Below are 72,089 nucleotides of genomic sequence, written 5' to 3'. Positions count from 1 at the left end.
CTCCCTTGTCACATACTCTATCCAGCACCCACATGATTACCCTCAAGACTTTATCTCCCCCACCCAGAAGATTCTTGAGTAGAGGGTGGATCCTGATGCTCACCTTTGAAAGAGCCCTTTGCAGCACGTGTAGATCTCGTAGCTGCTATTGGTGAAAGTTGTGTTTAGGAGGGTGAGACAATCAGCTCCCCTGGGGACAAAGAGGATTCCTGGATAAAGGAAAGAGAGATACTAAGGGCAAGATTTTACAAACATTCCATAAGACTCTTTAGTCTTTCTCTGGGTGTGGACTGAGAAGACTAGATGAGGTGTCTTTTCTATGCACCTGTTTGCTGTGTGGCTAAATCAATGTTCTGGTAGAGATCCTGGCATGATCTAGGTAAGTGATTCCTGCCAAGAGACCAAGCTGAGCCTCCTACCTGCCATGCAGGCACTGATAAAGGACACGCAGGCCCCTGTGAAGAGGGCTCTGACCACAATCTTGGACAATTCACTCTTCCGGTGGGGTACCATTGATGCTGCAGACAACAGAACAAAATAACTTGATCTCTTGCCCACCAGGCAATCAGGTTTATATCGCGAGCCGCCCTTTAGAAGAATGCAGAGGAACAAAACACAGCAGATGAACAGCATCTTTACCACCCCCTCTCAGAGGCTGGCCAGTGTTACCCTAAAAAGCATGTATATACATTAGTCCCAAGAGATCATTAACTCAAGACATTCTGCAGGCCAAGGATCGTGTGTCTGACCCTATGCAGATCTGGCAACTTTAGGGCTTCCGCAACCATTCCCAGGTTGAACAAAGCTCTGGTTGTTCCATATAGATGTAAGTGCCTGGGGGTTTGGCAGTTGACATCTGTACTCTGAAGTCTGGGCTAAAGTTACTTTGAGGCAGAGGGATAAGGGGGGCAACTTTCACTTCCACCTTGAAAACACAATGCCTATCCCATGACTAGGTGACAATCTCATAATTAGAATCACCACAATACAGACAAGTTTATAGCAGAAGGGAAAATGATAAACTGAAAGGAAATGATCTCACCTTTAAATTGTTCCATCAGCTACCAAACAAATGAATTTAATGATTCTATCCAGTGATATAATTGCCGTTAAAAAAATGGACACACTGAGCCATATTTCTTCTTATACTCCATTTCTTCCAAGATCCATTTCTAATTTGGATCTCCTAATTCTTGGAATCTGCTAGTCATTTCCCCCTGCCTCTGCCCTCAAGGACAAATTCACCTTCCCCATATTATTTCCTCCATCTATGACCTACATTCAGCAACATCTCCTGCAGCCTAAATATATCTATGTCTGCTTCAAATAGTCACCCTTCTCACACATAGTTACTTGCAGCTTTTAACCCAATACTTTACACCACTTGCTCTTCCTATCTATCTGCCTTATGCATCTGCTGCTTTTATTTGTCTTTTAGGTCCATGTGCAGCCCCAACTAGTGCGCAGTCTAATTTCAAAAAGTACCTTCACTACTGGCTAAAAAGAAAAAATTTTTACTTAAATATCCACCATACTCATTTAGTGGGCAAAAGAGAAATAATATCATGGTAACACTTTTTTTTCCCAAAATAGAAGTAACATCATTATAATACTTTCTCCCATGTAGGAAAAATAAAATCAGAATTGGGGGAGCAGATGTGGTTCAAGTGGTTGAGCACCTGCCTCCCACACGGGAGGTCCACAGGGTTTGGTTCCTGGTGCCTCCCAAAAAATAAAATAAAATAAAAATAAAACAACAAGCAAAAAAATGATAAACCCAGCTCAGGGAAGCCAATGTGGCTTAGTGGTTGAGCACCAGCTTCCCACATACAAGCTCCCGAGTTCAATCCCAGACCCCTGGTATCTCAAATAAATAAATAAATAAATAAATTTGTTGTGTGTCCAATTATCAGGTGCTTTCCCTGCCAAGCGGAGCATGGGGGAGGGAATGCTGCTGGCTTCACAGCTTGGCACAGGTTCCATGCAACCCAGGAACCCCAGCTAAGGGAGGGGACTTGCTCAGGTTCTGGGGGAAGGGAAGTACCAGGAAACAACACCAGCCTTTTGGAAGGGCTAGAGGAGCAAAGGAACTGAAGTTGAACTGAGTATGGGCTCCATGCATAGCAAGATAACGTGATTGCCTTAGCTCCTAATTAACTGTGAGAACTAGCCTAATCAACTGAGAGGGCCTGTTGCACATCAATTTCTCTATCTGGTCTCAACCTGTACTAAAGCACCAGGACTGTCCACCGCAGAAGTTAGATTCTGGCCAGCTTAATGCGGAGTTGGGAAAATGAATTAACTCACTCAAGCCTCCCAGGGTGATTCCTATGGAACTAAGATTGGCAAATCCACAGAGTGAAAATGTTGCAATGATTTCAGCTCTCTCCTAGGGGGAAAAACACAAATACATAAGCCCGCTTTCACATGTGCGGTATTTGAATGGCGATAGACATTCAGAGTTCTTAGAACGCCCAATCTTTTCCACATGACCCTCATGACTGTGGAAGGGATGCCCAGAAAATAGCTGTTCCCTGAGTTATTAAAGGGATAATGATATGGCAACCACCAGGGGGTGTCTTTTCCCAAGGCTGTTCTTGTTGGAGTCTAAGAATAAGAAGGCCTAGGAATAAGGATGACTGAGAGGGAAGGGCTAGGGAGACAGAGGAAGAGAGAAAGATTGTCAGAGGAATTTAAACTTAGAAATGATTATCTCAGACCATCAAAAAATACTGCCCGCCCTGGACTGCCCCAACTGCAAAGACCCAACAATTGCATCATAGAGAGGATCTGGTTAGAGGGTGGGAGAGAAATAACACACAGACCTGAGGGTAGCTCAGGTGCTGGAGACAGAGGGTGCTAAGCATACTATTAGGCTTACTTTGTGGTTCAGCCTAGGGCACTGGAAAGGGATGTGTGGGTCTGCAACAAACTTTACTAATGCTTTCCATCTGCCCACTGATAGCTGTGGGCCACTTACAGAAATCCACTGTTTCTTGCCCCCGAGCCACTCTTCCGCTCCAGAGAGACGACTCTGCTTGTAGACAGACAGTTGCTGATAGGCCACAAACTCATTTATGAAGAACTTGACCCCCACAATTTCAGCCACTATTGGACAGTCTGCCCATTCCACACCCATCATGAAGACCATGGGCCTTAGTATATAGGAGCAGATGACCTGAAGGAAAGAGAGACCCCAGGAAAAGGACGAACAAAGGGCAAAGGTCAGGAACTGGGCACCCTCTCTGGAGCCTTGGCTCAGCCTCCTCCACCCTTCTCTTCTTCATTCTCTCTGACTGTGGGTGAGAACTGACCCAGCTCAAGGATTATTAACCACATCACAGAGGGACAGCCCAACAAATGTGAGACGTTACCTGGAAACTGAGCCCTTGTACGTCCACTAGGTCCCCTAGCCAGGAGAGGGTAGCATTAATGAAGGCCAGCACAGCTAAAAAGGCAATCAGGTTGGCAGCTACATTCGTCGCAAGACCTATGGCATCTGTGGCCCCATTGCTGGCGGCTTCCAGGATGTTCTTCTCCTTCCTGTGGTTATCGGGCACGAGGGAAGGAAGATGGTGTCTATAATAGTCTCAAGCTCTCAGAGTGGAGAAAGTCCACTGATTCCAAAAGTAGGAGGAGGGTGCGTGGATATTTTGAGAGATGACCAGAGTTTCTTAGTATCTCTAATAGAGGAAATGACTCTGAAGCGGTATCAGATATCATCACTATGAAATGGCATGGAGGCTAAGGACAAAGGGCATGGCATACAGAAGCTAGCGGTGGATGGGAGGTTTAAACTAAAGAAGAAAACCAACGGGTCCTCTAGAGATAGAGTTAGGCAAGAGGGGATATGGAATCATATTACGCCCCCTTGGGGGAGACTTGAAGCCTCTGCCACCACAGCACCACTCTTGCCTCTGCAGCTGGCTTCACTTACCAAATTATATATCTCTTTTGACTCACCCACGGGGCAGTTGCACTCCCTTCTTACTCTTGAACTTGGACTCTTCCACTTCTGGATATGTCAGCTTTGACAAGGCAAGAGAACAAGGGGCAGCCATCACCGAGGCAGAAATCAAGGCTGCTGGGTCAATCTGTAAGGCCAGATTTGGGGATCAGTCCCTCAGCCGAAGCTGGATCTCAGCTCACCCAGGAGTGATCAGTCTATGCCTACCCCAAAGGATATGAAGGCTCCCAACACAGTACCCGAAATGGTAGCAAACCCTCCAGTCATGACTGTGTGCAATTCAGAGAGCGTCATGTCTGCAAGGTATGGACGGATGAGCAGAGGTGCCTCTGTCTGAAAATAAGGAGAAGCCAGTCAGATTCCAAGTGGATGTGCCTCTCCATCCTGGGCTGGGCCCATTAGACATACAGCTCTCCTGTGTGAGCATTGTTCCAGAGAGACACCGCCCACTTGGTCAGCACCAATCTTTGTCCTCAGGCCCTCCCAGCATCTGCCTCCTTCCCTCTGACACCTAATCTATCCTGGTTGGCATTGTTCTCACCTGTTTTCATACGTGTGTCTTACCCATTTAAGTTTTTAAATGTTATATGAGAGAAATGGTATTTTTCTTTTGTATGCTCTCAATGTCCAAAATACCTTACTGAATGAACTTAGGGAGTGCAGTGCACTTACTGAGTCCTTATTAGACACTTAAAAAGTACTCACTGAATGAATTTTGCAAATAGATGATCTAACCCCACTGCTGATGAAAGATTCACAAGAAATGCTTGTGAAAATGCTATGAGACTGTGCAGGCCCAACCATAATGCTGTTTAGCATTTGAATGCCAGCTATGTGCCAATTGCTGTAGTAGATGTGAGGAATATTAATATAAATACACAAAATTCCTACTCTTCGGCACTTACAGTCTAATAGTAGAAACTAAGCTGATTATAGATAATTCCAACAAAATATGATCAGTTCTCTGGTAGAGGTATCCACAAGTACTTAGAGAACATTTCGGAAGCAGGTAATCAGCCCAGGGCCTAGGAAGAGAAAGACCTCAATACTAAATCCTTGTCCATTTGACAGCCATAGTTCCTAATATTGAGCAGATGTATCAATAGCATATATTGAGCACCAACTCCATACAAACAAATGTACTTAGCAAGTATTATGGGCAAGAGCCTTGGTGCTAGCCCTGAATGAGGCAAACTATTGCCTCCTTAGAGGTCCTGGAAAACAACAGTTACAGGGAGTCACAGGAAGAAACCAGAATATAGATCAACCACCCTTCCTAGTCTTTGAAGAGGAATAAGATATGGACCAGGACATTCCCCTAAAATCCTATGCAAGAAATTGGATCAGCTACTAAGGATGTCCAGATTAAGTATGCCCAGATAAATATTACCAGGCATGAAGGGTGAAAGTGAAGAACTCTGTCTCCTTCGAGCTTCTGAGTTTTCTTTCATCAGCCATTGGCTGCCCATACAGTCTTCAGTTATTTGATTTTTCAGAAGGAAAGCATACTTTTCTTGATATGTTTTCTGCCAAACTCTCATTTCCCCAGAGGAAAAAAAGACCACAAGGCCTCTGGGTACTTACCATACCCACAAAGATGTTCCCTGCTACAGACAGGGTCTCTGTGGCAGTGGTGCCCATGGTGACTTGCAAAAACCAGGCGATCTAAAGGAATACAGTCATAAATCACTAACATTAGCAGGAATCTTGGAGACTGTCCAGCAAAACTTCTCCTTCTCTGTTTTACTGATAAGGAGACTGAGGCTAGAGAAGTAGAGTTACAAACACAGCCTAGACAAGAACTCAGAATTCTTTGGCTTTGACGACAAGTGAATTAAAACCCAATATGAGAGGATAGTTTGGACTGTTTTTTTCTTCCTGCTGTGTACCTCAGCCTGTCTAGACCACTTGACATCAAGCATGCGTGGAAGAGTTTGCCTTTTCATGTCGGTTCTTATACCCACTCTCTCGATCCTTTATATGCACATTTTCCCAAAATAAGTATCTTCATACCTCTTGACAGATCACAGGATGAAGGCCCATCTTTTGACTTGTGTAGTAGAATGACTCACCTTCTGTACTACCCACTGTACAAGGCCCAGGTAGTAGAGAATGGACATTGTGCATCCAAAGAAAATGATGATTGGCAAGGCCTAGGAAAATGATGAGGCAGCTGGTGAGACATTACATTGTATGTGCTCATGTATACCATAAGTGGACTCTGTGTCAGGCTTCTGAATTAGCATTCCAAGAGCATCTGATACAGTGTGGGTGCTCAATGACTATTTGGGTGCTCAGTGGATATTTAAACACAAACTTGTTTAGGAATAAATTTAAAATGTATTGAATATCTTTATCCCATCAGTACTAAGTCAAAGAAATGTTATCTAAGCCTTCCTCCCTATTCCCATTTCTTTGATTTCAGGATGGTAACAATCAAAGGGCACGAGATTGATGCTGTTTCCCCTGCTGATAGGACTAAATCCTCTCCTTTTGGTCAAACTGGTACACAGCCTGGCTGATCTCTTGAATACCCCCTCAATTGACTCTCATCCCTCCCATAAAATAAATATGACCTGGAAAGCAAAGGCAGTCTTGACTAGAGTATCCCCAAAGACAAAACTGGAGCCAGCCACAGTGTAGTCCAAGAAAATCTGAAGGAAAAAAAGAGAAACAACAGTGAAGCCAGAAAAGACATAGGGGAAGATGGGATCAGTTTCACCCATGATTAGTCCCTACTGCTGTTACTGAGGTTGGTCTCCCAGGAGAGGACTATGTAGCCATGAGCTGCTCATTGAGCAACAGAAGGACTTAATAGCTCAGTTCTCTTTTCTTTATTCCTATTCTTAGTTGTACCCCAGTATACCCTCTCCTTTCAAAAATTTTTTTTTCTTTCTCTCCCCTTCCCTCCCCCCCGCCCCACTCCAGTTGTCTGTTCTCTGTGTCCATTTGCTGCGTGTTCTTCTTTTTGTCCGCTTCTGTTGTTGTCAGCGGCACAGGAATCTGTGTTTCTTTTTGTTGTTGTTGTTTCATCATCTTGCTGTGTCAGCTCTTCGTGTGTGCGGTGCCATTCCTGGGCAGGCTGAACTTTCTTTCGCGCTGGGAGGCTCTCCTTATGGGATGCACTCCTTGTGCGTGGGGCTCCCCTGCGCGGCGGACACCCCTGTGTGGCAGGGCACTCCTTGCGCGCATCAGCACTGCGCATGGGCCAGCTGCACACGGGTCAAGGAGGCCCAGGGTTTGAACCGCGGACCTCGCATGTGGTAAGCAGACGCCCTATCCACTGGGCCAAGTCTGCTTCCCATATCCTCTCCTTTCACACCACTATCATTAACAAGACCCAGCCTGATCTCCTTTCCTTAGGGTTCTAAAACAACTGAGTCCTCACATGCAGTTTCTCATACCTGAACCTGGTTTCCCAGCCACTGAAATGCAGTCAGTCCAGGTTTGGTTCTGATGACCACGATCCCAAAGACAAACTGAAGAGCGAGGCCCCAAAACATTGCCCTCCAGGACACCTGGGATCAATAAGAAAAGTATTCCAATATAAGTTCTAAACATGGATACTTCATCATCTATTCACATATTTTTTGGCTGGAACCAACTTAGGATGTTAACAGTAAATCTGGGGTAAGTTGGAGTAGGGAGCGAGGGGTGTGGTAGAGGGAAACAGGGCAGCAATATATAACAGGCTGTTGACATTATTAGGTGCAATGCAAGCTGATATACTCTATTGTACTTTATTTTCTTCTTTTCATATTTCTTCTTTCATTCTTTAACACTGGCCTAGATCCATAAAATTGCTATCAAGATTCACTAATGAATCTAAATCTGCAGTTTGAAAATAATCAGTCTAGGGCTTCTGAGGTCTTTTTAATCTTTCTTAGGGGCAAAAATTGTTACCGAGGAAAATTCCAGAGGTTGTGAAGAACTTAGGTCTATGCCTTTGCAATGAGTACTTGACACTTATATTTGGAATCAGTACTTGACCCTTGGCTGTTTGTCACTGCACCCAACCTACATAACCCAAACTCACTGCACGGTGGTGTTTGGAGCAGGCAAAAAGGATGATGAGAAACATGCAGATTCCTGAGAAGGAGATCAGCTGCTCTGGCCTTTGGGCTGTGTCTAGAATCAGCCACAGGATAAGGCCAATCACGGCAGCAACTCTGAGCACCCTGAAGAAGAAATACCAGAGACCATATGTCATTGAATCAGTGAATGAAAAACAAGTAATTTACTTTACCTGTAAAAATGGAAGTTCACCCCAAAGATAACTGAAATAACCTAATAGGTCGAAACTCTCAATTGCTTAGGTTGAAAGCATAGTCATGGAAACAGCACGTCTCTCCTTGCGAGACCACTATGCCTTAGTTTCCAACACTAATAGTATACTGTACATTAGACATATAGACATACCTTGAGAATTGTTCATCTAGTAGCTCCCTGCCTAGCACCTCTCTCCCTCCAACTCTTTTACTCACAGAACAAAGTTGAAAGATTCCAATCTGAGGACATAAATCACATAATTTGCTTTTTCCCGAGTTTCCACATCAGTAGCATGTGATCGAAAGACCCAGTCTTCAAGATTGTTTCAATGAATAACCAAAATATTAACAACAGAAGGAAGAAACGTCAGCAATGTTCCTCCATGAGTCTCCCATCCAATTAAATTTCCAACCACATCCCCAAGGGCAAGAATAAAGGCAAAGCCAGACAACCATCCCTTACCATACCAAGCCCATTTGATCAATATAGGAACTAGTTTCCTCATGTCTGACTGTTAGAGTCCTTTTAGTCCAAGGGAAAAGAGTTAGAAGAGAGAGCGCATATGAAAACAAAACAGAAAGGGTGTTATCCATTGAGATGCCTCAGGGGCAACAACAACAAAAGGCATTACAGGTCAGTGTTGAATTTCGAATCTGTTCTCACTGTAATCCCATCTCACTTCAAGTGAAGAAAAACCAGCTTCCAAGGTCCACCTAGCTAATGAAGAATAAAGTCCTTTTATCTCCATCACCACCAGTATCAAATACACCAATAATCCAAAATTAGGTAGCATTTGGTATGGTTTCTCCAAACCCAGATGCTGCTGTGGCATTCATCCTTAACACTTATTTTCTGTGCATCCATTGGAGGATGGGCAGGAAAGAGGGACTTTATAGAGAGTTTAAAAGTTATTCTCTCACTCCTTGCCTGTGATCAAAGGACATGTGCATTCCATAGTTAGATGAGCTGTGGCTGCTGTAGAACCCAGTTCAATATACACTGAATAGTGAGTTTTCTCCTTAAATTGTAAAATACACCCTTGGGTGCAGGAAGTCTGGAGGCCAAGGAAGAAAGAGCATAATTGGATCAGGGATTTAAGGGAGACACATAGGGCCACCAAATCAATTTGACAGCTTAATCCACTTGCAAGCCTCTTTGTTCTGATTACTTATGATTTTTTCTCATTTCTGACATAGCCCTTGCAATAAACAGACTGAACCTCTTCTCTGAAACTTCATCCCTCCTGAGCAGTTGAGACATAAAGCTATGAGAAGCTGCAGTGAAGCCCAGAACTCAGAGGCCCATTGATATTTGTTCTCTGTGCCTTGGTTCTGAAAATGTGGGCAATGGCTCGAGAAACAGTTCAGGAACTGCTGAGAGAGAAAAAAGGAAAAGTATAGGGTTTGGGACAAGTTGTGGGGCCAGGAATATTGAGATTCTTATCTTACCATTTCATCCAAAGCTTTAGGGAGGAATTTTCAAAGGGCTTCAGACATCTTGTTAATTTTTCACCAAATAATCTTTTTAGTAAACGAAGAGCCAGGACAAAGAGCACCAAACAGGTAAGGACAAACAAGGCCAATGCCCTCTGGAAATCCAAAAAGCAAGCTACCAGGAAGTAAGCAGCATATGCTAAAAAAAAAAAGAGAATGTAGAGAATAAGAATCAGCATGGCAGAACTTCCAAGGGTCATGAACATCTGGGACTTAAAGCCAGAAGGACCCTCCAGAGACTTTGCCACTTAGCCTTCATTGTCAGACTGCACTGCAGGTCCTAAAGCCAGGATAGAGTCTGTTTTCTTCCTGAGAATTCCAAAGAGAGTCCCTTTTACTTTGGTGATGGCATGTTTTCACTTGTCCCTGATGAAACTTGACTCCCTTCTATTTTATCTGATATCTTCTTGCTGTCCCTTGGAGTAGTTTTAATCAGCATCCACGATTAAACTATTCCAAGGCCAGTCATCTTTTTTCCAAACTTTCTAATTCCAGTCATTTTAACCTTTCCTCTTGAGATTGTGTCAAAAATGTGGTAAACACTGTGGCTACCAAGGAAGCAGGCCATATGGTTCTCACCCTATCACAGCTCACCCCCAAATATAATTTTTGTTCCTATCGTCCCAGCTGACTCTAATATTGTCTTTAAGGTCCCATAATCACTAACAGTATATTTTAAGCAGAGGCTTGCTATCTTTTAAAAAATATTTTATATCGTTGATCTTACTAGGAAGCGAGCAAAAAAGTAATTTGTAACACAAACTTCTCTTTTAACAAGAACCATGGCCTACAGCAAATCAAGACACTAGTAAAAGGAAGAGAATGTGGCTCAAGGAGGGAGGGGACGGGGAGGAAAAAACACACTAATAAAGAGAGAGGCCTGTATTCTCTCAAAGTCTATCACATAGTACAGTTTTGAAAGCATGTTTATTCTCAGATTTTACTTACTCCTGAAAGTGCAGTTCAATAAAGTATGTATTCCCTTCAAGTAATTAAGATCCATATAGCAAATAGCTTTGTGGGTCAGTTTGTGAAGAAAATTTCTTTCCACCAGGTAATCATCTCAACAAAAAGCAATACTTCAAAAATGACTGTTTCTCACTTCCTTACATTCTTAATATCTCACCGGTACACAACAGGCCCAATAGGATCCACTTGAACAAGACAGCATGTGTTTTGCAGAAATTTGTCTTGAAGAGACGCTGTAGGTTCCTCCTGATGAAAACCCAAAAGTTAAGATACAGAAATTATTCCCTCCAATCCATATTAATTCCCAGAACTTAGACCATCTGGCCCAAGTGGAATTTGCTCTTAGTCACCACAGAAAATTATTCAGCCAGGGGGAAATTTCCTGCTGATCTGGCTCTGCCAAAAGGCCAGACCACGTCAATGGGCAGTAGGTCAGAGTGATCCCACCCAGCCTGGACTGGAAATGTTCTTGGTAATCTCCTCAGAAGCAGTAAGAGATGCCTGGGAACTACTCCTTGCTCAGTTCCCAAGGACAAGGGGTCACTCAAATTCTATATTCAGAAAGGAGTCAGGCAGCTTTCAGCATTCTTCCCTAAAACCTACATGAGCCCACAACCCTAAAACACCACCAACCCCAGGAATCGCTTGGTAGACAGAGCTTAGAGAAGGTGCCTAACAGGTAGGGCTATCAAGTTAGGTTTAGCAAACATTTCTATCAGTCTTTCTGTGTGCTGAACTCTTTCTAAGAACTTTGTAGATATTAACTCATTGACTCCTCCAAAGAATCCCTGAGGCATTTACTATTATCATTCCCATTTCACAGATATGGAAACTGAGGAACAGAGAATTTAAGTAACTCGGAGACTGTAAGGAGCAGAGCCAGGAGGTATATTCAGGGGTCTGGCTCTTGAATCTGAGCTCTTAACCACTCTCCTATGCTGCATCTCACCTAGACCCCAGGCTCACCTAGCTCTGCCACTCTTAAATATCCCCGACACACTGTAGCCACAAGAGCAAAAATCTCTAATTTCCAAATTCTTGGAAGCTCCAAAGTAGGTAAGCCCTGCACAAGGCTGTTAGTCTGACCATCATGCTGAGGCAAGACAGCTTAAACGGGACAGCTAGGAAAGCCTTTAACGGCCAATGCCCTGGGGTCTGGGCCCACAGAGTTCCACGGCTCCTTCTCCATTGCTGCCTCTCCCATCTAGCATGCTTCCTATTCCTCAAACACGGCCTTCCTTTACCCCTGCCTCCTCCCCCTCATCTCCCCTTTCTGCAGGGGGCCAATAGTTCCCCGTGTTAACTGAGGAGAAGGTGTTTTATTTCTTATTGGTCATCTCAGAAATGAGAAAATCTTTACTGCCATTGACCAAGACTGTCTTGACTTCCTTTTAGTCTGACTAAACTTTAGGCAGACTCTGATGCTAGGTCCCTGAACTCCCTCTCATCGGGCCTTTCTGCTATCCAGGCACCTGAGAGGCTCCCAAAGAGGTAGTTCCTTATCTCCCTCTTCCTGCCTCTCAGCCCTTACAGACTCCAGGTAGCCTAATTACTGCAAAGGAAAACATTTTGAACCAAGCAGTCCTAATTGCAACCTGAGTAAATCACTGTGGTCCTGGTGATCAAATCCCCTATCAGGCAGGGAGAGGGAAAAACAGGGGCATTTTGGGGACTTGGGAATTGTCCTGAATGACATTGCAATGACAGATACAGGCCATTATACATCTTGCCATAACCTACAAAATTGTGCAGAAGGGAGTGTAAACTACAATGTAAACTATAATCCATGCTTAGTGGCAATGCTCCAAAATGTGCTCATCAATTGTAATGAATGTACTACACTAATGAAGGATGTTGTTCATGTGGGAAAGTGTGGGACGTGTAGGGAGTGGGGCATATGGGAATCCCCTATATTTTTTATGTAATCTAAGTATCTTCTTTAAAATTTTGAAAAAATATATTTAAAAACAAACAAACAAAATCCCCTATCATCCTCAAGAGCGTTTAACCAGCCCACTCCAGACCTTTAAGAAGTTTACACCCTCAAGGATGGCTATTATTAAGGACAAACAAACAGAAAAAGTGTTAATGAGGATGTGGAGAAATTGGAACCCTCATGCATTGTTGATGGTAATGTAAAATGTGCAGCCACCATGGAAAAGTTAGGTAGCTCCTCATAAGGTTAAACATAGAATCACTGAGTGACCTGGCAATTCTACTCATGAATATATATATATATATATATATATATATATATATATATATATACACACAAAGGACATGAACACAGGGACTCAAATAGATACTTGCACGTGAGTGTTCATAGCAGGGTCATTCACGATAACCAAAAGGTGAAAACAACCTAAGTATCCATCAATGGATGAATGGATAAACAAAATGTGGTGTATCTAATAAAATGGAATATTACTTAGTAGTAAAAAGGAATGAAGTGGGGAGCGGATGTGGCTCAAGCAATTGGGCACCCATCTCGCCCATGGGAGGTCTCAGGTTCTGTTCCTGGTGCCTCCTGAGGAAGATGAACAGACAGACGAGGGAGACATCTGGGGGGCGAGGGAGCAGGAGCAGGAATAAAAAGTAAAAAAAAAAAAAAAAAGGAATGAAGTTCTAATACATCAATGCATATTGAAGACATTATGTTGAGTGACATAAGCTAGACATTAAAGGGACAGATATTGTATGATTCCACAGTATGAAATAATTAGGATATATAAAATTCACAGGGACAGAGGAATGGGAGTTAATATAAAATGGGTATGGTGTTTCTGTTTGGGATGATGGAAAGGTTTTGGTAATAATGGTGGTGATGGTAGCATATTCTGTATGTGATGAATGCCACTGAGTTGTATTGTTGGGAGTGGTTGAGATGGGATATTTTATGTTGTATATATGTTATTAATTAAAAGAGAGACTAAAGAAACATGATAATCATAAGCAATACATGATCCTGGACTGGATCTAATAATGGAGGAGAAAATGTCCAAAAAAAACATCACTGGGACAATTGTAAAAAAATTGGACTATGGACTGTAAGCTTTATATCAATGTTAAATTTCTTGAACTTGATATCGATAGTTAACGGGGTTTCTTAAGTGAATACCCTTGTCCTTAGAGTCCTGATTCATGCTAAAACTTTGATGCACCTTGAAAACATTATTCTGAGTGAAATAAGCCAGACACAAAAGGACAAGTGTTGTATAAGTCCATTTATATGAAATATCTAGAATAAGCAAACTCACAAAAACAGTGAGTAGATTATATTAATAAGTCACCAGGTGTCACAGGGAGTGGGGAATGAGGAATATAGCTTTTTGTTTTGGTTTTTAAAAGAGATTTATTTGATTTCTATCCCTGCCCCTTCACAGATTTGAGTTTGCTGTCTGCTCTCTGTATCCATTTGTCATATGCTCTCTGTGTCTGCCCATCTTCTCTTTAGGAGGCAGTGGGAACCAAACTTGGTACTTCCCATGTGGAAGAGAGGTACTCAATCACTTGAGCCACCTCAGCTTCCTAGTTTGTTATGTCTCTATCTTTTCTCTTTGTGTCTCTCTGTTGCATCATCTTGTTGCATCAACCTGCTGTGCCTGTCCTTTGCACCAGCTTGCTGTTTTGCTTGTCTTCTCCAGGAGGCACCGGGAGCCGAACCTGGGGCCTCCCATGTGGTAGGCTGGAGCTCAATCACTTGAGCCACATCTGCTTCTCAGGAATATAGCTTAATGGGTTCAGAGTTTCTGTTTAGAGTGATGACAAAAAAATTTTGGTAATGGATGGTGGTGATAATAGCACAGCAAGGTAAATGTAATTAACATCACTGAACTGGACTTGTACAATTAAAAATGCTGAAAACAGTAAATTTATGTTATACATTGATATGTAAGCACAAAAAAAATAAAAAATAAATAATAATGTACTACAATATATCCCAAACATAATATTGAGTAAAAGAAGCCAAACACAAGAGAGTGCACATGATTTATTTCCATTTATATAAAGTTCAAAAACAAGTAAAATTAATCTATGATGCTAAAAGTCAGGATGGTGCTTACCCGTAGGGAGGCTGTGACTGCAAGGGGACATGACACGCTTCTCTGACACTGGGAATGTTCTGGTTCTTGCTCTGGGTGAGGAAATGGGTGTATCCACTTGGTGAAACTCACTGAGGGGCACACTTAGGATACGCTTATTTTCCTGTATGTATGCTGTTTCATTTTAAAAGTGCATTAAAAGGCAAAAACTGGTGCCAATTAAAATATGATAAACTATCAATTATAAGACATCCCAATTTCACCAATAAAAATGTGAAAGATGATATCTTAGAACCAATGAAATATGGTTTGTTAAGACAAAGAAATTATTTTATAAAATTGTGTAACTCTAATGGCAGATATAGAGAAGACATGAATAAACAGAAAATTACACCATTCTCCTGATTGGGAAAGACAAAAAAGATTAAAGATGACAATATCTGCATTTTACTGCATACTGTCACTGAGAGAACAATTTAAGACCCCACAGGGGAAATGGAGGTGGCTCAGCTGATAGAGCATCCACCTACCATATAGGAGGTCTAGGGTTTGAACCCAGGGCCTCCTGGCCCATGTGGTGAGCTGGCCCATGCATAGTGCCATGCCACGCAGGGGTGTCCCCCGCGTAGGGGTGCCCCATGCGCAAGGAAGTATGCCCCACAAGGGAAGCCACCCTGTGCAATAAGTTCAGCCCACCCAGAAGTAGCTCCACACACACGGAGTTGATGTAGCAAGATGACGCAACGAAAAGAGACACAGATTCCCAGTGCCACCAACAAGAATACAAGAGGACACAGAAGAACACACAGTGAATGGACATAGAGAGCAGACAACTGGTGGTGGGGGGAGAGAAATAAATAAAAATAAATCTTTAAGGAAAAAAAAAAGGACCCCACAGGAAAATTTTTAGGATTTAGTAATCTGATAAGACAAATTATTTGAAGAAACCAACAAGAATGCCAAACAATATTTTTTAAAGAAAACACTTTAGCAAATACTCAGCCCACCAAATTTTAAAATACTTTATAAACAATTACAACATTATGTTAAATACATAGAATTGGGTCAGTGAAATAAAAGATTCGGAAATAGATTCAAACTATAACATCAACTTAATGAATGCTAAATGAAGCAATATCATAGTGGAAAAGGACTCACAATTTATTGTTGGGAATTTAGATGTGAGTATGGCAAAGCCTCAGCATGGAGCCACACTTAATACTGCATCTTAAAAAGAATTCCAGATAATCAGTTAATAAAGTAAAAGAACAAGAAGAAAAGGAAAGAGCATATTTAAAAATCAATAAAGAAACAAACAGAACTAAAAAACGTAATGTGAAAAAATAAATGATAAAATCTCTTGTCTCAATTACGTAACTGTTTATTTACTTAAAATGTATTTGTTGAATTTTAATATTACGGAAATTTGGGGTACCTACTATAGATAAAGAATAAAGCATTGTACCTGTTGGTATAGAGGATAAAAGGATGAATTAGACATGAATCCTGTCCTCAATGTACTTTGAGTCCAGTATAAAGGATATGATGCATATAAAAATGTATAACCCAATGTCAAAAGTTGTACTATAGAAGATCAAATAAAATTTTATGGAAGTTGGAAGGGAAAGAGACCTCTTTGGAGCCAGGGAGGTTGGGGAAGAAGGAACATGAGCGATGGTACCATGGACAAGATTACTCTTGAGGTGGTTCTTAAAAGGTATGATGGATTTGGGTGGAAAAACATGAAATGAAAAGACATTTCACTGAGAAGTAGTGTAAACCATGACCTGGGGGCAGGAAGTTCAGGGTTAACCATAAGGCAGTATTTTTAGTTGACTCTAACTAGAGCATAGGGTGTCTTTAGAAAGGGAATTATGAGCTGATGTTGGAAAGTCAAGTTGAGTATAAATCATGGTGGGAATGGGGAAGCCTGAACGTCAGGCCATGGGGTTGGGTTTTGTTCAGGAACAAGTGGGGAGTCATAGAGGTTTTTGAACAAGGGAGCTCAGAGTCTTGCTTGAGACTGTGTTGGTAGAAGATATAGGATAGGGTGGCAGGGGGTTGGGAGCCGTGGAAACAAGAAATCTATGGGTGCTATTTCAGTAATTCAGGAGAAAGGAAATAAGGTTCCAAATCCAGATTCTAATGTAGTTGACAAAGAGGAAAAGCTAATCACAGACAGATAGGAAGTAAACCAAATGGGGAAAGAATGTGTAGCTTCACTAGAACTTAAAGAAAGGCAAGTTATAACTTTAAAGTGTGACTTTATATCTGTATAACCCCTAAACTTTTTCATATGAGAAAATATAAAGTTGACAAGATTTGGGCAGGGAAAAACAGGACGTAATTATCTGTCAGAGTAGTAAAAGAAACTAATCTGGCAAAATACACTAATATCCTCTCAGGTAAGTACTAATATTACCCGTTTTACTGGGCAAAAACTGAGGCCTGGAGAGGATAAATATTTGTGCAATATCTGGCAAGTGATAGTCATTCAGCAGTGCTTACAACCAGCTTGTACTGCCTTGTGACAGCTGCCATTTATTTAATTACATTAAAAACAAGGGTAATATTAAAACTCCCATCACATCCTAATCATTTCCCTATTATTAGGCTCTTAAATAAGGTTATTTTCATCTTTTGTGTATACACATGGTGGGAATCTTATATAATGGTGTGCTATTGTGCATCTCTTCCCAGCTCTTCCTTCAATGGTATCTCATTGGTAACTTGAAAGCAGCCACACTGGGAGCATTTACACTCCAGGCAACGGCTGCACATCAGGGCTTGGTTCATTTTTTTACTAGACCAAGGATCAGCAAGCTATGGTTCAAGAACCAGGTCCAACCCAACCTCTGTTTTTAAAACAGTCTTATCAGGACTGTTGGAGAAAATACTGCGCTTACTGGGACACAGAGACTTATTGACTACAGACAAAGAAAGATTTATTGAGAGGCTATCCCAACGGAGGGGGTCTGAAGAACAGACTTCAGCCCCCTCATCAGCATGGTGGGGTCTGAAGAGAGACTTCAGCCCCTCCTGGAAGGGGGTGATTTGAATTTATACAGAACTTTCCTAGGTGGGGAAATGATAGTTGGTGGGAGGGGGTTGAGGGTCCGAGTGAGGTGCAGGGACCAATAGGAAGCCCTAGAGGTGAAAACTTTCCCTGACAGTGACTAGAAGATAGTGGGTTAGGGAGTTATGGTTTCTTGGAATGCTGCAGGAGCAGATGTTTCTTTGTTCTGTAAGAATTTTATCTCCCTCTGATATGTAGGTAGGGAAGGTTTCCATTTCCCTTTACTCCCGTCTCTATGTGGTTTCTTTATTTAACCTGTGGGGAAGTGCTGTGCCCTTGGACGTGTAGGCTTATGGGGGATGGGATTAGCCTTTTCCCAATGCATATCAGGGGAAACTGAGCTACAGCTTGTTAATTATTGCAAACCTCTAACAAAGACACAGCCATGTCCATTGGTTTCCTATCCTCTGGGCTGCCTTCCCTCTAAAATGGCAGAGTTGAATAGCTGTCACAGAGCCTGCATGGCTCTGTAAGTAAAATACTTACTATCCGGTTGTTAATAGAAAGAGTTGGCCAACTCCGGGTCTTATTCATTAAGGTAAGCAAATATATTAACCAACATTCATGACCAAACTACACTGAGAAAACCAAATCTAAAACTTTTTTTTAGGAGGTACCAGAAATTGAACCCAGGACCTTGTACATGGGAAGAAGACACTCACTTACTGAGCTACATCTGCTATATCAGCTCCTCCAATCTTAAACATTTAATTTTTTATTTTTTTTATTTTGAGGAACTGGGAGCCAGGGATTGAATCCAGAACCTCATATGTGAGAAGCTGACGCTCAACCACTGGGCCACATAGGCTCCCCTGATTTGGTTTCCTCATTTGTTTTACTAGCTGCTTGTTGTTGTTTTTTGGTAAAGATTTATTTTGTTTATTTAGTTAACCCCACATTTTCATTGTTTGTACTTGCTGTGTGCTGTCTTTAAGAGGCGCCGGGAACTGAACCTGGTATGGGAGGGAGGTGCCTCATCACTTGAGCCACCTCCATTCCCTGCTTTGTTGTGTCTCTCATTATTTTTCCTTGTGTCTCTTGTTTTTTCATCTTGTTGTGGCAGCTTGCAATGCCTACCCATCGCATCAGCTCACTGTCTTGCTCATTTTCTTTAGGAGGCCCCAGGAACCTCTGCTCCCTGCTTTGCTGTGTCTCTCATGTTTTTCTTCTTCTGTCTCTTGTTGAGTCATCTTGTGTCAGCTTGCTGCACCTGCCCATCATGCCAGCTTGCTGTCTTCTTTAGGAGGCACTGGGAATTGAACCATGGACCTCCCATGTGGTAGGCAGGAGCTCAGTTGCCTGAGCCATGTCTGCTTCCCTTTATATATATATATAATGTTTAATTTTTTAATTTTTTAATTTTTAATTTTTAATTTTTTTGAAGTAGTAGTGCTGGATATTGAAACCAGGACTGTGTATGTGGGAAGCCAGTGCTGAACCACTGAACCACATTGGCTTCCCTTGTTTTTTTTTTTTTCAGGAGGCACCGATAACAGAACCAAGGACATCCCATGTGGAAGGCGGGCACTCAATGGCTTAAGCCACATCCACTTTCAACATTTAAATCTTAAATACAGCACTGGATGGAATTCAAATACAGACCCAAGCAATTTTATTCTAGAATTCACATTATTAACCACTACACTGCTAAGCAAAGAATGAAATATATGTAAGCATGAAAAAAGTTACTGTCAATTCATAGAAATGTGATATACAAAATAAATGGAAAGGCAAAAATACAAAATAATGTACTTAATTGCCCATAATTGTATTATATACATATAGAAGTTTGTATATGGAATTGAATCCATAGAGAAGAAAATAGAATTTTAGGCTCATTCTATGAAGTCACTGAAATAATTCTTAAAAGTAAAGAGAAGAAAACAAACTAAAAAATGTTCTTTTCTTTAAGAGCTGCTCTGGATCAGATCCACATACCTCCTCTTTTCTTTGTTTTTTTCTTTATTTATTTTTTAATATTACATTAAAAAAAATGAAGTCCCCATATACCCCCCACCCCCCTCACCCCACTCCTCCCCCATAACAACAACCTCCTCCATCATCATGAGACATTCATTGCATTTGGTGAATACATCTCTGAGCACCGCTGCACCTCATGGTCAATGGTCCACACCATAGCCCACACTCTACCACGTTCCATCCAGTGGGCCATGGGAAGACATCATGTCTGGTAACTGTCCTTGCAGCACCACCCAGGACAACTCCAAGTCCCGAAAACACCCCCACATCTCATCTCTTCCTCATTCCCTAGCCCCCACATACCTCCTTTTTTTTTTTTTAAAGAGTTATTTACTTTATTTCTCTCCCTTTTCCCCTACGCACCCCCCCCCCCCCCCCCGTTGTCTCTGAGTGTTTTTTGTCCAATTCTGTTGTTGTCAGTGGCATGGAATCTGTGTTTCTTTCTGCTGCGTCATGTTGTTGTGTCCGCTCTCCGTGTGTGCGGCGCCATTCTTAGGCAGGCTGAACTTTCTTTCGCACTGGGCGGCTCTCCTTACAGGGCGCACTCGTTGTGCATGGGGCTCCCCTACGCGGGGGACACCCCTGCGTGGCAGGGCACTCCTTGCACACATCAGCACTGCACGTGGGCCAGCTCCACGAGGGTCAAGGACGCCCGGGGTTTGAACCGCGGACCTCCCATGTGGTAGATGGACGCCCTAACCACTGGGCCAAGTCCGCTTCCCCACATACCTCCTTTTGAGAGCAGAACCAATATCCTCTTCTAAGTTTCTCAGGGTATGACTTGTGCATTCTTTTATAAACGTCCAGATCCTCTTCCACATCATAGAAAAAGCCTTCCATCTGAACTATTTTACCCAAATGACCTTCTCAGACGTTACTTCTGGGACCATATTCATGATCAAATTCAAAGATGGTTCTCCCCCTTCTTCCTTTCACTGCTGTTACACCTAACAGTGGGGCCTATACCTGCGTTCTTGAGACTTTCTTCTCTTTGACTTCCAAGACACTAGACGTTTTTACTTTCCCTATTATCTCTAATAGTGTGTCCTCTGTCTTTGTTTCCCCGATTTCCCTCTTTTCTCACCCCCAAATATAAGTATTCAGGAAGAGCCTCCTGAGCTTCTTTTTTTTTTTTTTAACTATAGGGGTAAATTCATTTCTAAACCTCAATTTTCTAATCTGAATAGATTGTGAAAATTAAATAAATTAATTCCATAAAGCACTCTGCACAAAACTGCTCAATAAATGTTAGCTATTGTTATTGTTACTATTGTTAATCTTGTCAGTCCAGCCAACACTGGTGTCTCCTCCCTCTGAACCCCCATTTTTTATGTCACAGCTTTATGGAAAAAATGCCAATAAATACTGGCGTAATGTGAAGGGACTTTGAGGTAACTGTGAGTTTTATCTCCTTAATGACACCACAGGTCTGACCTCTGTTTAGTCCCCAGCCAGACACTTACAACCCCGCTAGGTTCTCAGGGGCTAACCCAACTAGATCGCAGAACAGTGGTACCTCTTGCGAGTGGGAGAACCCAGCTCAGCCTCTAGACTGTGTTCTTGCTGCTCAGTCCTCTTGGTTGCCTCTAGGTTCAGCCCTTCATCCTGTAAAAAGAGAGAGTCGGGGTCAGTCCAGAGCCCTGTCAGAGACGATGGGGATTGACAGCAGCAGAGACCCTGCCTGAGCTGCGTGGCAACCGACATGGCTGTGCAGAAACAAAGCTGGCCAGTTACCGTGAGCTCCAGCCCCAGGTTCTCGATGCCGGGCTCCACGGTGGACAGAGCCACCGACCCTCCTCCTGTTGTTGTATCCATCTCCAGGATTTTTCAACTGAAAAAAACAAACGTATCCAGGGTCAAAGGCTGCAAGCGGGGTCAGTCTGTAATGTGGGGCTGGGGAGAATTTTTAGGGCCAGTATTCCACAGTAACTATGAAGCTGAAAGTCTTTGGGGAGTGGTTCTGTTGATTTCTATAAAATCAATAATAAAATAGTGAAATATTGATTTCTATCTCCTGTTGGGAATAGCTAAGAAGGGGACAATAAGATAAGAAAAGAGAAAAGGAGAGCAGGGTTTTGTTTTGTTTTGTTTTTAACAAGTAGTCCACCCAGGGCTCAAGACGTGGGCTGAAAAGAACGTGGTACAGCCCTGCAAAGGAAGGGCCAGAGCTACGTCTTCCTTTCAGCCTGAAGGAGTGGAAGGAGGCCCCCCTTGGCCGGCCTGAGTGAGAAAGAAACAGAAAGGGAGAGAGCCAGGAAGATCCCAGACCCCAAAATATTGCTGAGAACACAGAAAATAGACTTAGTATAAATAACTTGCCTTGAAGTTCCTGACTATAGTGTAGTATGAGCCTTGTTTTAGAACAGAGGTTCTTAACAAGGGATCCATGAGCTTGAATTGAAATTTTTTAAAAACCATTATTCTTGTGCGGACGTGTTGGTGCAGGTGTGATATATTTACTAAATAACACACAGTATAGTGTAGAGTTTGTGAAGGGCCCGTGGTTCTCACCTGACTGGCAAAGGGGTCTGTGATACAAAAAAGATTAAGAACTCCCGTTTCAGAGCATCTAAGAAAACTCTTCGTCAATTAATTAAGGAACCCTACATTTAGCATAATCAGCATGAATGTAAATGATCTCAAAGTTTAAAACAAAAGGAGAAAGTCAAGAAATTAAAGCAAACAATTGAGCCTCACGATAAGCAAACCTAATATACATTCACTTGTATAGTCTAGATTCATTCTGAAGTGTTTCTTTACTTAGCAGAAATCAAGCATAACATATAATGTCTTTAAACATTGTTTAAATTAGGGCCTTCCTGGGTAGGCATAGAACTCCCCAAATTTAATCTAAACATTATCAATCAAGAAATTTGGCAAATCAGGCTCCCACCTTTCCCCACCAACCTTGCTTACGGCTTGCTTCCTTCAGGTTTCACAGTGACAGGCAGAAGAAAAACTCAGCTCCAAGACACCCTGCCCCCAAAGGGTGGGACCAGTTGCCCCATTGGTGCACTTTTTTTTCTTGAAGTCACGAGGAGTTAATTTTTTTTTTTAATTAAGTCTAATAGTTAAAAGCTTTTGCAGGGACTAAGCATTTCTATGGAGACACTGCTCTCCCACCCAACTTCTAATAGACGCACCAGAAGAATTGCCCAGCAATGGACTAGGCATTGGGGAAAACTTCTAATCATCTTAGGATACATGATTCCATACCAAAAACCGTTAGGAATTCTCTTATTAATTCATTCAACAGATATTTTTTAAGACCCAATATCATCCAGCTATTGGTTTAGGTACTGAGGCACAAAGATGAATGACAGAATGTTTCCGCCACCAGGAACTTACAAATCAGTGAGGAAAGACAGATGTATCAAGAAAGGCTTCACAGAGTGGGGAACATTTGACCTGAGTCTGGAAAATCTTTGAAGGTAAGAAGCAGCTCACTGATGGAGAAAGGGGAAGGGATACCAATGCGATTTTGTGTGGCTACTGTTCCTTCTGATGAGATAGAACACTCTTTATGTACCTCACAAACTCCTACACATCTTTCAAGTCTCTTCTTAAAGGCCACTCTCTTCTGTGAAGCTGTCTCTGCTTCCCTCCAGTCAAGACTTAGGACCCCTTCCCCTGCTCTCCTACTGCCCTGTGTTGTTTCAGAACACATTGTTCTCTAAATGTTTCTTTGTCTCCCCACCACACTGTGACCTCCTCAAGCACAGGCTCTCTCTTGTTGGTCACTGGATCCCACAATAGTAGGCACTCAATGCAAGTTTGTAAAACAAGTGAGAGGAGCAGATGTAGCTCAAGTGGTTGAGCGCCTGCTTCCCATGTACAAGGTCCTGGGTTCAATCCCTGGTACCTCAAACAAACAAATGAAATTAACCAACTGTCATTGGGGAGCAGGAATAATTCAGTGGTTGAGTGCTTGTTCCCCATGTATGAGGTCCTAGGTTCAGTCCCTGGACCTCCTGAAAAAAAAATTTAGAAGGGAAAAAACAACAGGATTCTGGCTTAGATGAATGGGAATGGGACACAAATATTTCTATTTCTCCAGCTACATGCACACTCACAGACGCACACACAGTGTGTTGTATTGCATAGCCTAGAGCAACTCTCTGAGCACCTCTATCGTTTATACCCCACCTACTTCACTAATACTATCTCATGAGATTATCATGAAGATTAAACAACTTAACAGAGAAACGAAAACAGAAACAGTGGATGACCTTGTACTTGCAGGATACTATTTTAAGGTCTTACATTAATTCAGGAAATGAAAGACCATAGTGTTGAAAGTATACCTGCTTACAGACATTTCCAGGCTGAGATCTATCATCTCAACATGACTCTGAAGTCTCTTTATCTCTTTATCTCTCTTTTTCATTTTTACCTTTGAAAATTGTCAGTTCTGAGGCCAGGAACAGGCATAATGATAAGCACAGGTCCTAGTCTTTTCCATCCAGAAACCCTCCTTTCCTCTTTCATTCTCTGTAGAAGATGTAAAACTCCATGTCTTCATCTTGTAGGGGCAGGAGGCTACAGCACTCATCTCACTTTTCCAAAGGATCCACATTTCTTTTAAACACAGTTATTGACATAACCCAACTGCCAAGAGGAAGAGAGAGAATTAACCTGGCAGGTACCACCCCTCAATCAGCTCTTGGCTCACAGTCTTGAGCTTCCATCGTTTCAGTGTTTTCTTTTAATCTTATCACTTATGGTTTGATTGATAAAATCTCTCAAATTACAGGTCAGGAAGAATTAAGGGATTTACCTAAAGTCAACAGTTAGTTAGAGGCTCAGCCAAGTCCATATCCTGTCACCCTCACTCCAGTAGTTCTATGCCATGGGGTTAAAAGTAAGAGAAGTCTCTGTTTTCACAGCATTTTATAGACTTTCCAAAGATTTTCCAGTACTTTGGCTATTCATCCACTCAACACTCCTGAATGGCAAGTTAGTTGGCTACCAATCCTATTTTAGGTATGAAGAAAATAGCAGGTTGCTCCTGGAAAGTTACATGGCCAGCCACAAACATTTCTGGGAAATAACTGGGGTATAAATATCTTATTATTTTATCCTTCCTGCTACTCCCTCTCCCTTGATTACTGGCAGAAGCAGGCAGAAATAGAACAAGGGACTTCCAATCCTGCTCTTGATGGAACAGCATGTATTCCACTGACCCTCCTGCTAGAAATGATTATAAAAGCTAGACAAAATATATGCAACAATGGTTTGAAGGCACTGCACAGCAACCAATGAAGGCAAGACTTGATAGTCTATGATCTTTGACAGGAGGGAAGTTCAAGAGTTGAGCTCCAGCCCTGCCCTAATCAAGATGGTGGAGTGAAGTGCTTCAGGACTTGGTCCCCCCACAGAAGCTTTGAACAGCTAGCAAGAACAGGCAGGAACATCTTTCTCAAAGCTCCAGGAAACAGTTAAAGGACAGCAGTAACAGGGTGAGTGTGCTGAATAAACAAAAAGCCTACTTAAAAAGCAGCTGGCCAGCCCACACTCCAAGTATGAATCCCTGTTCCAGGTTCTGGAAAGAGCAGGTAACCCTCTCCACTTACTGGGAGCATATATTTCTGGCCCACTTTGTCTGGTGGTGACCTGAGGGAATTGCATTCCCAGAACTTGCCCTGCATGTAGAAAGAAGCTTTCACAGAAGACTGTGGGAGAGCAGTCAAGTAGCTACTTGGAGCAAGGGATGACTAGCTATAGGACATACAGTGCAGTGCCTGGGGCCATGAGATAACTATTTCCTAGGGAAGAGGGTCATTTGTACTTGTGTAAACAGAAGAATTCCCAGGACCACACATATATGCCTAAAACAAGATGCTTTTGCAGTAAGTTTCAGGGAGGCCCCTAAACTTTGGCCTTGAGCTATCCTCTAAACTCATTGTATGGATAAGCACTGAAGGAGAGCACTCCCACAGGTCAATCTGCAAGGCTTGGTACTGGGTTTTCTTGTCCCACACCCCCCCTCCCCCTTTTTTTGCTAGCTCCCGGCATTCAAGGAAAGCTCTGCTATAACACTAGTTGGATACGAGCTTAAGAAACAGACACCTTGGTGTTTAAATTCCAGTGATAACATATTAAAATACCAAAATGCCCAGGTTTCAATGAAATATTACAAAACATACAAAGAAACAAGAAATGACGGCCCAGACAAAGGAAACGATTAAAACATTAGAAACCATCAATGAGGAGGACCAGACCTGGGACACACCAGACAAAAACTTTTAAAAATTGGTCTTAAATATGCCTAAAGAGCTAAAGGAAAATGTGGACAAGGAACTAAAGGAAGTCAGGAAAATGATAAATGAACACAAAGAGAATACCAATAGAGTGATGGAAATTATAAAAAAGAACTAAACAGAGCTGTGGTCTTTAAAATTCCCTAGAGGGATTCAACAGCAGGTTGGAGCTGTCAGAAGAAAGAATCAGACAACCTGAAGATAAGACAATTAGAATCATCCAATCTGAGTAACAGAAGGAAGATTGAATAAAAGTGAACAGAGGATGGTTTGAGGGTAAAACACACCAAATAAAAGCTATAGACTATATATAGCAGTAATATTATGATGATATTCTTTCATCATTTGTAACAAATGTGTCACAACAATGTAAGGTGGTGGTGAGGCAATGTACTGGAATCCTGTATGGTATGCATGATTGTTTTGTTAACTCACAACTTCTTGAAAAAGGAAAAAAAAGTGTACAGAGCCTGAGAAACTGTGGGACATCATCAAGAATACCAATATATGCATTGTGGGCATCCCAGAAGGAGAAGAAAGAGAGAAAAGGTTAGAGAGAATATTCAAAGAAATAATGGATGAAAACGTCCCAAATTTAACTAAAGACATGAATATATACATCCAAGACACACAACAAACTCCAAACAGGATAAACCAAACTAGACCCATGCAATGGCATTTCAAACTGTCAAATGCCAAAAATAAAGAATCCTGAAAGCCACAAGAGAGAAGCAACATGTCACAGACAAGATGTACTTAAAAAACATAAAGTGTCAATTTCTCATAGAAAACCATGGAGGCTACTAGGCAGTGGGTTGGTATAATTAAAGTGCTGAAAGCAAAAAATTGCCAACCAAGAATTCTATATCTGGCAAAACTGTCTTTCAAAAACAAGGGAGAGATTAAGACATTGCCAGATTCATCCTCTGCAAAACAAAATCTAAGAGAGTTCATCACCACTAAACTGGCCACATGAGAGATGTTAAGGAGAGTTCTACAGTTTTAAATGAAAGGACAATAAACAAGAGATTGAAGCAGTAAACATCTCTGGTAAGGTAATGAAGGGGGCAAATATAAATGAAAATACTTTTTTTATTTTTTATACATACAAATTAAAAGCACAATGATATACCACTATACACCAGTTAGAATGGCTAGCATTTTTGAAAAATTTGAAAAGACAATATATTGTACTGATGAGGATAAAAAGTAACTAGAATCCTCATGTACTGCTGGTGGGAATGGTTTACACAAAGTATGCAGAAATGAAATACAAAAATCAACTGTATTTCTATGTACCAAAAAAGAAATGTTTTTTTTAAAAAAAAGAATTTGTAATAATGAAAAAAAAAGAGTATCTTCAAATATTCTCAACCCCCCTCCTCCCTTGGGAATATTAGTTATATGTACTATTAGGCCACTGGATGATATTCCACATATCACTAGTGCAGCATTCATTTATTTTTCTGTCTCTTTTCTGTCTGTGCTTCATTTTGGATACTGTATATTGCTACGTCTTCAAGTTCACTAATCTTTTCTTCTTCAATTTCTAAACTGTTGTTAATCCCATCCTGTGTACTTTTCACTTCAGATGTTATATTTTTATCTCTAGCAGTCCAATTTGGGTCTTTTTATAGCTTCTACTTCTTTCATCATATTTTAATATTAGTGAAGATACTGGAATACATTTTATGACATTTTTCTCTTCTATCACCTGGGTCATTTCTCCATTTGTTTATATTGATTGATTTCCCCCTTGTCATGGGTCCTATTTTCCAGCTTCATTGTATGACTGGTAATTTAGATGAAAGTCACAGTGAGTTTTCTGTAGTTGGGTGCTGGATTTTTCTGTATGCCTTTAAATATGTTTGGACTTTATTCAGGGGTGCATTGAAGATACTTGGAGACAACTGGAATCTATCAAGGTTTACTGTTAAGCTTTGTCAGGCAGGTCCAGAACAACCTTTAATTTAGGGCTAATTTGGACATACTATTAAAGCAATCCCATTCTGAAAACTTTCCTCAATGCCCCAAGGGATTAGGAGGTTTTTCCACCTTGACTGATAGTTTCCCAGCCCTACGTGACTCCAAAGAATTTTTCAGCTGCTCTTTTCCAAGAGTTTTTCCCCTAGTCTTCAGTGGTTCCTCACACACATGCCCCGATCAGATTTTTTCAGGGTAGTTTTTCCCTCCTTGATATCTGCCCTGTGAATTCTAACCATGTTGGCCTCACTGAACTCTGAACTCTGTGAGATCACTGGCTTCTATTCATGTTCTCCTTCCCTAAGCTGGGCACTGGAAATTCTCCAGGCAATAAGCTGAACAGTCATTGGGGCCATCTTCTTTGTTCCCCTTCTCTCAGGGATCACCCTCCTGTGCTGCCTGTTGCCCAACTTCTGAAAATCACTATTGCATTGATTTCATCAGGAGGTTTTCTTTCTTTCTTTGTTTTTAACTTTATTTTTTAAGAAGTTTCAGATTACAGAAAAGTTATATCAAATATATAGGGGATTCTCATATACCCCCACTCCCTCCCTCTCTCATATTTTCCCCTATTGAGCACATTGTGCATTAGTGTGGTACATTTTTTACAATTGATGAACACATACTGAAGCACTGCTGCTAACCATGGTCTATAGTTTACATTACGGTTTACACTTTCTACCGCACAATTTTATAGGTTTTGACAAAATGTATAATGGCCTGTATCAGACATTGCAATATTATGCAGAACAATTCCAATGCCCTAAAAATGCCCTGGGTTCCACCTATTCTTCCCTCTCCCTCCCTTCAAAACCTCTGGCAACCACGATCTTTAGATTAGTTTTACAAGTTCTTCTGTTACTATAATAACAATAAGTCTACTTTGGTCCATGGTTACATTTCCCTCCTTAAGTTTGTTCATTTCTGCATCCTGAGGATTTGGGCATGGTGATGCCTGCTCTGCTTCAGATTGAGAGGTGCTTAGACATTATGGGGCAGATGGATGGAACTGTCTTGCTTGCAGTTGTAGTTACTCTCTGTCTGGGGGGATAGGCTTTGTCCATCATCACCATTTTGTTAGTTGTCCTGGCTGAGTCTGATGAACTGGAGAGTAGGTGTGGACTGCACCTCTGCTGAGATTCAGGGCTCAACCAGCATATGAACAGACAGAAGATTTAAGTCTCTGAGACATGTATTTAATAGGTATAGTGCTAATTATAGGCTCATATAAAAGGGGTCGAAGAGCCATGTATAGGGAAATTAAAAATGAATCTAACTCTTACATTGGGGAAAGAGGTTATCGTATATTTCAAGGTAAGGCCCACAATTTTGTCAGGAGTTTGGACTCATTTAAGGATAGAGAGTAAATCTGTCCCCTGGTTTTTGTGTCTTGGCCCGAAGTAGAAGTCTACACACCATTATTAATTACCTACAATTGTGCTGGACCCAGCATTAGATGTTCAGGATACAGACATGACCCAGAGCGGTCAGGGTTCTGTCCTCCAGGACGATGCATTTTGGTGAAGGCCTGTGAAGACGTATTGGGTCCAAGAGTGGGAATGGACACAGCTACAGAGTTCCCACTTCTGTCTTGACAGAGCACTCCCAGTTCTAAAGCTGTGACTTCTAACAGTAGCACATTGCACTGAGGATGGTGAGTAGGGAGGCAGCTATGAAAAAAATACTACCATTTTGTAAATAGCTAGTCTAGTTGGCCGTAACATAACTGTATTAGTTTAAGAGTTAATATGGGTAACTATGGTGCCCCTTTCATAGAGACCCGAGGAGGTTAAATAGAGTTAATTTGTGTGAAGTGCTTAACTCGATGCTCAATGTTGACTGCTTTCACTTTATTTCAATTCAACAAATCCTTATGAATGCAAACCCACATCTCAGAGTAATACTTGGTGCCTTTCTACACACTACTGTACAACTTCTATTCTTACCCCTATTGTCTTCTACCCCCAAATGCAGAACTCCCTCCAAAGCAATCTCTCCTGTCCAGGACTGGCTGCATAATGTGTGGGGCAAAGTGAAAATTCAGGGCCCTTTTTTCAAAAATTAAGAATTTCTAGATGGTGACAGCAGGGCATTAAACCAAGTATAGGGCCCTTCCTGTCTCATTCCCCCCAAAATTCTAGTCTCCTTTCTGATGCCCTCAGCCATCTGTCAGAGGGACAGAATGTCTTTCTGGTAGTCCATTAAGACAGTAAAAACAAATTTACAAAGAAACAGACCCCAAACCTCATCACTAACAAGTACAATATTTCCTAGGGCTTTTACACAGTAGGCAATTAATAAATATTTTTTGGAAACTGTGTAATGAAGACAGGAGGGATTCATGCTCCAATCTAAAGGAAAGGAATTGTATAGTTTTGGGCATTGGGATCTTTCCAGAGCTCTTGAAATTTCCCCACATGGGTAACTCCATCTTCAGCAATAAGGTTGGGTCTGCTAGTGTTGATTCAGTGCTATTGTCTTTTTTTTCTCAGGCGGTATGTGGGACTGAATGGGACCTCATACATCAGAAGCAGGTGCTCAGCTGCCTAGGTACCCACTCCACAAGTACTAAAGTCATAATTTAGCAAGCTTTGTATAAAATGCAGATGTTTAAAAAAAAAAAAAAATTGTACTGAAAGGGAACTTCCAACTTTCCAGTCAGTGACCAAGCTAATGTTAAGTAAATATATTGTATTATCAACTAAGGAAGTAGATATACTATATAATTTTATTATCATCTTTGGAAATTATTCTGCTTCTAAGAAGATAACTGAAGATCAAGTATCAAGGAAGAGTACAAGGGGTCCAACTGTTCCTCCTTGTTCAATTTCATTTGGCCTTGGCGCCAGCCAAATGTCATAAAATAGCAATTATCTGGGGGTGTGGAGTAGGTTACCTCAACAAGTCAAATAGATTTTAGTAAAAATGGATTTGGAAGATTTTCCCACTGATCAACCCTGAACTCAACTTGGGAGAGGCAGCCACGAAGCCCTCAGGCAGTTGGGTACGTCATAAGGACTCTTTGCTCTGCTGGCCGGGCATTCAGGGCCTCAGTGAACCTGGCAGCCTATGGAGAAGGCTCCACACACCTCCCACCTCACGGAGAAAACGTCCAGTCCTCTCACCAATGCTGACTTCTCACCCACACTCCTATCCTTCCAATACTCTGAAGGTCAGTTGCCTTTCCTTGACCCACTGATGTCTCGATTTGTCCTAAACACTATTTACTATTATCTTCTTGGATGCCACATCCTCCAAAATTCCTCCTTTACCCCCCAGATTGAGTAAAGCATTCCTTGTACTTGTTTCCCTCATTTGGCCTTTTATTAGAGTAAGGAATTAGGCCTTTGGTCTCTCCCTAGAAGGGAAGTTGCTTGAGGAGAGGGCTTATGAAAGAGTTAAAGAATGAGCAGAAAAGCATAAGAAACATTTCCTCAACTTTCCAGTTTTGAATTGGGATGACCTGAATACCAGGCCAATTTGAATTACTGGGGATAAGTTCAAACAACAGGTTTAAAGAGGTGGTGATCACAAATGTTTTCTAAGGACCTCATTATTTTTAAGGAGTCATATATTCCATTATTGTGTTTTGTTTTTTTTTAATGCTTGCCATTTCTCAAGAATTTTGATACTCATAATTTTGAAAAGTTTAAGGTGCTTTTCTCTCTAGCTTTGTCTCTAAGGCAGGTTTCTTTCAGGGTGGGAAGACACTGAATGTTCAAGAGTGTGGAAATAGAAGAGGGAGCCTATGAATGTCATTCCATACTGCAGCAGCATTAATTCAGTGATCAGGTACTGGATAGTTTCCTTTTTAGTAAACAGTGTTTCTGGAAATAACTAATTGAGAGATAGCTATATTCCATCTGACCACAGAAAGCACAGTGAGACTGAGTGATACCTAGTGGCCCTGTATATCACGAGTATCTCACAGGCCGGGGCCAAATCTCATTCATCCCAGAATCCCCCACATGGTATGTCCCTCGGCCCAACATGCAAGAGATGTCCAGAACAACAAAAGTAGATACCAAGGTGAATTCCCCTTGAGTGGTTCTGGGAAGAGTAAATGGTATTAAGGATCTCTAACTTCTTTCCTTTCCTGGTGATTTTATATCCTGATTCTAATTAATCTATCACTCTGTTTCCCTTGCTTGACCTCTTTCTCTGTCTCTTCTCTAACTCTATCTCTCCCTTAAAACTTTTCATTCTGTTTCCCATCTCTCCTTCTTCTTACCCTTTGCAGTGTCTGCCTGAAAAAGCTATGAACATAGAGGGAGCTCTGGGGGAAGAGACAGCCTCTAGAAAACCGGTGGGCCACCTCAATCCTTGCAGAGCTAAGGTGGTGACCAAAGGAGACAATGCTAAAGCAGAGGGTGCCTGTGTTTGTGTCGGGCAGTGGGTAGGTGAGCTGTCAGGGCTTTGTGATGGAACTGGCAGAACTTGTGGAGAATCCCAGGAGGCCCTGCGAGCACGCACATGCGTTCTAAAGAGTATCGACAACAGCCTCTCATAGTTACAGTCTTACCAGAGTGTGGATTGGAATCTTTAGTCCCTATTTGCTAAACTTCTTGGGCGGCTTCTGGGTTGGCTTCTGATTGGAAACACCTGACTTCTAGTGTTCCATAATGACTTATAGCTGGCTAATAATTTTCCATGGCTTAATTATGAGGTGGACAAAGTCTATGAAATTTGAAATTGGTACTCCAAGCCTGACCCTCCCCCTAGAAGCCCTGCCTGTATCCCATTGATGAAAGTCTATACTTATTTGGAAAATAAGTTATAAGGAAGTAACCTCTGGGCAATCTCTTCATTATTAAGCATTTCAGGGATTACTCCTCTTGGAGATATTTACTTTTAAGGAATGGAAAGATTTGGAGCCAGGTATTCTGTGGACAAAGTATGAGTTTGGAGAAATTATTTAACTTCCTTGAGCCTCAATTTCTGCTTCTGAAAAATGGAGATGATGATAATCTGCCTACAAAACAGGTGGAAAGATAAAATCAGAACAAAAGTGAACAGAAAGAACCTCCCCAAAATATTGTTAATAAATAATATTTAAGTATTTTATAATGTTATTAAATTATTAAATAAATAAAATGATTAAATAATTAAAAATAAAATTAATAAAGTGTAAAGATCTTAATATAAATCATTTGCATAAAAAAAAAGCTAAATTGTGCACTTAAGTTTCAGAAACTGCTCTAGGAGTTTTACATCCATTTTCCCATTTCATCCTGACCCCGAACCTTCAAGGAAGGTGCTACTGTTAACCCAGTTTTTCAGATAAGGAGACGAAGGCTAAGAGGGATTAAGTGATTTGCCCAAAATTAGAAAGTTAGCAAATGACCGAGCTGGGATTTGGCCCAGAATCTCTGCTTTTAACCACGAGTCTCCAATGCTCATCTTGCTCTTGCTCCAGCCTCTGCTGACTTCCTCCCCTCTTTGTGTTTCCATACTACCCACTTTCAAGGTCCAACAAAACCCCCCTTTTCCTGAAAGCCTTTGGACTCTAGTTCAGCCCCAGTAAACTCAGCATCCTCTTTTATTAGCCTGAGGAGCTACTCGTGTGTCAAGGATGTGGCATCTTTTGTGATTTTCTCTAATGCTGCTGTTTGTCATAATGTCTTATCTTGCAGCCTGGAGAATAAAAAAAAAAAAAAAAGCAGCAGTAGAATTCCTCGTGAAGAACTGCCTTTTGATTAGTAAATGATCTCCATTAGCTCTTTGGCTCTGAAGCTTCATGAGAGCAGAGACCCCACGACCCAGCACAAAGAGGTACAAAAATTATTTGTTGAGAAAATAGAAGCTTCTAGGAAAGTGAGAATGTCTTTTATTTGACAAGTGTCAAGCATCTAGCAGAGTGTCTGGTTCAAAGTAAGCATTCACTAGATGGTAGTTATATTGTCCTACATAAGTAATATAGCAGGGATTACTGGGGCATCTTGGGAGTAGCAGGTAGAAGAGGACAGGAGAAAGAGAAATGCAGCAACGTGGTGGCCACTGGGGCTGTAGATGGAGAGAAGGCCACAGGGTCTTCTCGGAGGTGGGCGGGGCCAAGAGTCAGTTAAGAAAAGGGGCAGTTCACATTTGCTGTGCTGTGCTATAACTTCACATGCCTTCCCTCAAGTCTTCATTAAATCACGAGTTGGTGTCAATGGTGTCTGGAGAGTTCAGCAAACCAGGTGGTGTTCTCTGTTTGTCTGTGCGGTGGCGAGATATGAACAAAAGATAAGCCCCCAGCAAAGTTAGAGAATTCAGCAGAAGCAGGCAAACAGAGCCAGAGATGACAAGAAAAGAGATCCTCAAGAATAATCAGAAGTTTTGAAAATGATGATTTTTCTCATTATATCTGAGATGGGGGGTCAAGATAATTTTATTTAATTATTAGAGGATAGGGGTTCCCCAGCAGGCCAGAGGACTTCGGGGACATCCAGGTAGCTAACACTTCAGTCCCATGTATTTATGTTGTGCCCCTGAGCTGTACTGTAACCTCCTTGTGGTAAGAACTGTGACAAGCTGTGGAAAAGAATCTATACGTCTTTGTTTGCCTGCATGGATTTCATTCCTGTACATCAACACACAGGCAGCACACAATAACCCTTTGAAGTAGCACAGCAAATGTCAGTGTACTTCACCATTTTCAAGATAAGGAAATGCCACCTCAGAGTGTGAAGTCCTCATTCCCCTGGTCAGATGGCTAATAACAAGCCAGTCCAGACTGCGCTAGTGAAAAGAAGGTGGACGCATGCATTTCTTCATAATCGGGGAGAATCTAGCATTCTATTGCCTCCATCACCTTCCCTAGCCACATTCCAAGACTCAGGGTCCAGGCACCCTGGGGCTCCTCAGAGCTACTCCTCTCGCCAAAGAATCTCACCTTTACCACCTCGGACAAAACCTTCAGGAAAGTGATTGAACTTTCAAAAGGGAGATAATAATGGCATCTTCACAGAACTGTATTGGAAATAAAATGAGATTACTTAAAAGTCTTGGACTCATTGCCTGGCTCACAGGGAGGTCCCGTAAGTGTGTGCTCTCTTTTCTCTCCTCCCTTCTGTTGCTCTTCCTTCGTCTCTCTATCCCTGACTTTAGATTCAGTGTTCCTTCTACCGTGTCATGCTTCTTTATGTCTCTTTGTACCTTCTGCAGCTCCTGACAGATCTGATCACCTGCTCTTTCTCCTGGGGGTGAGAGGCAAGGCCAACAGAGTAGGATTGGGGGGTGGGGGTTGGGTGGGTGGGACTCAGAAGGGGAAGCACCTGGCCATGGTTAAGGCCTGAGGACATAGATTAAACTGGTGGAGCCAAATCTGTTCTCAGATCCAAAAGGTCACCTCAGTGGCAGGAAAAGTTGCAGTCAGGTCATCAGATGGTTCAACACAATTATTAGAAACATATGAAAACATCTGCCAAGAAAAAAGGAACATGATCTAGGAAGTTTCTTGGCAAGTACATACACTACTATTTTCATGGTTGTTATGCAAGGTGTGAGTATTAGGGGAAACTGGGTGAAGGGAAAGTGGGAATTGTATTACTTTTGCAACTTTTCTGTGTCTAATTTTTAAAAAAGACAGAATATACTTTAAAGTAGATATGTTTAGATGTCTTCAAAAGTTCAGAATGGTCTGGGTTTATAAAGCACCTGTTCAGCATGGATTTACTGTATATGGAGAGAGACAGACCCATGTGACTCCAGAGAAGGAACCAAAATTCAGCTGTCAAGTGGGAGTGACATCATCAACATGACAACATGAAAAATCCTCCCCAGAGATTCAGCTAATAAAAGGACAAATCCTATTTGCTTAATAATCCAAAGGATGGGGAAGTGGATGTGGCTCAAGTGATTGGGCTCCTATCTGTTATATAGGAGGTCCAGGGTTCAATTCCCAGGGCCTCCTGGTGAAGGCAAGCTGGCCTGCATGGGGAGCTGGTCCACGTGGAGTGCTGGCCCGAATGGAGTGCTGACCCGTGAGGTATGCTGGCCTGCACAGGACTGGCCCATGCAGAGTGCTGGTCCACATGGGGAGCAACCAAAGGAGACACCAAGGAGAGACAATAAGAGATGCAGTAGACCAGGGAGCTGAGGTGGTGCAAGAGATGGAGCACTTTTCTCCCATTCTGGAAGGTCCCAGGATTGGTTCTCGATGCTGCCTAAAGAGAAGACAAGCAGACACAGAAGAATACATAGAATGGACACAAAAAGCAGACAGTGAGTGTAAAAACAATGGGGGGCAGGAATAAATAAATGGTAAAAAAAATAATCTGGAGTATGGTAGAGACTTGAGAAGGACTCCACAAGCACTGAATTGAAGAAAGAGAAAATTATCAGATATTAAACTTCAATCCTGACCTGCCAATCCTCTCCCACCCCCCCCAACTTACTCGGTCCCACACAGTTGGGAGAGTTGCTCAGAGGCAGAGATCCCTCCCTCCCATTGGGACATAGACTATAAAGCCACTTGGAGCAGTGAGTTAGAACCCCAGGCATATCCAGGCACAGGGACCCAGGTCCACAGAGACCCAAGTCAGAACACAAGCCATGGAGCACTGCCAAAGGGCCCCGGGGGGGGGGGGGGGGGGGAAGAAAGAGACCACATTAGGAGCACCTGCCAAGTGGTGCACACACTTGATCAAGTTACTGTAGGCTAGACTACCTAAACGTGACATAGAATTTTCTGGAGTGATACACATTTCTGGTTAGACCTTGTCTGGCCCCCTGGGATGGGATACTACAGGGAAGAACCTGGAAGCAGAAAATCCTCACGGAAAGTGGGGGGAGGTTTAAAATGAACTGCTGTAAGACAGGAGGGTCCCCCAGACTGAAAAGCATAAGGAAAATGGGGCTCTGAATGAGGGAGAGAATATAAACAAATCATAGGAGCTGAGGGGAAAACTGGCACAAAAACAGAACAGATCAGGATTTCTAGAGAAGGAACAGAGGAAAGGAAGCTTTCCATGGAGGTAAAACAATTGCACAAAAAGTTCACATATCCAGGAAAAGAACCAGAAGGAGAAGAGCTGAGAAAATCTGATCAGTTAAACTCAGAGTGTTTTCTAAAGGTCCAGAATAAGTTGGACCAAGCATCAAAGAGGAGCATTAACAGAAAGCCAATCAACAATAAAACCCTAGACAAGAGGGAGAAACTGACCTTCAGAGTTACCTCATCAAGATAATCAGATGCTTAGACATCAGCAAAAAACTACAAGCCATTCTAAGAAATGGGAAGATATATCTCAATCAAGAGAACAAATTTAAACTTCAAAGGAAACACAAAATTTGGAACAACTAACCAAAGATGTTCAAACAAATCTTCCAAATTGGTTCAAGAAGATGAAGGAAAATATGCACAAAGAGAGAGGGCTGCTGATGTAAAGTATCAAAAATGGGTTGGCTTTTATAATGGGAATTTTATTTAGGGTTAAAGATTACAGTTCTGAGGCTGTGAAATGTCCGAATCAAGGCATTAGCAGAGATGCTTTCTCACCAAACTCAGCTACTGGTGATCCTGGAGTACTTTCACATGGTGAAGCAAGATGGGAGCCCATCCTCTGCCTTGCCTTCCTGGCTCCATGTCTCCTGGAGCCCAGCTGTGCATGATTAGGCATATGGCTTTTCTCCTTCCAGACCTCCTCTCTCAGCCTCTCGGCACTTCTCTGTCTTTCTGCAGCTGTGAGTGAACCTGGAGTCCTCTCTCACATAGTAGGATCAAAAATGGTGGCTTCTTTTTTCTCTGTCCTCTTTCTCTGTCTCTATTTATACGAGACCTAGCAAGAGGGCAGAGATACACACAGTCTATGCACGCCTGATGTTGGACAATCAAAAGCACCCCACACCCACAGGAATAGATCAGTTGAAGAATATAATCTCTTTTTGGTATTCACCAAATTCAAACTATCACAGACATTGAGAAGACAATGTCTGAGCATAAAGAAGAATCTGTAGGTGGGAGGGAGGGGCAACATACAAACATGGGAGAGTGCCAGAAGTTCATTGAGAACTAAATGTTGAGTAAAACGTATCAAAGTATAAGTAGGAGGGTTACCTGGTTAGGACGCTCAGGGGGTATGGTCTGATGCGGGACGGACTCCGGAGGGAATAGCTGAAGGCTCATTTTGCCAAGGTGGGTTCTACCATTGGGTGGGGCGGACCCATATCCTGGGGAAGACTAATGCCGTCGAATAGAGAGAACTGTATCTCTCGTGAGAAAGGACGGCTCCCAGGGCATTAGATTGGCAGGCGTTGTGGGCCCTAAGGGGAGGGGAAAATGGACGTGCAATGGATGGAACAAAGGTAAATAAGGGGGCAAAAGAGGAGTTATGTGAGAGTACACGAGGATGAATATAAAACAGCTAATATTACACCAAAAATATATAGGGGACGACAGACTAATAATGAAAACCATAAGACAAAACATAGGATAACTAAAAAATTTAGAAAACTGTACAACCTAAAGTATGGACCACATAGTAAGCACAAATGTTACCTTGTTTGAAAACTATAGTTTCGGAATCTGTACATCAGTTTCAGGAAATATGATATGAATAAGTTAAAAGATTATTGCTGTGGAAGGGAAAAGGTTTTATGGTGGATCTGGGGAAATACTGTATATTGTATATATGAATTTTGGTGATCTGAGACTCTTCTGAAGCTGACATTATGTTGGGATTCACTTTACGGGAAGTTTTGGATCACAGAGTGGTTCAACAATGGCAGCGGAGGAATACTGATATGGGATGTTATTGACAGGATATATATGGTTGACAGGGAGTTATACAGGGCATATGCTCAGGGTATATGGTAATGTCTATATATACTCATAGTGGAAACAATTAATAACAACAGCTAGGGGGGTACTGGGCTCCTGGCCGGGGGGTCACTGTTGTGGGCCCTGGGAGAGCAGCGGCAATCCTCCAGGTGCAACGGCAAGAACCAGGAAGGAAGGAGGGCCCAACAGTGGGCTCTTGATACTAATGGCTACACTTTTGAGCCTATGCACCTGCAATAAGAACAAGGCCTAGAGTAGCATTGTGCCTGGGGGTTTCCTCCTGACAGCCTTCATGTTACTCAAATGTGGCCACTCTCACAGCCAAACTCAGCGTGTAGATGTGATGCATTCCCCCCAGCGTGGGACACGACACCCAGGGATGAGCCTCCCTGGCACCGAGGGATCACTACCACATACCAGCTGAAGAAGCAACTAGAAAATGACCTTGAATTAAAGATTCAATGCGGAACAGCAGAATATACCTGTCTACATATAATAACATGACTTCGGGAAGCGGTTTGACCTAATGTAAGGGGGAAATGGAAAGGAGAAATGAGATTATAAGGCTGTGAGTCTCTAAAAAAGAGTCTGGAGGTTGTCAGAAGGAATACCCCTATGTACAACTGAACAGAGTCTAAGAGACAGATAAGGTAGATACAACCCCAGGTATTGGTTCTTTTGAGGGATAAAGAGACCCACGGGTTCTATGGTCATGGCAGAAGGGGTTCACTGCCATGACAGATGGCCCTTCTTTGGAGCTGGTGTTTCTGCATGATGGAAATGGACTCAGAGGGGATCTCTTTTCACAAGACTTGCATGCTACTTTATTGGAATTGTAGTCGGTGCTGGGTTTAAGATATATGTAGGGGATTTGAATCTCTGGACTGATAATATGACACCCAGGCCCAGAGCCTCAACAGACTTCAGCTCCTACACTTTGACTTATTGGACTTACTCCACTCAGCTAACATGGAGTTGAAGAAGGTCAACCACCACAACATGGAGCCTAGAGTGTCTACAACTAGAAGCAGGAAGAGTGCATCCAGTACCCATGTGCAATCTAAGCCCTCACTTGACATAGGTGTGCAATGGACACAACCAATCCAATGTCCACAGAGAAAATGTGGAATGGGTGTGGGAACGGTAGCCATGGGGGCTGCTGGGTGTGGGGAACGGGAGGAAGAGATGAGATGTGGAGGCGTTTTCGGGACGTGGAGTTGTCCTGGATAGTGCTTCACGGACAATTACGGGACACTGTAGATCCCCCCAGGGCCCACTGGATGGAATGTGAGAGAGCCTGGGCTATGATGTGGACCATTGACTATGGGGTGCAGTGATGCTCAGAGATGAACTTACCAGGTGCAATGGATGTATCACGATGATGGGAGAGAGTGTTGCTGTGGGGGGAGTGGGGGGCGGGGGCGGTGGGGTTGAATGGGACCTCATATATTTTTTTATTGTAATTAAAAATAATAATAATAAATAAATATTTTAAAAAAAAAAAAAAGAAGAATCTGAAAGTATAAAAAGAAACATAGCAGAAATTATGGGGATAGAAGTCACAATAGTAGAGATTAAAAATACATTAGAGGGATACAACAGCAGATTTGAACAGGCAGAAGAAAATGCCAGCAAACTAGGAGGCAGAGCAATTGAAATCATGTAGTCAGAAGAACTGATAGAAAAGAAAATAGAAAATAAAGGAGCAATGTCTCAGGAATTTGAGTGACAGCATGAAAATCACACAAACATATGTATTATGGGTGTCCCAGAAGGAGAAGAGAAGGGAAAAGAGACAGAAAGAATATTTGAGGAAATAATAGCCAAAAACTTCTCAACTCTTATGAAAGATAAATATGCATGCCCAAGAAGCACAATTGTACTCCAAATGGAATAAATCCTAATAGATCTCTGAGACACATACTAATCAGAATGTCAAATGCCAAAGACAAAGAGAGAAGTCTGAAAGCAGCAAGAGAAAAGTGGTTTGTCACATACAAGGAATCCTCAATAAGACTAAGTACTAATTTCTCATCAGAAAACATGCAGGCCAGAAGGTTGTGAGTGGTATGATATATTTAAGGCACTGAAAGAGAAAACTGTCAGCAAAAAAATTCGTAATCTGGAAAACTGTCCTTCAAAAATGAAGGAGAGTTTAACATATCACAGATAAATAGAAATTGAGAAAGTCTGTCAAAGACCTGTCCTGCACAAATTACTAAATGAGTTCTGCAGGTTGAAAGGAAAAGATAAGAACGAGTGTCTTGGCATAGTATGAAGAAAGGAAGATCATCACTAAGGGTAACTAAAAGATAAATGCAAGACCCAATAGTACAGTATCCTCAATATACAACTCTACCCTTTAATTCCTATAAGAGTCTTGCTTCTTTTGAAGAAGAAAAAGGCAAATTTCCTGATAATGGACATGCAAAGTATAAAGTGGTAAAGTGGAACAAAAGCACAATAAGGAGGGGAAACAGAGATATATGGGAGCAGAGAATATGTATACTATTGAAGCTAAGGTGGCATCTTTTAAAATTAGTAGATTATAAATGTAGGTTGTACAAAATAAACTGCAGGGTAGCCACAAAGTAGCGTTTTTAAAATATGCAAAAACGGAAATGATAAAAGGATCAGTCCAACACATCACAATCAACTGTACAGAAAAGGAGGTTGCAATAAAGGAGACGAGAGTCCAAAAAGAAAGATATGACATATAAAAACCAAAGGACAAAAATGTCTGAAGTAAGTACTGCCTTTACAGTAATAACACTGAATGTTAGTGGATTACACTCCTGGATAAAAAGACACAGGTTGGCAGAATAGTTAAAAAAGCATGATCCAACAGTATGTTGTTTATAAGAGACTCATTTTAGACCCAAAAACAGAAAAAGGTTGAAAGTTAAAGGTTGGAAAAAGATATCCCGTGAAAATAGTAACCAAAAAAGAACTGGGGTAGCTATACTAATATCAGATGAAATAGACTTTAAGTCAAAAGTTGCCTATAAGAGACAAAGAAGGACACAATATATTAATGAAAGGGACAATCCATCAAGAAGAAATAATTGTAAGTATTTATGCACCTAAACATGATGCCCCAAATACATGAGGCAAACACTGGCAAAACTTAAGGGAGAAATAGACACTTCTACCATAATAGTTGGAGACTTCAATACATCACTCTTTTCAATATAGAGACTATCTAGAGAGAAGATGAATAAGGAAACAGAGAGTATAAGTAATATGATAAATGAACTAGACCTAACAGAGTATATAGAACTTCACACCTCCATCAGTGGGACATATATTCTTCTCAAGTGCACATGGATCATTCTCCAGGATATATCACATGTTGGGTCACACAACAAGTCTCAATAAATTTAGAAAGATTGAAATTTCACAAATCGTCTTCTCTTACCATAAGAATGAAGCCAGAATTTAATAACAAAGAACTGGAAAATCCACAAATATATAGAAGTTAAACAACATTCTCTTAAACAATCAGTGGATTGAAGAAGAAATTGCAAGGGAAATCAGTGAATGTCTTGAGATGAATGAAAACAAGAACAGAACATATCAAATCTTATGGCATGCAGAGAAGACAGTGCTCAGAGGGAAATTTACAGCCCTTACATTAAAAAAGAAGAGTTAAAATCAAAGACTGGGAAGCGGATTTGGTTCAACTGATAGAGTGTCTGCCTACCATACAGGGTTCAAACCCAGGGCCTCCTAACCTGTGTGGTCAGCTGGCCCATGTGCAGTGGTGATGTGTGCAAGGAGTGCCCTGCCAAGTGCAAGGAGAGCACCCCTCAGGGAGAGCCACCCCATGTGAAAAAAGTGCAGCCTGCCCAGGAGTGGCGCTGCACACACGGAGAGCTGATGCAGCAAGATGATGCAACAAAAAAGCGACACAGGTTCCCGGTGCTGCTGACAAAGAATGCAAGCGGACAAAGAACACACAGCGAATGGACACAGAGCAGAAAATGGGGTGGTGGGGGGCAGTGGGAAGAAGGGGAGAGAAATGGAAAAAAAAAATCTTAAAAAAAAACAAAGATTTACCTGCACACCTGGAGGAACTAGAAAAAGAACAGCAAACTAATACCACAGCAAGCAGAAGGAAATAGCAAAGATTAGAGAAGAAATAAATATAATTGAGAATAAACCAACAATAGAAAGAATTAACAAAATCAAAAGTTGGTTCTTTCAAAAGATCTTTCAAAAGATCAATAAAATTGAGAAGCCCTTAGCTAGACTGACAAAGGAAAAAGAAGAGAAGACACAATTAAATAAAATCAGAATTGAGAGGGTGGACATTACAACTGACCCCACAGAAATAAAAAGGATTGTAAGAGGATACTATGAACAACTGTATGCCAACAATTTAGACAACCTGTATGAAATGGATAAATTCAAAGAAACAACTGAACAACCTACATTGACTCTAGAAGAAACAGAAGATCTCAACAAATCAATTACAAGTAAAGAGATTGAATCAGTCATCAAAAATCTCCCAAGAAAGAAAAGTCCAGGATGGCTTCAAGGGGGAATTCTACTAAACATTCCAAGAGATTTAACTCCAATTCTACTCAAACTCTTGTAAAAATTGAAGAGGACAGCTGTGGTAGTTGGAGATTATTTTATGAATCCCAAAAAGAAAAAGATTATATTTGTAAACTAATCTATTCCTTTGGGTATGATACCCTTTGATTGCATTAATTTCAGTTGAGGGGCCCTTGATTAGATTATCTGTTAAGATTAAGGGTTTTTGATTCATCTATGTCAGTAAGGCATCTCTTAGGTTGAGTCCCTCTTCCTTGCTGGGTCTGATACAAATGGATCATATGTGGAGACTCACGGGAAGAAGACATCCTGTCATTTGAAAAAAAGAAGGCTCAAAGAGCTGAAGCCCTAGGAAGAGATGGGACATTTTGCCAGTAGCTTACAGCTGAGATTCAGAAGAAAGCAGAAAATCCAAGACTGGTATAGAAGGCCTGGAAAGAAACAAGCCCTATGCCAGGAGAGACAGATCTTCACTTAAGCATGAAGCCTCAAGAGTCTGGGGCCACAGAAACTCAAGAGGAAGAGGAAGCCCAGAGATAAAGGCAGAGACCGGCAACCATCTCACTTCAACATGTGGTAACTGACTTCAGTGAGAAAGCAACCTTGAGTTGGATCTTATATATCCTGCCATAACCCACTGAATGTACTAGGGGAGAGTGCAAACTACAGGGTAAACTATTATCTGTGTACTGCAGCAGTGCCCCAAAATGTGTCCACCGAATGCAATGAGTGTGCCACAATGATGAGGGAGGTTGTTGGTGTAGGAGAAGTAGTGGTGGTGGTGGTGGGGGGGCTATACAGGAACCTCTTATATTTTTTAGTGTAACATTTTTTGTGTGATGTATATATCTTCAAAAAAATACAATTTACAGAAATGATGTGGTGGGGGTGGGGAGTGGGTTATATGGGAACCTCTTATGTTTCTTCTTTTTTTATGTTTTTTAATATAACATTCCTTGTGATCTACTAACTTTAATTTTAAAAAATTTTTTAAAGATTTATTTTATTTATTTCTCCCTACCTCCTTATTGTTTTTCACTTGCTGTACCTGTTTGCTTCCTTGTTTCTTTAGGAGGCACAGGAGCTGAACCCAGAATCTCTGATGTAGAAGCGAGGTGCCCAATTGCTTGAGCTACTTTTGCTCCCTGCTTTGTTGCATCTCCCATTATGTTTTTTCCTCCCCGTGTCTCTTTTTGCTTCAACTTGTTGTGTCAGCTCACTGCGCTTGCCCATCGTGTCAGCTTGCTGTCTTCTTTTTTTAGGAGGGACCAGGAAACTTTGCTCCCTGATTTGTTGTGCTCTCATTATGTTTTTTCTTCTTGTGTCTCTTGTTGTGTCAGCTTGCCATGCCTGCCCATCACGCCAGCTCACTGTCTTCTTTAGGTGGCATTGGAATCCAAACCAGCAATCTCCCATGTGGTATGCGGGAGCCCAGTCACCTGCGTCACATCTGCTTCCTTGAGTTGGATTTTTTATGGCCTTGTAACTGTAAATTTTTATCCCAAATAAATATCCTTATAAAAGCTAACAGATTTCTGGTACTTTGAAACAGCAGCCCTTTGGCAGACTAATACAAGGGCATACTACCTAATTCATTCTATGAGTCCAATATCACCCTCAACCAAAGCCAGATAAAGACACTACAAGAAAAGAAAATTACAGACCAACTTCTCTTATGAATATAGATGCAAAAATACTCAATAAAATAGTTAGAAATTGAACTGAACAGCACAATAAAAGAACTATACTTTCATTGTGGATAAAGTGGGATTATCCCAGGTATTCAAGTGTAGTTCAACATAAGAAAATAAATTAATGTAATCCACCACCATCAACAAAATGCAGGGGGAAACCAAATGATCACCTCCATTGATGCATCAAAGGTATTTGACAAAATTCAGTTTCTTTCTTGATAAAATACTTAGAAAAACAGGAAAAGAAGGAAACTTCCTCAGCATGATAAAGGGTGATGAAACACCCACAGCTAATATCATTCTCAATGGCAAAAAACTGAAAGCTTTCCCTCTTAAGATCTGGAACAAGATAAGGATGCCCATTGTCATCATTTTTATTTAACATTGTACTGGAAGTTCTAAACATAGAAGTTAGACAAGAAAAAGAAATAAAGAACATCCAAACTCGAAAGGAAAAAGTAAAACTCACTATTTGCAGATGACATGATCCTATATAGAGAGAGTCCCAAGCTACTTGGTGGGGTACAAGATGAACATGCAAAAACCAGTAGGGTTTCTATACATTAATGGTGAGCAATCTGAAAGAGAAACTAAGAAAAAAACTCTATTTACAATAGCAACTAAAAGAATCAAGTTTAGGAATAAGTTTAACCAAAGATATAAAGGACTTGTACACAGAATACTACAAAACATTGCAAAAAGAAATCAAAGAAGGGCTAAGTAAACAGAAGGACATTCCATGCTCATGGATTGGAAGACTAAATATCATTAAGATGTCAATTCTACCCAAAATGATTTACAGATTCAATGCAATCTCAATCAAAATTCCAACAGCCTATGTTGCAGAAATGGAAAAGCCAATGATGATATTTATTTGGAAAGGTAAGGGGCCCCAATTAGCCAAAACCCTCTTGGAAAAGAAAAACTAAAACTAAGTTAGAGGACTCACACTTCCTGCCTTTAAAGTATACAAGCTACAGTGGTCAAAACAGTATGGCACTGACACAAGGATAGATATATTTACCAATGAAATAGAATTGAGAGTTCAGAAATGGACCCTTGATGGCCAACTGATTTTTTACAAAGCTGCCATGTCCACTCGATTGGGAAAGAATAGCTCTTTAACAAATGGTGCTAGGAGAATTGGATATCCATATACAAAAGAATGAAAGAAGATCCTTATCTCACCATATACAAAAATTAACTCCAAGTGGATCAAAAACCTAAATAAAGAGCCAGAACTATAAAAACACTAGTGGAAAATATAGGGAAGCATCATCAAGCTCTTGTGTTTGGCAGTGGTTTCTTAGACACAAGCAAAGAAAGAACAAATAAGTAAATGGCACCACCTCAAAATTAAAAACTTTTGTGCCTCAAAGGGCTTTGTCATGAAAGTGAAAAGACACCTTACTCAATGGGAGAAGATATTTGGAAACCATACATCCAAATAAGAGTTTAATATCCAGAATATATAAAGAAATCCTACAACTCAACAATAAAAAGACAACCTAATTTAGAAATGGCCAAAAGAGCTGAACAGACATTTCTCCAAAGAGGATATGCAAATGGATAAAAAGCACATGAAAAGATGCTCAGCATCACTAGCTATTAGGGAAATGCAAATCAAAACCACAATGAGATATCATTTCACACCCACTAGAATGGTTAACATAAAAAAAAACCAAACAAGCAAATACTTACAAGTATTGGAGATGTGGAAAAATAGGAACACTTATCATTGCTGGTGGGAAGGTAAAATGTTGCAGCTGCTGTGGAACATTTGGCAGAACTGTTTGATAGTTCCTCAGGAAGCTGAGTATAGAATTACCATATGACCTAACAATCCCACTACTAGGTATATACCTAAGAGAAATTAAAGCAGGGACTTGAACAGATACTTGCACACCAATGTTTATAGCAGCATTATTCACAATTGCCAAAAGATGGACGCAACCCAAGTGTCCTTCAGTCTGTGAATAAACAAAATGTGATGTATACATACAATGGAATATCATTCAGCTGTGAAAAAGAATCAAGTCCTGATGCATGTGACAACATGGATGAACCTTGAGGACATTATGCTGAGTGAAATAAGCCTGACACAAAAGGACAAATATTGTATGTCATTGATAGGAACTAACTATAATTAGCAAACTCAGAGTTAGAATCTAGAATATAGTTTACCAGGGAATAGATTAGGGTTACAGAATGGGGAGTTGATACTTAATTTTTACAGAATTTCTATTTAGGCTGATTGCAAAGGTTTGGAAATGGATGGTAGTGATGGTAGCATATTATCAAGAGTCTAATTAACAGCATTGAAATACATAGCTGAATATGGTTAAAAGGGGAAACCTTAGGTCACATGTTACTTGAATAAAAATTCAAAGATAAAACATAGGACTGTATAACACAGTGAATGCTATTATAGACAATGAACTATAGTTAATAGTACAAGTGTAAGAATGTTCTTTCATGAATTATAACAAATGTACAGCACTAATACAAGCTATTAATTGTTAGAGGTTTGCAATGATCACCAGGTCATAAGGCTGTGGCTCCATTCCGATCTACTGAGCCAGCTGCCTACGTGTGGAAGACAGCGTCTCTCCCAAGAATGAGCCATATCACCGTGGGAATGGAGCAGATAAGAACTCTCATCCCTTCCAGGCCATCAAACCCTCCTTCATTCCAAGAAAACCCTACTTCCTAGCCCACCACCCCCAAGCCATACACAGAGAGAATTCACTTTTACAACCCTTTATTGACCCAAGGCTGTACTCTGGGCCCTAACCCCCTCCCCATGAACTAGCATTTCCCCACCTATTGATGTACTGTGTAAATTCACATCTGCACCTTCCACGAATGGGCTGGTCTCTCTTCAGACCCACACTATACTGGTGGAGGGGGCGCTGAAGTCTGTTCTTCCAACCCCCTCCACTGGGAGAGCTTCTCAACAAATTCTTTTTCTGCCTATGGTCATATCGGTCTCTGTGTCCCAGTAAGTGCCAACATTAATAATGAGATAAATGTAAAAAATACACCAGTGTAATCTATGGATGATAGTTAATAGTACTGTTTCAACAGTCTTTCATCAATTGTTTAAAAAATCTTTTACTACTGTTAAAAAATGTATAATTATTAAAGTACTATCATCAATTGTAATAAATGTTCCACACTAATGCAAGGTGTTGGTGGTGGGGTGGTGTATGAGAATCTTGTATTTTATGCATGATTGGTCTGTAAATCCACAACTTCTCAATAAAATTTAAAAAACAAAAACAAAAAAAAACAGCCATCAAGATATCTGGGGCTTTGTTCTTTCTTCACCGCTTGCCAAGTCAGTATTACCAGGTCACTTTTGCTTTCCAGGTTTGTAGGAACGAATGCCTAACTCACAAGTATTACAAATAATTACAATTCTTTGCTTGGGGTAATGTGGTTTGTAGAATATTTTGTTCTAAAAAACAAAGCAAAATAAACTGTTCATGTGAACGTAATTTGCTTGATATCAGATGTCATGTTGACCTTATAACTTCTTACGTTGGTACTCAACATTGATTATACTTGATTATACTTTAGTCTGTGCAATTTTGATCATTTTTTTAAAAAAAGATGTTTCAGAAACCACTTTATTTCGAAAGTAGTGAAATGTCTTTTTTTTTTTAAGCACAAGGTTCAGTTCTTCATTGACACAGGACCAAAGGTACTACATTCCTCTGTGCATAGTTTTCTCCTGATTATAAATATCATCCTATATATTTAATGTTCAATTGAAACAATATTAATTAAGTCTGTTTTTTAAACAAATTTAGAGCAACAAGTTCTTTGTTTAAACTACTTTCTTCTTATTAAGAGCTGTTGTTCCCTCAAGAGAAGTGCCCATTACATCTGTGACACCGACACTGGGTAAAGAGAAAATAGAGGTAGCGCTTTTCCCATGTGACAAAACTCAGGTTTGAATTCTTTGTCAAAAGAACAACTCTTGTAATTAACAAAACTCAGAGGACATGTGGCCTGTGTTCCAAGGAAAACTACTGTTCAGATCAATTGCATATAATAAGTTATATGCTATATAATAAATGAATCAATGGGGATTTCATAGCCAAATTTATTGACCATAAACTTAAGGCAAATAATCCTTTTGCCAGATGACTAACTTTCAAACCAAAAAGGTTATCATCAGTGCATTCCATAATGATTATATAGGCAAATTTACTATTATATTTCCCCCTTTTAAAGTAGATAGATTAAAAAAAAAATAAATCTTCCAAATATCCCCTACCCTAAAAGAACACTGCAGCACATAGTAGGCCATTAATAAGTGTTAGCGATTATTATCATTTTTTAAGAACATGCAGGATATAAGAAAGAAATGCTAGGCAAATCACAGCGCTCTGAGGAGCCATGCTTTATAGAAGGAGAACACTCCTTGCCATGACAAGCTGCCTGCTATCTGTCCCGAGCCACGATGCATTAACTTGGTGCTGGGTGCACCATGGAGCTCAATCTCATGGCGCACCAGGGAGATTTTGTCAAGCCTTATTTCACAGCACCAAATGGGTTTGGTGGAACTTGACAAAGGTCTACAGGAGAGAGAAAACACAGAAACCGTGTCCTATCACAATCACCAAAAACCTCAATTATTATTAACAGCAGTACCTCTTTATTGAGCGCTTACTCGGTGGCAGGCCTTTCATTTATTATCTCACTAAATCCTCCCTACGGAGTAGTTACTGCTTCTTGAAACCCCAGTTTTACAAGAACTGAGGCTTAGAGACAGTGAGCAACTTGTTCAACTGCTATTTAGTGGCAATCTTAGACATGACTCCTGACAGTCGGTATTTTCTTAATCAGAATCACAAAGTCCAAGCTGGAGGTTCCAAACTTGACGTCTGGCCCAGCTAAAGCCCCACAGGGCACTGTGGGGGCATCAATGTTGGGGACTGATTCAGTCCCTCACTTCCCATCTTTTCAGGAAGCCGCTCTAGCCCCTGACAGGAAGATAAGTGTAATTCAGCGTTCTCCTGAAACAAATTAAGATAACTAATAGCAGGGAAGGGCCGCCAGGCTGGCGCCAGCTTTGAAGTCTGCCATCTCCGCCTGCCATTCAGTCCAAGGCTAGAGTTCTCAAGAACTTTTCCAGGTAGAGGGTCTGCTGACTTTGTGGCATATAAAAGACTAGAAAGTTGCCTGGGAGAAAGGAAGGGAGAGGTTGCTGCTGTCTCCTTGGTTCACTCTTAGCAGTCCCAGTTCTGATCTTTGCAAGGGTAGTCACTGTCCATATCACCTTTCTGAGAATGGAAGAGGGAAATGGGGTCAAACCTGGGTAAGATGGGCATGGAGAGGAGGAGTCATGGCTAAGGCAGGATCTTTACTAAAGTAAGACAGCGCAGAAAAATGGGATGCCAACAAAAAGTCTTCAGACCTAAAGCCCCCTTTTCTTTTCCTCTTTCTCCCTCTTCCCTTCTGGGGGGAATTTGATAAAAAGATATACTTAATGGGGGGAAAAAGGTTCAAGAGTCCTGGAAGGGCAAGCTTAGGAATCCGAGTTGGTATCTACAAGAGCTGGGGTTGCTGCCTTGACAGTTTTTCCCTTATCTCTCAAAAGATGGAAAACTACAATAAAGCTCTTGATGCTGGCACAGCACAAATCTTGGCAGGGGTTATAAGCAATTATAAAGCACTTAAGATAAAACCTGAAATAATTAACTAAATATCTTGTAAACTAGTTAACAGTGTCCACATAATGGGACCATATACGTTATTAAGTGCTAGGCAGGGCCCAGGGCGGGGAGAATTGCACGAACAGGGGGTTACAGAAGGGTGCCCTGTTGGTATCGGTTGGGGGATGGGGCGATGAATGACCAGGCACCAGGCATACATTCTCTCTCTATGATGCCTTTGTATAGCTGCCCTGACCACCTGTAGTTATTTTCATGTTTAATTCCCTGGTGGCAACCTTCCTTCTATTGCCAAGTCCTTGGGGGACGGAATGAGAGGGGGTAGCGGTGAAAACTCAACAGTTTGTCTCCAGCCTCTCTCTCCAGCTACTCTCCCCTGCATGCCTTATGTTGGTATGCCTTGCCTTCCCCTTATTCAATGCTTTTTAATATTTTCTTTATGTTGCCCAGCTGTCCCTCCTCTCAGGTCAAGAGAGAAGAAAAACATTTGAAATTTAGATTTGGCCCTGTATTAGTAATCTATTACTATAAAACAAATTATCCCCCAAACTTGGCAGCTTAAAACAACAAACATTTATCATCACAGTTTCTGTCGGCCAGGAATTCACAAGAAGTTTAGTGGGTGATTCTAGCCAATGATGTTGCAGTCAAGATGTGTGCTGGGGCCACAGGCATGTAAGGGCTTGGCTGGGACTGCAGGATCCACTTCCAAGATGGTGCACTCAGTGGTTGGTAAGAAGCATGACTTCTCCCCGTGGCTCTCTGCTAGGTTTCTTGAACGTCTTTGCATCATGACCACTGGCATCCTCTAGACTGAGTGATCCAACAGAGATAATAAGGAAAAGCCATAATGCCTTATATGATTTTACTTTGAAAGGGTCACTTCTTCCATTTTCTTTTTGTTAGAAAAATCACTAAATCCAACTCACATTGTAATGGTGAGAAATTAAGCTCTACCTCTTAAAGAAGAAAGAGTATCAAGGAATTTGTGGATATATTTTTAAACCACCATAGTCTGCCCTCTGGCCACAAATTATTTACAATCCTCCACATATAAAGCATACTCACCCCCTCCTAAGGACCTAAAAAAGTCTCTTCCCATTTCATTACTGGCTTGAAGTCAAGAATAAACAGCATACAACTTAGGTCGAGGTGCAGCTAAGGTTCTTCAGATGTATTTCCTTACATACAGCTTCTCTCAATTTGAATCCTGTGAACAAAGAGACAAGTCATCTGTCCCCAGCCCCAGTCCCAGCCCCCGCCAACAAACACTACTGGGATAGGCATTGGATAACCACTATAGACATTCCTGGGCAAAAGCTGGGGGCAGGGGGGCAGGGGAGAGGCGGGAATGAGACTGGTTATAATAGTGCCAAAATCCAACCAGGTGGTTTAGAGGTTCCTTTATTAGTACTAATTCTATTTTTACCTGGCAGTAATTTCCCATTACTTTTGGCTGTATCCTCTGGGCTCTTGTTTCTGCCTTCTAAGCCATTCTTCCTTTTCCAGGAAAGGTAACCCATTTTTTTTTTTTTCAGCTTTATCATTTTCTGATTACTGTCAGTAGAATTTTGGGAGTCCAAAGGCCTCTTTTCATTTTGTACTATTCTGTCCCTTTCAGTCTAATCTGTTTCTGCCAATATAATTCTGTAAAAAAAATTGTCGGTCTCCTGTGAATTTTATTGAGGTTCACTCCATGGGCCAAAAATCTCATCTACAAATCTCCTTGCAATAAGCCCTTCTCTATCTTGGGCTTCTGCTCTTAAGATTTTAGAGAGTCCTCTTGTTCGAGAGTATGCATGAGGCACACTCTTAAAATCTTTAGAGGGCTTTTTGTCATACTGCATGGCACTCTGAGGCTCCACCTTAGATCATTTCAACAAAGGATTTTACATCCACACTCTCAGCTTCATCTTTAGACCATGTTTTTCTGGCAGTGCCTGAGATTTGATCTCGTACAGAAGCCATTTCCTAATTTTAGCATCATTTGCCACCTGGAGATGCTGAGAATTTTCAAAACCCTAAAGTTCTGGGTCTTTTTAAACAATCCTTCATTTAGTTTAGTTTAGTGCCCAGGAGACACTTTCAACAATTTACCTGGAAATCTCCTTAGCTATATCACCCCACTCATTTGGTGTATTTTCAACTCTCCATGTTACTGCAGGTGACAATGTCACTATACTTTCTGCCAGTATATAACAAGGATCCCCCTTCCTCCAGCTGACTGTAAGAGTTCCCTCAATTTCCTTCAAGGCCTCACTTACGCCTTCCTCGAAGTGTGTGAAGCTTCTTCAAGGGGACACAGGCTTTCAGTAACCCTTTGCTTAAAGTCCTCCCAGCTTCTTCCCACAGCCCAGTTCCAAGGCCATGTTCAAATTTTAGGTTTTTGTTGTGGCGGTGCCCCACTTCTAAGTAACAAAATCTGTATTAGTTATATATTACAGTGTAACAAATTATTCAGAATCTTAGCACAATACAACAACAAATATTTATTATCTCACAGTTTCTTAAATGAGTAATTTGAAAATATCTGTCTGGGTCAGGGTCTCTCTTTGCAGCCTTGGCTGTCAAGACATCAGCCAATGGGAAATGGACTCTGCCCAGTGGTTAGGGCGTCTGTCTACCACATGGGAGGTCCGCGGTTCAAACCCTGGGCCTCCTTGACCCGTGTGGAGCTGGCCCATGCGCAGTGCTGATGCGCGCAAGGAGTGCCCTGCCACACAGGGGTGTCCCCCACATGGGGGAGCCCCACGCACAAGGAGTGCGCCCCATAGGGAGAGCCGCCCAGCGTGAAAGGGAGTGCAGCCTGCCCAGGAATGGCACTGCACACATGGAGAACTGACACAGCAGGATGACTCAGCAAAAAGAGACACAGATTCCCATGACGCTGACGACAACAGAAGCGGAGAAAGACGACACAGCAACTAGACACAGAGAACAGACAACCGGGTTAGGGGGGAGAAGGGGAGAGAAATAAATAAATAAATCTTAAAAAAAAAAAAAAACATCAGCCAAGGCTACAGTCATCTGAAGGTCTGATTGAGGCTGGAGGTTTTGCTTCCAAGACAGCTCATTCGCATAGCCAATGGCCAACCTCATTTATTGCTGACAGATGACAAAGGCTTCAGTTCCTTACCACGAACCTCTCCATAGTGTTGAGTGTCCCTGTGACATGGCAGCTGGTTTCCTTAGAGCCAGTGACCTAAGAGAGTGGAAAAGGAGGAGTCCACAATGCCTTTTATGACCTCCTCTCGGAAGTAACACACCATCACTTCCATTTGCTAGGAGCCACTGAGTCCCTTCACTCCATGGAGGGAAATTAAGCTCTACCTCTTAAAGGAATGAGTGTCAAAGATACTGTGGACATATTTTTAAAGCCCCAGAAGTTCTCTTGATGCATTTGACCTAAAGAGAATTGAGGGCAAAAGGAGTTCTTAGCAGTTTTGATGATATGGTAATAAAGGAAGTCATTAGTCCCAGAGTAAGGTCAGAGAACCAAAGAAGAGTCATGACACAGAAATATTCTCGCTCTGAAATTTAGGAGAAAGTAGAGAAAAGTAAAGAAAACCAAGCCAGTTTTTTGCAACTTCTGCATGTGTCTCTTCTAACTAAAAATTCCATTTGAAGTTTGCATATTCTGTCCTCATGCCAGAGTCTCAATACTAAAGGTGGACATTAGTACACAACATGGATACAACTATTTTCATGCTGTTTGGCTACCATTACTCTAGAGACCACTACACCCTTGATATTAGAGCTTCCTCTCAGGTCTTACACTCCTTTCCTCCATCTAACATGCCCATATTTCCTTCTTCCTCTGAGCTAAAGGGAAAGTATCTATGGGCATAATTTGAAGGAAGAGTCACTCCCTCCACTTCACATTAATCCCCCACCCCTAACCTCAACAGCCTGAACAGTGGCGTGAAATTCTCTTCTATCTTACCTTTGAGTTAGGACCCTAAAGACTTCCTTCAATACATGAAGGATTAACACATTTATACAAAATCAATAATTTACACCTCACCTTTCTAAAACACTGATCTCATTATGTCCTTCCTCTCTTAAAAAAAGGGAGATTTAAATAGTCCCTCAATGCCTATAACAAAACTCATGATCAGCCTTCAGGAAATCTGTGAATTCCTGATATTTTATGCAGAAGAATGAATATGTGTATTATTTGTAGGAACAAGTCAATGGGTTTCAATGGACTCCCAACACAATTAGTTACCGAAAAATACAAAGAACCACCAGCTTCCAGGAAAGAGGCCGACTCAACTAGGGGCAAAAATCCATCACAATTTGGCCCCATTTCTTTCTCTCTCTCTTCATTCACTTTCCCCTCCATATCTTATGTTGTAGCTATAACTCGTCTTTCCCTATGCTATCTGTACATTCAGCTTCACTGCCTTTGTTTCTGCCATTCTCCCTGGAGAATAACTTTTCCTCTTCTCCACCAAGAAAATTACTATGTATGCCTTGAAATCCAACTCAAATGTTCCATCCTGGTGGAAGGAATGATCTAAGCTCCAATACAGTTTGTGTATACTTATTGTGTGGTTGTAATTATTTCTTCATTCATCTAGAAATGGGTCTTACTTGAAGTTCTATCTCCAGGGTCTAGCACAGATCATATGATAAGGTCTACTATTTTTTGATGCGTGGACGGATGTCAGTCAGACCACTGCGAGACAGAACAGGGACATTCTGCCTCTGAGGATCCCCTTCTTACTGAGGACCAGTTCTTCACAGCTTGAAGCTTTGCTCTCTGGGCTCTGTAGTGGGCTCTTTTGTATTTTTAAAATTTTACTAACCAGTAAATTTTCAAAAATAAACTTGAGAACCAAATAGGATAGCCACTTTTTATTGTTCCAAGTAAAGACATTTTAAAAAATTCTTTTCTAGTTTCTTCATCATTTTAACATCCCAAAAGTAGGGAAGATATAATCTCAGCCTAGAGGATAGTCCTGTAAATTGAAAACACCTGGCATTTTGAAAAGCTTACCACATTGCCCTTATTTTTTCTCATTCCATGAAGAAAACTTCATCCCAGTTTATCAATACCAGAATAATGTTTGGAAACCTTTGATTGAGACCTTAGCTTCAAGAAGGGGCTCTTGCATTCTTCCTCACTCAAGACTGACTTTCAAGCCTTATGAAAGGGATAAAATCCTGTAAGATCTCCCCAAGGTTTCTTTTCGTGGGTGTGAAGAGAAGCACCTAGAAACAGGGGACCTACTAAGGCATATCAAGCACTTACCCCGTACCAGCTTCTGTGCTAGTCATCCCTACAGGTGTACTAGGTACACTTCTACATTGACAAATTCAAGAATACTATACAAAAAAGCACCTTTATTTTTCTCACTGAATTTACTTTCTATTTTGAATGTCTGTTCTGCTAGGAGACAGAAATATAATCTTAATCAATTCAGGCTCACCCTCTTTCTTTCCCTAGGGATTGCATCTTTGATTCAAATAGCTTATTTAATGCATCAGCAGGACTGGATTAAACCTCCCAAGGCCTTAAGCACTGCAAAGATTATGATGCCCCATTTGTAACTGAAATATTATGAAGTTCTTATTTTACAGTTTATTATTTTCCAACAAGTCCTGTTTTTTGTTATTGTTTTTTCTTGAAAATCATCATTTAGGTGCTTTTTTGTTCTCTAACTTTTTTTTCATATCTTTTTGGGTGAAGTCTGTTTTCCAGGTGTCCTTAGCAAGTTCTCGACCTACCTGTGGAGTCATCCTGCCCTACTCATTGGCCCTCAGCATTCACCTGGGTTTGTTTTGTTGAGCTACACAGTTCACCACTGAGTCTTCCTCACCCCACCCACACAAGATGTTCTGGTTCTTTATCCCACATCTGGACCACTGTGGGTTTGAGTTTATCTCTTCAGTGTATAGCTTTGATCCCTATTAAAAGGCAACACTTACTATTATAAGTCAAACAACAGAACAGAGGAGGTGGAAGAGTAGGCAATAGGCAGAGAACAGAGGGACATTTATCACGTCATTTTATATTGACTCAAATTCTCTTATCTTCTGACTTCGGCCCTAGGATATTATAAGGTTCATAAGAGCAGGACATCTATCTGCCTTATTCATTACTATATCCCCAGAACCTAGAACAGTGTCTGGCACTTCGTAGGCCGTCAATAAATGCTTGTTGGTTGAATGAATGAGAATTAATGTGATAAGCACAGTACAACAAGGTGGAAGGGTGTCAGAATGAGGTGACTGGAGGTGCTGAAAATAAACTTGAATCACTTCACAGTTCTGCTGGAAGTTTGTAATATCAGCTCTTCGTTGGAGAGTTTCCTTCTACCGCAGCAAGAAATGTCTCTTCCTTGTATATGTTCTTGTCTGGTTGTTGCCTGTGGGTTGATATTTTCTTCAAGCTAGAAAATAAATTATTTGGGGCAAGAAGTACCTTTTACAGCTTTGTAGTTCCCCCAAAGCACTAAGAGCTAAAAGATGCTAATTTACTGAATGAATGAATGAATGAATGAATGAATGAATGAATGAATGAAATTATGATACTTGAGCCTGAACTCTCAGAAAATCTCTGTGGAATGCGCTCAATGCTATTGAGGGTTAAGTCCGAAGTGGTCTAGGCTTCTAGACTAAAGGAGTCTTTCCCAGCCTCAGCCTTCCAGGTCCACTTCCTGGGGTGGAACGCCTCCTAGTGGAAATCCAGATCTGCTGTCTCCTACCTTGATGCCCCCAAACAGGGGCCCCTCGTTGAGATCCTCTCAGATCTTTATCCCTTCACCCCTCAAACCTCAATCTCATCCCCATCAATGAGACTCAGTAAACTCCGACAGGTCCCCTTTAGTTACCCCAAGTATTCAAAGGTGAACAATGAAGGGCTCTATTAAAGCCAGGTAGTTCCTCCAGATGAGAGCAGCAGGTCTCAAACTAATGGGCAGATGAATCAATCACCTGGAAAGGATCTTATTAAAATGAAGGTTCTGATTCAGTATTTCTGGCCCAAGATTATGGATTTTGAACAAGCCCCCAGGTGACACTGCTGCTGCTATTCCAGTCTGGACTGCACTGCTGTGGTGACCAGTAGCTACAGCCGCTTCCAGATACACTAGGTGTGACCAGACACCATGGGACTGACTGTTTAAGCACACATTGTAAAGCTTGTATATCCAAATGGTTCCCCATCAAGGTTTGCTCCTTAGAAGTCTACATGCTTATGAAGAAAAAAAGAAGTTTGCTGGAATGACGCTGCTGAGGATCAAACCATGACTTTCCCAGGAGATATGTTCAAGTCCTAACCTCCATCTTGTGGGTCCACTTGTAAGTAGGACCTTTGAAGATACTATTATTAGATAAGATGTGAACTCATTGTGAATAGAATCTTCAAAGATCCTACTTAGATAAATCCAAATTGAATTGTTAGCAGAACATTCTGGGTTCTCGGCTTCTAGGTTTTTGGCTACATAAAATAATTTAAGGGCACACAATAGGATAGGCAAGGGAGTGAAGAGTTTATTAAGAAAAAAGAAAACTAGAAATGAGTTAAGCACACAACCCGAGACATGGGTTGCAGGCTGTGGGTATGTTATAGGATGAGACATGTGCTGGTGGGGCCCCAGATTAGGGCTTTTTAAGACCCTTCCTCCTCCCCATTCCTATTGTTGGGGAGAGGCCCCAGCTGCTGACTGCTGTTCTGACTGGTTGCCTTACGATTCCTCCCTACCCCCCGTTAGGTCTTAGGAGATCAATGGGAGGCCTGTTTGGAGTTATCTGGGGCTTCTCCTTGACCCCAGAATGAGTTCTAAATGGGAATTTGTGGCCAGGGTCTCAGCAGGATCTTTACAGCTTTGTTTTTAGTAGCAGCTTTCCCTCAGGGGGTTTCCAGGCAGGGTCTCATGGCCATGTTCTCTGCCAGGTACCAGTTGTGACCTTTCTCTATACTAACTTGCCTCAGAATCAAGGTAAGTCTTAATCCATATGACTGAAATCCTTATTTAAAAAAGGACACTGAAGAGAAGCCAGAAGTCATTGGAAACCAGAGATGCAGACCCAAGGAAAGAGATTGCCACTTGACAGAAGATTGCCAGAATGCAATGGACTCTGGGAGAAAGCAAGGTCTGCCAATACCTTGATGCTGGCTTCAAGCCTCCAAAACCTTAAGCCAATAAATTCTTGTTTAAGCCAAGTAGTATGTGCTATTTGTCATAGCAGCACTGGCAGATGCTTAAAACACTTTTTTAAATTATCTTTGAAGCTTGTTGCACCTTAAAAGATTTAGTGGTGACATCTTTCCTCTTTAAGGATAGTTGATCTAGAGGTTATGCTTATGTACATCTCAGGAGGATCTCACTGACTGCCACATTTAACAGTGCCTCAAGCAGGGTTGCTCCTGAGGGCTCTAGAGGCATTTAACATTATAGGTAGGGCAGACAACCCCAGGAAATCAGCGCCCCATCAATGGGCCTTACCTTGGAATACATGATAACCTATATCTCCAATGTATGAGAGTTAGACTCATTTATAATTTTCCTACACATGGTTCTTCTGCCCCTTTTATCTGAACCTATAAGTAGCACTATACCCATTAAAAATCAATCTTCTGGCTCTTCTTAGAACGGCTGACCCTGAATCTCAGCCGAGTTGAAGCCAACACCTACTCTCCAATTCATTGTACTCACCCAGGGCAACTAACAAAATGATGATGATGGACAATGCCCAAACCCCAAAACAGAGAATATCTAAAACTGTAAGCAAGACAGCTCCATCCATCTGCCCCATGGGATCTAAGTCCCATCTCAACTGGAAGCAGAGTGGGTACCACCAGTCTAAAATCCTCACGACCGAGGAATGAACAAACATAAGGGGGGCATGCAACCATGGACTAAAGTAGACTTATTATTATTCTGGTAATATTATTCTGGAAGAACTTGTAACATTGATATAAAGAAAGTGGTCACTAGAAGTTCTGAGGGCAGGAGGAGGGAAGAATGGGTGTAACATGGGGCATTTTGGGGACACTGGAATTGTTCTGCATGATATTACAATGACAGATACAGACTTATAAATTTTGTGAAAACCTATAAAATTATGCAATGCAAAGTATAAACCAAAATGTAAACTATGGACATTTGTTGGTAGCAATGTTTCAATATGTGTTCATCAGTTGTTAACAAATGTAGCACACTAATGAAAGATGTTGTTAATGGGGGAAAGGGTGAGAGGTGGGGTATATGGGAATCCCCTGTATTTTCAATGTAACAGTTACATAATCTAAAGCTTCTCTAAAAATAAAGAATTATTTTTTTATAAAAATATAGTCAAAAATCATTTCAAAATAGGATATGATGGGAAGCGGATGAGGCTCAACAGATAGAGCGTCTGCCTACCATATAGGAGGTTCAAGGGTTTGATACCCAGGGTCTCCTGGCTCATGTGGTGAGCTGGCACTCGTGTGGTGAGCTGGCCCACGCGCAGTGTTGCTGCATGCAAGGAGTGCCAGTCCACGCAGGGATGCCCCTGCAAAAGGGTGCCCCCCATGCAAGGAGTGGCCCCTGTGCAAGGAGAGCTGCCCTGTGTGAAACAGCAGCCCTCCCAGGAGTGGTGCCACATACACAGAGAGCTGACGCAGCAAGATGATACAACAAAAAGAGACGGAGATCCCCAGTGCCACCTGATGAGAATACAAGCAGAACAGAAAAACACACAGCAAATGGACACAGAGAGCAGACAATGGGGGGGGGGGGATAAATAAATCTTTAAAAAAAAACAGGATATGACTGTAAGTATTGAGGTGGATTTACTTGGATAGCTTATAAATTAGCCCTGAAGGTAATCCCCAAAAAGTTCTAAAAATATTTTTGGCAGCTCTTTGGAGAAAGTGGATTGCCAATTTTGAAACACACCATTCATTTCGATGCTTAAGTTCCACTGTGTTCATTCTTAAGGAATTTGTTTCATTTGTCATATTCCCACTTTGGTGTCCCAGCTGCTAAAACAAATGTCATACAGTGGTTTTGAGACTAGGGGAAGTCCAAAATTGAGGCCTCAGCAAGGCAATGCTTTCTCCCTAAGGTCTATAACATTTCGGTGCTGCCTGCCAATGATCCTTGGGTAACTGGCTTTTCTGCCACATGGCAATGCTCATGGCAACATCCTCTCCTTTCCCTTCTGTGTTCCATTAACTTCCAGCTTCTGCTCCTCCACGTGGCTCTCTTCACAAATCCACTAGTAATAGGATTAAGGCCCAACTTTAACTAAAAATAGTTAACTAAAAATAACATCTTCCAAAGGTCCTATTTATGGTAGGTTCATACCCACAGAAATGGATTAAGATTAAAAACATGTTCTTTTCCTGGGGCACATAATTCAACTTTTCACACCCGCCTACTATTTTCTTTAAGTAAAACTTAACTAGTGTTTAGTGCCATGCACTGCTGCTTTGCAAATATTAATTCATTTAGCCATCATAACAAGCCTGACTTTATTCCCTTTTTACAAATGAGAAAACTAAGGCACAGAGACATTCTAATCTGTATCCAAGGTCACCCAGTTTGTAAGTGGAAGAGTTGGGATTCAAACCCTAGGCAGCATAGTTACAGGTGCCACAACCTTAATTACTAAGCTAAGCTACCCGTTTAGAGTCAGGACTAGCCTACAGGAAGGGCATAGGCTACTATAGATCAGAGTCTCAGGAGACCATGGGTGGAGGGTCAAGGTCACTTGATCAGAAACCTGTAAAAAGTAACAAACCCAAACAAGACTGGAAGAGCCAGAGCTGGAATATGTGAGCAGAGTGCTCTTAGCTGCCTGCTTCTGTTCTAATGCTGAGGCCTAGAGAAGAGCTCAGACCTCAAACCGGGAGGAAGTGGGGGAAAGGACTATGTTACTAGAATCAGACATCAGGAATTTAAAAGTTGGATATAAAAGCAAGAGGCCAGGAGTTGGAGGGTGAGGGAGAGAGTGCTGACTGCCTGCACAGAGAGGGTAGAGGGTGCCAGGGGCAGAGGGCCTGGGTGAGGACACCCCAGGTTAGACAGGACCTCTAGCTCTCAGCTTTGCCAGGCTAGAAAACTCTTTGGTGAGCATGAAATCAGAGCAAGGGGAATTGATTGATTAACATCCAAAGAGGATTTCATGAAATTTTGATGCATCCCTCTCTGGGATAACTGTGTACCTGTCAAGAAGGCTAGTGGGAGCGTAAGAGAATACCACCCACAGCACCCACACACACACTCACCCCCGGCCCCATTATTCTTTCTGCAACCAGGCTGCAACACAACACTTTCCGTTCAGCTTTCGGTAAGGCATTCTTGGCCTATAGACTTTGGTTGTCTTGGAATGGGCATGGATGGCTAGAGTGGGTTACTCAGATAGTATATGTTTGTGGATTTTGTTGTTGACTGTTTTTATTTGTATTACTCTTAAAGAAAGGGTTCTTAACCTTTTTTTGTTGTTGTTCCACAGACCCTTTTGCCAGTCAGGTGAAAACCATGGAACCCTTACTAAATCCACCCTACACTGTGTATTATTTAATAAATTTATCGCACCTGTACCAACATGCCCCTGCAAGAATAATGTTTTTTTGAATTTCAATTCAAACTCACAGTTTCCTTGTTAAGAACCCCTGTTTTAGAGGGTGACTTCTCCTAACTTTTTTCCCTGATTCTGGAAGCAGCTCATTGTCCAGAGCACAGAAGTACCTGCAGGAGAGGAGTCAGGGTACAGTGGCAAGGCCATCAGGGGAAGAGCCAGAGCCTTTTAGTATACCTTCAGTATAGTTATTTGATGAATGATCCAAGGAAAAGAAGTTATCACATTCCTGTTGGCTGGTTCTGTTTTCAATAGCCATGCTGATTTTCTAGAAATATAACACAACTCCAAAGCCTGGTGGGTTCTCAGGCTCACCCTCCCCCACTCCGTTCTGCTCAGGGCACTTTCCTGGTCCGAGCTGTCCTGTTGCCTTGACTTTAGACTTATCAAGTGAAGGGAACTGGGAGCCCAGAGACCAGAGAAAATTACAGCAGGAACAGTGACTTGCTTTTTCATCTTGTTCATGCCGATGGATTGTTGGTAAAGGGATCACAACCCCAGCGAAAGCCCATCTCTCCCAGGAACGCTCCCAGATTTGCTTTGCCACCCCTGGATCCCAGGGTGGAGTGGAAAGGCCACCTGAGGGCCAAATTCAAAACTCACTTCATTTCACCTAATGGCAAATTTTCACCTAATGGCAAATGACCTGAATTTGTTGGGTTTGGGTTTTTTAAGTACACAAACAAAATTTGTTTCAAACTTGAGGTAGATTAGGAAAAAGCCCTCCAGGAGAGAACACCTCACCCAACAGGAAAATGGAGGTGACAAACCCATCAATAGCACTCCTCCTAGCGACAGTGGGAAGGAGCATCTGCAGGGCAGTCAAATTTTTCACTTGTCACAGGATCTGAACCAAGAATGCACTATATTGTCTGTTCTGCATTCTTCTTGTCCATAACAAAAGTTTGCGGATTGTTCCTATATCCCCTTCACCCTCGAAGTATTGATGTTTTGACCAGTGTGAAGATTTTAGAAGCTAGAATATACAACGTGGCCATCCATACGCCCCAAATGAGGAAAGAAAAGGGGTACCGTAAACAAAACTCCCTAAACTGCAGTACAGTAACGACATAATTCTCCCGTAAGACACACAAGGATTGCCGCTTTGTAATTATAACTCGCCCTAATATCTAGACAGGCGGAATAACTACGGTAAAGAAGGCAGCAGTACAAGTGCTAAAACGGACGCTCTCCTGCAATGCCGTGACTCGGATTCGAACCGAGGTTGCTGCGGCCACAACGCAGAGTACTAACCACTATACGATCACGGCGAGCTACCAGAACGCCACGAGTAACCTGATACCCGGTGTTATTCTTCTGGTCTAGACAGCTGCGGCGCTGCACTTCCTACAGGTGGGGTCGTTTATTAAGGCCCGCCCCCTGCCCCTTGCGCAGACTCCAGCTAGGTTTCTAGGCGGTGGGCGCAGCGATCTGCTACTCGGCAGACCGTCTGAACTGCAAGCGGGCGGACGTGAAAGTATTTTGCAAACTAAAGGGTTCCTTTGAGACGAGACGTCGGACCCTGGGAGTCTCCCGTAGCCTGTACGGATGTGAGGCGCAGGGGTCGCCCGAACGGTGGTCCCGAAGTCGCTTTTACCCCCAATATGCCCTGGATGCCAAGCTATCTCTAGACGGACTCTGGCTGGGACTTTATCTCTTTAAATTCTACAAGATTTTAAGTCAGTTCCGACCCACCTGCACAACTTTCTTGGAGGCGCGGGTAACGGACCCCCGAGCGCATCCCCCACGGTTGCAAACCGCGGGATCTGGTGGGATACAAGTGCTCACCAGAACCGAGGCAGAGACCATTGCGCATGCGTACACGCAGGGCACGGGAGATCGGAGATGAGCAAGAACCAGCAATGACACATCGGTGACCACAAAGCGGGCGGAGCTTATAGCAGAGAAGAAGCCAGACGAGGAACTAGGTTCTCAAGTTCCCAGTAGCTCGCCGTGATCGTATAGTGGTTAGTACTCTGCGTTGTGGCCGCAGCAACCTCGGTTCGAATCCGAGTCACGGCATTGTGGAAGCAATGGCACGGCAGGGAGCTTTCTTTTTATCGCTCTCCCACAATTTGTAATAGCTTGAAAAACACATAAATAGACCCCAGTACCCTCGTAACAACTGGAAACGGCATTTACGTCAGTTATAGCTAAATTGGACCTGCCTCCGAGGATTATAGGCTTCGCTATTATTCTGGGGCTGCCCGCAATGTTATTCTTGAGGACACAGCACAGAGCACTCAACGTTGCTGACGAGTGTTGTAATAGACTTACATACAAGTTTCAATAAAAGCGCTAAAAACGAACTCCTAAAACAGGAAGTGAAGGCGTCATAGAGGCGGTGACCTTTGAGGTAGTTCCCAAGAGCAGAGTAGGAATTTGTCAAGCAGCTAGGATAATCTCGTGTGTAAAGGGCCGAAGGAAGTCTTGAAAGAAGTACCATATTTCTCTTTAAATCCTCTCCTTTCCATCCCCACAATGCCCAAAGGCACTGGCCTGCTGGTAGCAGGCGCGTTTCAAGGACCTGTTGAATGAATGAATGAATGAATGAATGAATGAATGAATGAATGAATGAAATTGGGCAATGGGGAATGACACTGAGGAAAGGCCACGAGATCATCTATTTATAAATTTACTGCAATCCAGGGAAGGGGGGTGAGTGGAGAATGAGGGAAGAATCGAGGAATGAAAGGACCCTCCGGTGGCTGGGCGGAACGGTGGCTTTAGAGACTGGTGGCCCCTCTGCATTCGCCTATGGCACGTTCGCAATTTAGCACATTGCCACTCTCTACTGTGTACTCAACCCTGTTTTAGGCGCCGTGCGGGCCGGAGCGCTGATGGGCACGAAGGAAATCGAGACCGGGTCCCCTCTGGCGTCCAGGGTCACAACAGAGGTGGGCAAGGGCTACCCGGCCCGGCGGGAGCACAGAGGGAGGAGTCAGGGCCGTCGCGGGAATAAATAGGAACTGGAAGTGGGTCATCTGGGCGGGGAGAGGGGGGTATGGGAGGAGAGAAGGGTTCAGTAAATTCCTTCTCAGTAAATTCCTTCTAACTGCCTGACCGGGTTCTGGGGGCGTCCACACCCTCGGCAGAGGCGGAGTTTGTGTCACTCCAGGCGGATTAGAGGAAGGAGCGCCCCCTGCAGCCCCGAGAAGCCAGTGGAGGGTTCGCTGGAAGTGCCTCCCGGCGCAGGACACGGGCGCCCCTCAAGGAAGTTGCGTAGCTTGTGTACACTGAGCTGCGGCCAGCCGGGGCATTGGAGGCCCAAAGAGGGCCCCTTCAATCCTCAGGGCACTCCCAAGGAGCCCACCTTCTTGTCTTTACAACCGGGGCTCATGGTCCAAAACAAGAGAGAACACAAGAAACCAGCGAGAGCGCTATGCGCCTGCGCTTTTCCAGAGCCTAAGGTTTCAACTCTCCCTATAGGTGGCCTTTTAGTGACGCACAAACTGGGAAGTCCTGTGACTGTTGAAGAGAATAATCTGAAGCTGGCGTTACCAGGTCCCCGGTAGCTCGCCGTGATCGTATAGTGGTTAGTACTCTGCGTTGTGGCCGCAGCAACCTCGGTTCGAATCCGAGTCACGGCATTGTGGGAACAATGGCACGGCAAGGGGTTCGCTTTTTTTCCTGCTTACTCTTTGAATGACCTTTCTCTTTTACATTGAACCACTCTTAACAGTTACGATCTCTTTCCTCCCGAAAATTGGTTTATAAATTCTAAAACAGCGCCCTCCTTACCTTGTGAATTTTCTCCCTCTTCATGTATTTTTTTAAAATAAGGTAGTTTTTTTTGGTCTTGTTTTGTTTTCATATACTTGACTACTTTCAGAGAAGTTTTAGGTTTACAGAAAAATTGCACAGAAGGTGCAGGGAGTTGCCCCCTACACAATTTCTCCTATTATTAACATCTTACACTTGTATGGCACATCTATTACTGTTGATGAGCCAATATGATACATTATTAACTAAAGTCCGTTGTTACTTTAGTTAACCATTTGTACAGTTTTTTGAGTTTTGACAAATGCATAATGTCATGTGGGTGGTTCATTTTTTAATAAAGAGTACATGTACACAAGTCCAGTGAAAAATAAGGTTCCTCTCATTCTTTAACCCATCCACCAATTATTGTCAATTTCCAGTAAATCTTCCATGACAATCCTTGTATAAATAAATATTTACATGTATAACATGTATGCAAATACATCCCCCCTTGCTTCTTATACAAAACACCCCCTCCCCCCCAAAAACAAACAAACAAAACAAGTCAAACAAGGAAGGGATAGATTAGCCTTGGTAGCCAATCTATATTTCTGGGGAGAGTACACAAACTCCTGGGAATCTCCACCCTCCTCAGGTTCTGTCTTTCTTCTCCTGGGTGGGGAGGGGTGGGGGGATGATTTGGTCTGGTGAGATAGGGAAAAGAGATTCCTTACTGTATCCATAAAAACATTTAGATGGGAGTGTGGCTGCTGTGGGGAAGCAGCCCTATTTTGAATTCAGGTTGGAAGGGCAGGGAAAACACCCTGAGGTTGGAATTAGCACAAAGGCTTAGACTTGATAGACCCTTTTAAAACACTCCTCTCCCATCTTTCACTTCTCTTACTGTCAGGATCCAAGTAAGTCTCATACAATGACAGAAAATTCAAGTTCAGTGAAGGCAGGAATGGAGTCCTACCAATGTTTGTGTTCCAAGCGCACAGACTCTCCATAAATATTTGAGCAGGTTTCTTATAGAGTCCATAAATGAAAAAGTGGCCAGATGTGCTTTATGGTTGTATCTTAAGTTGAATTCTTTCAACAGAGACCCACATTATTTTCATACCAAACAAATATACTTTCTGATTTTGCTGGAAAAGCCAGCCATCTGGATTTTCGTGCGTGTGAAATCTCCCAAATTTTTAAAACTTGGTAACTAATTCAATATTTTTTTTTGTAAACTGGGTTGACCAAACTATCAACCATCCAAAACTTGACACAAATGAAGCTCCATCTCAATACCCAGAATCTCAGAGAGCAGAGTGCTTTTGTGAGAGTACTAGGATGTGGTTGTCCTACCAAGTTTGTGGACAAAGATGGACCCCAAACAAGGGTGGAGATGAAAGGCAAGAAATTGACTTAAAGGCAAGCAAAACCCAGGAGAGATGAGAGCTCAGGACAGGACTGGGTATCCAAAGTCAGTCATACGGGAGTAAAGACACCCCCCTCAGTACCCAGTAACAAAAGCAGGGCTGAGGACTAGGCCTTGGGACATGCACAGATGTAGGAGGTTAAGGAAGTAAGAGAAGGATATGGCCTGACAGAGGAGGAGGAGAACCAGCTGAGAACCAGCAAGGACCCTCTTTAAGGAAGGTTTGGGAAAAGAAGGTTTCAAGGATGGGAAGGTCAATAGACTCAGGTGCTGCAAAGAACTAAAAAAAATGAATGGGACAAAGTCTTTAGATTTGACACTTAAAGGTCACTGTTGACTTCTAAAACCTTATGTGAGAGCAATTGGACAATATGTAAGAAGAATCAGAAAATTTTACACCCTTTGTCCCGATAATTCTGCCTTTGGAAATCTCACTGAAAGAAATAATCTTAAATTTGAAAAAGTTACCTGCATAAAGATGTTCATTACAGAGCATCTTTATAAATAGTGAAAGAGGAGATTGAAAATAACCCAAATACTCAAAAATAAGATAATGTTGAACAAAATTAAGGTATGTTCATTTAGTGATATATTAAATAGGCACTTTAAAAGTATGAAATAAATTTTTTATTATTTTGTTTTGCTTTGTTTTTTATTTTATCTTTTTTGTTTTTATAAAGTGAATTTTTAAAATACCATTTCCAACTAAGAGGAGTAATGGTAGGTCTGGGGCAAGGCAAGTGCATGGTGAGTTTGAAACACCTTGTATGAGAAAGCAAATAAGTGCTTACAAATTTATGGGAACAAGCCTCTTGAAAAGACTCCCATTGGACAAATTTGGGAAAAACTGAGCATTGAAAATAAAACTGAGACATCAGTGAGATGGCAAAATAAGCAGCTCGAAAATTCCACTACCACCCCCAGGATCAATGCAAAACAAGCAGAAATTGGCAGAACCAACTTTTTTTTAAATTATCTTTTTTAAAAAACATACATAGATCACACAAAATGTTACATAAAAAAAATAAGCTGTTCCCATACACCCCACTCCTCATACCCCCCACTCCTCTCACATAGACAACTTCTTTCTTAGTGTAGTACATTCATTGCATTTGATGAATACCTTTTACAGCATTGCTGCACAGTATGGGTTATACTTTATGTTGTAGTTTACACTCTCTCCCAGTCCATTCAGTGGGTTATGGCAGGATGTATAACATCCTGCATCTGTCCCTGCAATATCATTCAGGACAACTCCAAGTCCCAAAAATGCCCCCAATCACACCTCTTTTTCCCTCTCCCTGCCTTCAGCAACTCCCATGGCCACTGTCGCCACATCACTGATATAATTTCTTCCATTGCTAGAGTCACAATAATTGTATAGTAGAATACCAGTAAGTCCACTCTAATCCATATTTTATTCCTTCATTCTGAGGACCCTGGGATGGTGATGTCTACTCCACCTCTAAATTGAAGGGGATGGGAGTGGGTGGGAACTGAAGCAGATTTGACTCAACTGATAGAACATCTGCCTACCACATGGGAGGTCCAAGGTTCAAACCCAGGGCCTCCTGACCTGTGTGGAGCGCTGGCCCATGTGCAGCGCTGATGCACACAAGGAGTGCTGTGCCACACAGGGGTGTCCCCACGTAGGGGAGCCCCATGTGTAAGCAGTGCACCCCATAAGAAGAGCTGCCCTGCGCAAAAAAAGCACAGCCTGCCCAGGAGTGCAGTACGCACACGTGGAGAGGAGAGCTGATGCAGCAAGATGATGCAACAGAAAAGAGACACAGATTCCTGGTACCGCTGACAAGAATGCAAGCAGACACATAAGAACACACAGTAAATGGACTCAGGGAGGAGACAATAGGGGAGGGGGAAGAGAGAAGGCATAGGGGAGAGAAATAAATTTTTAAAAAAATAAATAAAAATAATGACAAGGGAACAGGTGTAGCTCAGTGGTTGAGCACCTGTTTCCCATATACAAGGTCCTGAATTCCATCCCTGGTAAGTTCCTCCTAAAAAAAAATGACAAGGGAAACCTCATGGCACCTTTATTAGTCCTTCCCCCTTGGGGCACCAGCCCACAGTCACACTATGGTTTCCTGGTCCTGGGTTCCAAAGGGAGTAGAGAATTCTTAGGCACATATTGGGCTCCAGTTTGTTGGTTAGCAGCCTGAAGGACTAATACTAATTAGCATGCTCATCTCTATCTATCCTGTCCCAGAACTTACTCCGTGTGTAGAAGCAGCTAGTAGTGGCACTAAAACATTGTAAGGAAACAATCAAACCACAGCTGACTTGGGCAAAACATTTCTGGTTGAGATAGACACTATAGTGCCAGGACCAAGAAGAAAGATGGCAAATGTCATGGGAAAATTCAGAGTATCTGTATATGTGGAGAATTTAAAGACACATGTGCAGACAAGACTGGAGAGGAGCCTGTGCTTTCACCGCAGGCTGTTCTTCAGGATCACTGTAAGGCTGGCTAAGTGCTGAAGGGGAGAGCACCAGCACAGAGCCAGTCCACAAAGACCAGGAAAGATGGTTTTGGGGGGAATGCTTTTATTTATTTAATTTTTACCTAGCATTCAAGGTTTTCCCTGTCATAACACTAGGTTAATACAGGTAGAAGTTACAGAGACTTCAGTGGCTACACATGTCAAGGGATTCAGTCTTCATATAAATACTTTGGGGTAAAAATCACTGCTATAGTAGTCACTATAGACTACTATAGCCTTCAACAATAAGGAGGATTAAAAACAACAACAAAAAATAAACAAACTCTAGGCAAAGGGGAGAGTCCAATTTCCAGAGTTATCACATTAAAATATTCGTATGCCCAGGTCAACAAAAAAAATCACAAGTCATACAAAGAAATAGTAAAAGATGGAAAATTTTTTAAAATAAAAAATAAAGGTACAGAAAATGATCAGTGAGAACATGAAGACACTGGGCAAAATCAAAGACTTTTTAAAAACAGTCTTAAATATGCTCAAAGGGTTAAAGGAGGACTTCCAGGAAGATGGCAGGCTAGAAAGACACAGTACTCTTTCCTCTCCCCGGAAAATAGCTAAAGGACAGGCAGAAATGACCTGGAAAAGAATGGTGTAGGATTTAGGACACAGGGGTAAGGAACGCAGGTTGGACACCACCCAGAAGAGAGAGGCAAAGGAAAAACTCTTAAGGCTAAAACTGTGAGTTAAAACTGCAGCTACTTGTGCCCTCCCCCAACCTATAGAAAAATTTGAATTCTCAGGGCAGGGTGGCTACAGGCAAAGGGGGCTGCAGGGATTCACCTCCCGCGAAACTGTGAGAGAAGGACGCAGCCTAAGACTGACTCAGCTTTTACCCAACAAATTTGGTCTGCTGTGTCCCACAGCTGTTTCAGGCGGGAAGGGGCCATGCCATTTTTTGCCCTGGGAGTCAGCACAGGACTAAAGAGGTCCAACTCTCTCAAAAATCCTTCCCAAATGACTGGGACTGGTTGTTGAGGACACAGAGGGGAGTGGAACTATTTTCTACCTGGGAAAAGAGAAGGGGCTGCCAGCAGTTTGGAGGACAACCTCTGAGAAAGTTTGAATTCCAAGGCTCTTAGCCTCCATGCAGGATCTTCTTTCACATTGATACCATAGGTTTGGCAGTGAACACCCACGGAACGAGCTTGGAACTGAGAGGGTGATTAAAGACTGCCGTCTATAGGAAATACATGTCAAGAAATCAAAAGTAAATACATTAGAGAGGCTTTTTCCGGCCTTTGCAACCTCCCTCTCCAAGGCCCTTGGCAGTGGATCTGCAACCCATTACTGGGTCCAGGGCCCAGATTTGAGTAAGCAACAGGGACAATCCTAAAGACCCAAAACAGGTTGAACCAAGAATCAAAGAACAACAGTAACACACAGCCTCATACCACTACATCCCTATGAAAGAGAGAGAAATTGAGCATCAGAGTAAACATGCCATCATAATCAGATACCTAGGCATAAGCATAAAATTATAAGACATACTAAGAAAATGGAAGAAATGGCCCAAGAAAAGGAATATATCAAAGCCCCAGATGAGACACAGAATTTCAGGCAACTAAACAGCAAAGTTCATACAAATTTCCAAAATCAAATTAATGAGTTGACAGACAGTGTGGCTAATGAGATAAAGGTCATCCAGAAGACAGTGAGTGAGCACAAGGAATACTTGAAAACCTGAATAGAAAAATCATAAAGCTTATGGGAATGAAAGACATGATAGGTGAGCTAAAAAACACATTAGAGCCATACAACAGCAGACTCAAAATGATAGAGGAGAGAAAAGAGATACAGAAGACAGAACAGCTGAAATTGAAGAAAGAGAAGATCAGAGAGAGAAAAGAGTGGAAAAATTTGAGCAGGGGCTCAGAGAGTTGAATAATATGAAACACAACAACATACTTGTCATAGTAGTTCCAGAGAGAGAGATGTAGGGAAAAGGGGCAGAAAGAGTATCTGAGGAAATAGTGGATGAAAATTCCCAACTCTCGTGAAAGAAATGAACTTACATGTACAAGAAGTACAGTGTACCCTAATCAGAATAAATCTGAATGGACCTACTCCAAGACACATACACTCAGAATGTCAAATGTCAAAGATTCAAAGAAAATTCTGAGAG

At 41.9% G+C, this 72,089-nt stretch overlaps 1 protein-coding gene, 2 long non-coding RNA genes and 3 other non-coding genes across 6 annotated transcripts in view; 3 read left to right on the top strand and 3 right to left on the bottom strand.

The window, feature by feature from the left end:
• The window catches only part of SLC28A2 (solute carrier family 28 member 2), a 25,124-nt gene extending 3,512 nt beyond the window's left edge, over positions 1-21,612 (bottom strand). The window contains exons 1-15 of the mRNA XM_071212451.1: positions 21,314-21,612; positions 10,856-10,944; positions 9,685-9,868; positions 8,004-8,145; positions 7,372-7,485; positions 6,544-6,621; positions 6,040-6,120; positions 5,552-5,632; positions 4,175-4,300; positions 3,964-4,094; positions 3,375-3,543; positions 2,981-3,178; positions 2,308-2,389; positions 420-518; positions 104-209 (exon numbers count right to left, since the gene is read on the bottom strand). Coding sequence (XP_071068552.1) covers positions 104-209; positions 420-518; positions 2,308-2,389; positions 2,981-3,178; positions 3,375-3,543; positions 3,964-4,094; positions 4,175-4,300; positions 5,552-5,632; positions 6,040-6,120; positions 6,544-6,621; positions 7,372-7,485; positions 8,004-8,145; positions 9,685-9,868; positions 10,856-10,944; positions 21,314-21,612 — 1,979 coding nt within the window. The remainder of the gene's footprint in view (positions 1-103; positions 210-419; positions 519-2,307; positions 2,390-2,980; positions 3,179-3,374; positions 3,544-3,963; positions 4,095-4,174; positions 4,301-5,551; positions 5,633-6,039; positions 6,121-6,543; positions 6,622-7,371; positions 7,486-8,003; positions 8,146-9,684; positions 9,869-10,855; positions 10,945-21,313) is intronic.
• An 8,925-nt stretch (positions 21,613-30,537) lies between these two features.
• Positions 30,538-47,651, top strand: LOC111766118 (uncharacterized). The gene is made up of 4 exons (XR_002798250.2): positions 30,538-31,212; positions 31,739-31,832; positions 33,674-33,812; positions 47,580-47,651. It is a non-coding gene; the product is annotated as an uncharacterized lncRNA (long non-coding RNA).
• Positions 46,950-64,172, bottom strand: LOC101439486 (uncharacterized). Its single transcript, XR_188525.4, has 4 exons — positions 64,013-64,172; positions 53,835-53,942; positions 51,809-51,950; positions 46,950-51,553 (listed from the first exon to the last, which is right to left on the bottom strand). It is a non-coding gene; the product is annotated as an uncharacterized lncRNA (long non-coding RNA).
• Positions 63,517-63,588, bottom strand: TRNAH-GUG (transfer RNA histidin (anticodon GUG)). Its single transcript has one exon. It is a non-coding gene; the product is annotated as a tRNA-His (tRNA).
• A 95-nt stretch (positions 64,173-64,267) lies between the features above and the next one.
• On the top strand, positions 64,268-64,339 carry TRNAH-GUG (transfer RNA histidin (anticodon GUG)). The gene has a single exon. It is a non-coding gene; the product is annotated as a tRNA-His (tRNA).
• A 1,496-nt stretch (positions 64,340-65,835) lies between these two features.
• On the top strand, positions 65,836-65,907 carry TRNAH-GUG (transfer RNA histidin (anticodon GUG)). Its single transcript has one exon. It is a non-coding gene; the product is annotated as a tRNA-His (tRNA).
• The last annotated feature ends 6,182 nt before the right edge of the window (positions 65,908-72,089 follow it).

The sequence above is a fragment of the Dasypus novemcinctus genome, chromosome 3, assembly GCF_030445035.2.
Source record: "Dasypus novemcinctus isolate mDasNov1 chromosome 3, mDasNov1.1.hap2, whole genome shotgun sequence".
In the NCBI taxonomy this organism is placed as follows: Eukaryota; Metazoa; Chordata; class Mammalia; order Cingulata; family Dasypodidae; genus Dasypus; species Dasypus novemcinctus.
Note: the sequence above shows the minus strand (reverse complement) of the source record. Positions and strands in the feature narration are given on the sequence as shown.